Source organism: Chiloscyllium plagiosum, unplaced genomic scaffold (genome assembly GCF_037043375.1).
Source record: "Chiloscyllium plagiosum isolate Xiang-an unplaced genomic scaffold, Cpla_swu_hap1 HiC_scaffold_25, whole genome shotgun sequence".
Classification (NCBI taxonomy): Eukaryota; Metazoa; Chordata; class Chondrichthyes; order Orectolobiformes; family Hemiscylliidae; genus Chiloscyllium; species Chiloscyllium plagiosum.
Genome location: NW_028270163.1, coordinates 58,349,914 through 58,422,002, shown reverse-complemented (window position 1 = coordinate 58,422,002; position 72,089 = coordinate 58,349,914).

The following is a 72,089-nucleotide window of genomic DNA, read 5'->3' as shown; positions in this document are numbered from 1 at the left end:
TTTAGAGTACAGCATACAATTCTGGTTGCCATGCTATAGGAAGGATGTTATTAAACAGAAAAGGGTGCAAAAAAGATTTACCAGGCTGGAACTGGAAGATTTGAGCTTGAAGGAGAGGCTGGATAGGCTGGGCCTTCTATACCTGGAGCATATGAGGCTGAAAGGTGATCTTATAAAGATTTATAAAATCATGAGGGGCATAGATAACGTGAAGAACCAAGGTCTTTGTCCCGGGGTAAGGGAGTCCAAAACTAGACAGCTAAATCTGAAGTGAGGGGGAAAGATTTAAAAGGGACACGAAGGGCACCGAGGGTGGTGCATATATGGAATAAACCACCAAGGGATGTGGTGGAAACGACATTTAAACGACAATTACGACATTTAAAAGACATTTGGACAGGTGCATGGAAAGGAAAGGTTTAAAGGGATATGGGCCAAATGTAGGCAAATGGGAGTACTTCAGTTTAGGAAACCTGGTCAGCATGGATGAGTTGGGCCGAAGGGCCTGTTTCCGTGCTGTATGACTCTATGACTCTATAACCCTATATGACATCAACACCCTCCCATCAGCCGACTTTCAGTACCCTCCTCCTCAAACCATTATCTTCCTGAAAGCCTCCAAGCATCCATCCCACAGACTCACCTGTTGTTGCTTCAGGCACTTGGCTTAATGAAACCGCACTCACATTGGTCACTAATGAGCTTTTCAGCAACAAATACAGAAGAGAAGTGCCCCCGATTGCAGGAGCAAATCCTTGCAAAATCTTTCATATACACTGCACTATGTGTTGAACAGAGACTAGCTGCCTGTTGGGTGAACGTATTTTGCATGCACATGAGAGAGAAGAAATTGGTTTGGTCTGATCTGAAAACCAATAACTCTGACAGTGCATATGCTCTCACTGAACTAGGAATGGCAACCTTAATTATGAACTCAAGGTTTAAGAATGGGACATGGACCCATTATCTTCTAGCCCAGCAGTGAGAGTCCTACTCACAGTAGCATAGCTGACAGTTCTGAATATTTTGTAATCTGTAAATTTCTCCAGCCTTTGAGGTCTCTGCACCCCTACAAATCTTGTTTCTAGTGCATCCCAATTTAAAATTGTTTTGCCAATCGGGCCAAACTTGCAGTTGAATTGGCCTTAAGTTTTGTAAATTCCCTCCCAAAACATCTCCTCCCATAAGATACTCCTTAAAACCTTCTGTTCTGACCAAGCTTTTCTCTCCTTTAACACCTGATACACTTTCCCCTCATTTTGTGTATCTAGTATTCTGAGGTTGTTTGTACAATTTCCTCTTAGCCTTCCCACAATCTAGCTGCACCAGTCTGTCCAAGTAGCTGAAGACCTTTGTCCTTTCTAACATTTCAGAAAATCTTCTCTGCACCCTCTTGAATGCTAGAACAGACAAACTAATAAAATTATCTCAGCAATTTCACTATTCTGTTCAATATTTCACTACTACGGTTGTTCAATATAGTGACAATTCGGTGTCACAAATATTTGTAAAGCACCTCAGACCTTTTCATTCTTTTAAATGCAGTTTATCAATGTAAGTTGTTGTTGGGGTTAATTGCCGAGAAAATAGATTGAAAAGTTAAGGAGAAGGGGGAAACGAGGCAATGAAGTCAATTTTCTGTAAGGCTAACAGCGAAGCTTGAAGGGTTACTGCCCTTCAGCCTAACAGTGACAAATTATTTACCCAGAGCAAGTATAAACTTGTCAAGAATATAAAATAAAATGTGATACAACAGACCAATAACTCTGCAACCTAAATAAAACTGCATTTTACTGCAGAAAAATTCCATTAGTGCTTTACATTATTTCAATTTTCTTTTGAAGAAGAATAGAGGAAAATGAAAAGATATCATCATGGATTAAGGGCTGCAAAATATCTAAAAGCAATCCATTTGCAAACATTTCTAATGAAACAAAGGAGAATAATCTTTTAAATGTACTGACTGGGTCTTGGATATATATTTTCTATGAGATTTTCATTTAGTTTAAGTCTCACCTCAGAATTTACACGACTTTCCTATTCCTATTCCTACTCTAAGCATGCCCTCACTTTATTCTCTCCCAGACCTTCCAGTTCCACAGCAAAAAAAAGTTGCTGCCTCCCGCCAGCCCTGTGATAAGTTGCTACCCCTCACACACTGAAGGCTCCTTTTTTCACAGAAGCACATTTGAAAAGCAAAATTCCCACAAGTACTTGTAAACACACCGCAACTATATACCTGTGCTTTTTATACTCAGCTGCAGTAATGCGTTTGCTCGAGTTGGGAGGAAAAGGAAGAGTAAAGGTCCCTACACAGGTCTGAGAATGAATTTCAGGCTGAAGTATCACCTTGTTTAAAAAAGATTTATGTCCCCTTATTGTGTGATTCAGACGAGATATGTAGAGTTGGTCAGAGTCATTCACTCCACCTTAGTTTGGAACCTACAATTCTCTCTCAATGCGAAGCATACTAGAGACTTGCTTTGCCATTGGAAGCTAGTCTGCTTATTGTGCCTGAGCCAGTACTCTGATGGAGCTACCAATTAAACTCAACATTTTAGCTCTTTCCAAGCTGCTCTGGGTACAATTTCTCAAATGTATTTAACCAATTCCCCTTTGAACATTACTGTTGAATCTGCTGACAACAACTTTTCAGGCAATAATTCCAACCATAACAGCTCACTGCGCAGTACAATACGACTGGTTCCTTTGTCAATCCCCTTAAATCTGTGTCCTCCTGATTATCAACACTTATACACTTTCCCCTCATTTTGTGTATCTAGTATTCTGAGGTTGTTTGTACAATTTCCTCTTAGCCTTCCCACAATCTAGCTGCACCAGTCTGTCCAAGTAGCTGAAGACCTTTGTCCTTTCTAACATTTCAGAAAATCTTCTCTGCACCCTCTTGAATGCCAGAACAGACAAACTAATAAAATTATCTCAGCAATTTCACTATTCTGTTCAATATTTCACTACTACAGTTGTTCAATATAGTGACAATTCTCAGTCCAGTCTCTCCACATAAATAGAGTTCAGAAGAGTTAGGAGTGATTTGATTGATGTTTATCAGATAGCAAATGACATTGACAAGGTGGACATGGAAAGGATGTATTCTACTGGAAAGCAGCTAGAACTATGGGACATTGTTTAAAATGTGGGTTCTCCCTTCTCGGACTGAGATTAGGAGAATTTGCAACTTTGGGAACCTTCTGCCTCAGAAGTCAGTGGAGGTAGGGTCATTGAATATTTAGAACATAGAACTTAGAACAGGACAGCACAGAACAGGCCCTTCAGCCCACGATGTTGTGCCGACCACTGATCCTCATGTATGCACCCTCAAATTTCTGTGACCATATGCATGTCCAGGAGTCTCTTAAATGTCCCCAATGACCTTGCTTCCACAACTGCTGCTGGCAACACATTCCATGCTCTCACAACTCTCTGTGTAAAGAACCCGCCTCTGACATCCCCTCTATACTTTCCTCCAACCAGCTTAAAACTATGACCCCTCGTGTTAGTCATTTCTGCCCTGGGAAATAGTCTCTGGCTATCGACTCTATCTATACCTCTCATTATCTTGTACACCTCAATTAGGTCCCCTCTCCTCCTCCTTTTCTCCAATGAAAAAAGTCCGAGCTCAGTCCTCCAGTCCAGGCAGCATCCTGGTAAACCCTCTCCAAAGCATCCACATCTTTCCTATAATAGGGCAACCAGAACTGGACGCAGTATTCCAAGTGCGTTCTAACCAAAGTTTTATACAGCTGCAACAAGATCTCACGGCTCTTAAACTCAATCCCCCTGTTAATGAAAGCAAAAACACCATATGCTTTCTTAACAACCCTGTCCACTTGGGTGGCCATTTTAAGGGATCTATGTACCTGCACACCAAGATCCCTCTGTTCCTCCACACTGCCAAGAATCCTATCCTTAATCCTGTACTCAGCTTTTATGGAAGAATTTTTTTTTTGCCTTTTGGATTATAAACAGGAAAATGGAAATTTGAGTACTATATAGCTAATCGTACTAAGAGAATTCTTGCAACTTGAACTCAAATGGAATTGTGTACATTTTAGCCACACAGGATTATGTTACTTATTGGAGAAGTAAGGTGCATTGATTAATTGACTGATTGATTGATTTATTGTCACGTGAACCAAGATACAGTGAAAAGCTTTGTTTACAAGCAGTACAAGCAGATCATAGTAAGCAAAGATGTACAGATCAAAGAGATTTAAACAGAGGCATACAGGTTACATTGCACAGGGCATGTGCGAGGCGAGATCAGCGTTAGCAAGATTAATTGAGGTTAGAGAGCCCATTCATCAGTCTAAGAAGCTGTTCCTGAACTGTTGGTGCTTCTGTTCAAGCTTCTGTATCTTCTGCCTGATGGAAGACATTGTAGGAGATCATTACTGGGGTATGATAGGATTTTGATGATGTTGCAAACCTTTCTGCAGCAGCGAGTCGTGTAAATGGAGTCCATGGATGAAAAGTTGGCTTCCGTGATGGTCTGGGCTGTGCACACCACGTTCTGCTGTTTCTTATGGTCCTGGGCAGAGCAGTTGCCAGGCACCCGGACAGTATGTTCTCTGTGATGCGTCTGTAGAAGTTGGTGAGGGTCTTTATGGACATACCAAATTTCCTGAGGCGCCTGAGGACGAAGAGGGATTGTTGTGCCTTCTTGACCGTCACACCTAAGTGAGATGTTCAGGACAAGTTGTCAGTTATCATCACTCTGAGGAACTTGACGCTCTCCACCCTCACAACCTCAGCTCTGTTGATGTAAAAGGGGGTGTGTTCTCCTCCTTCCTAACTGAAGGTACTTTATGAGACAGGGTGGCACAACAGGAGACTCTGATTTAAGGAAAAACTGCACGATGACAGCCTTCAGATTGGCCCAGCTGCAGTTTGTTACAGACCTGGGAATATAGTGCACCTGGACCTTGAAAACCTTTCAAACAAGAATTATCTATCACCATCTCTTCTCTCTCTCTGAGTGAAAACTGTACTCAAAAGAAAGTATTCTAATGTAAGAAAAGAGCAGGGGCTACCTAACCAGCTTTTGAATCAAAGATCAACCATCACTCTGTAGACAACATCATGTCACCATCACTAAAATGATCAAAAGGATTGTGAGAAACAACTTGAACCAGAGAATATGTATTTTCCTGTCGACATAATATTTGTGTTGCCTTGTCAAATAATGGGCCTCAATATCAGTGCACCTTTCTCAATTGAGCCATGTCAGGTGGATAGGGATAGTTTTTTGTTAGCTGGGGAATCAAAGATCATTGGAGTAAATAGAAATGTGGAGCTCAGAACACAAACAGATCAATCATGATCTTGTTGAATGGTAGAGAACGTTTGAAGACTCAAGCAACCTACCCAAGCTCCTAATCCATATATTAGTATGTATTAAGTCTTTCCTCCAAATGTTATTGCAGCTGCAAAGAACCTGTTGATATTAGTCTTAAATTTCTGTTTTACTCATTTGAACACCAATTGCCTTATTCAACATCATAACTTCACTCTGAAGTTATTTGTTGCGTTTTGCTTTTCCATACCATTCCTTACCATATACACCACTGCAAGGTCACAGCTCAGGCAACCAGTTTCTTCAGGCTTACCTCATACCTCAGATCTGTGAGGTATTGCTAGAAATCTTGCAGAGTTTGTCTCTGAACTCCCTGTCCCCAGAGCTTGAATCTCTCCTGTTTTTGGTAAGGAGAACGGGGACAGTACGCAAGATGTAGTCCATCAGAACACTACAAGATCTCAGTATGATCTCCTTGAAATTGTACTCTGCATTTTTTTGCCAAATGCAACCCCACATTCTAAACACTGCTGTTGATTGCTACGCTACATGAAACACTAAACTTTACAAGAACCAAAGATCTTTCTTCACTTCATCTTTGACTATTGCAACTTGAGAAGCAGATATTGACAGGGCACTGGGAGCACTGGGACCAGCAGTGGGGGCATCAGCTATCGCCCTTTGAATTTTGGGTTAGGTACAATAACCTCTCTTCCTGACTACAAAGTTGAGCAAATATATTTAAATTCCCACTTTTTTGATTTTGCTCCCTTTAAGAATTGCCGCATGTCTGTCAGGTCTTCCGGATTGTTCTGTTACTGACCACCTCAGGGCAAACCAGTTGGGGCCACAAACTGGTGACTGATATGGACATCTAAAAGACCTAATGCCTTTTTCAGGATTGGTTACATGGGCGAGTGACTCTTTGGCAATATGGTATGCATTGGATTACAGCTTGCAACAACTGCATGACTTATGTCCACTCTATTAGAAAAGCAACTCCCAATAAATGGGAATCGCATGGGAAAATCTGGCCTTTTGGCTGAACCTAGCCACCTTCATGCTCTCGTCATTCCTTGTAGCAAAAATGAAGTGCCTTTCAGTTATTTTTAGCATTCTAATTCAGAATTCAGATCTGAATTGTGGGCGGCACGGTGGCACAGTGGTTAGCACTGCTGCCTCACAGCGTCAGAGACCCGGGTTCAATTCCCGCCTCAGGCGACTGACTGTGTGGAGTTTGCACATTCTCCCCGTGTCTGCGTGGGTTTCCTCCGGGTGCTCCGGTTTCCTCCCACAGTCACAAAGATGTGCAGGGTCAGGTGAATTGGCCATGCTAAATTGCCTGTAGTGTTAGGTAAGGGGTAAATGTAGGGGTATGGGTGGGTTTCGCTTCGGCGGGTCAGTGTGGACTTGTTGGGCCGAAGGGCCTGTTTCCACACTGTAATCTAATCTAATCTCTATCAGTTTTACAGTGAAACACTGAACCACATCTCCCCTCTGCCAGTCATACAGTGGGTGGGTTTGTTAAATTAACAGACTGCATCAACAGCCAAAGATGCATCTGAACAGTGTGTTGTAGGGGACTTTCCCAACTTACCACATCCACAACATCTTAATTATTAATTTAAGACAATCTCAGCAAGCGAGTTGTGTTTTATCTTTCAAAGATTAAATAGTGAGGGGATGGTCCAAGGGAGATTAATTATAGAGTCAGTAAGTCTCAGGTGCTCGAGCCAAGCCACAGCAGTTCAACCTCTGAACAACAACGCTAGAATTGGACATCTTCACAAATTAAAAAACAAACTTCCTTTTTTTTCTGTGAAAGTGAGACAAAGACACAAAATGTATTTAAAATGATTAAGAGTGCCCATCGTCGACTGGACCCATGCCAAAATAACAGAATTACAAACCAACACACTTAGTATTCATCTCAGAATACCTGCATTCAGTCATTTGCCCAGAGCAACCAAAACTTATTGTCACAATGAATATGATAATCTGACACTTGCCTTGCCAGGCAATTATACAAATCCCCGCTGTATTCCGACTGAACTGGCAAAATACAATATTAAGTAAGGATTAAGTGAACATTTGGCAGTGAGCTATAAAGATCTGATCAATACAAACACAAAGAGAATCAGCAACCATTCTCTGTAATTCATGTATTAACAAGCAGATTTTTGTTGAAATAGTGCACTGATCTTGCTTTTAAACAATGACACTGATTGTGATGAAAACCCTTCAGACAATGTTAGAAAATAAACACCCAAAAGCAGTTTTGATCATTCTTTCTTCCTGCACCACTACAAGCTCTCCTCCCCCGAACAGTCACTAACAACACTTATTATGGCACTGCGGCTTGCTGGAGCATAGTTCCAACAATGCCGCCAGCTCTCCAGAACCAAAGACATGCAGGTTAGGTGAATTGGCCATATGGAAATTGCCCATAGAGTCCAAGGATGTGTAGGTAAGGTGCATTAGTCACAGGTAAACATAGAGTAATGGGGAATGGGTTTGGGTGGGATTCTTTGGAGGGTTGGTGTGGACTTGTTGGGCTGAAGGGCCTGTTTCCTTGTAGGGATTCTCTGATTCTAAGAGCCTTGCCCTGTAATTATCTGCTCATTCACACTGTAAAGCATTTTCCCAGGGAATGTATTCACACAGTCCTTACTCTATTAACCCATACTTATTCACATTAAGTCGCATCTGATACTTGCCTATCCATTCTCTAAATCAAATATCGAAACCTTTTGAATCTTAATCTCTGTTTAAACACCTTGTTTAAGTGTTGTCCTCATATACCTAAGTACAAGTCGTCTATATTTAGAGAGTGATATAAACCAATCACTGAGCCCACAGTTGTCCATTTCCAAGCTGAACGCCCACTTATTTCAACCTCTGTTTCCTGCTTACTGATGAAATTTCTATCCAAGTGCTCTTCTTATCTTCACATATTAAAAACCTGAACTTTTTCAAAAGCCTTTTGTGAGCTACTGCAAATAAGTCAGCCATTCTTAATATAAAAACATTAAATTGAATTTGATCAGATCTGGCTGACTGGACATGATTAACCCGTGCCTCATATTTTTTTTAAAATCTGTAGTACAGAAGCTCACTTTGATGTTTAAATAGTCACATTTAGCATTTCCTGGAAACAACCCACCTCTCCTCCACACTCCCAACCTTGGAGCATTTTTCCCTGGTTTCGTTTCGCAGCTTGTGGATGCCTGAAGTTGTAAAATGTACACCCATCACTGCTGATGCCAAGTTTCCATTTTAACATGGGGGAGAAGATCCCCTTCATTAGTTTTATCTGGTAGTGCAGTGTCTAGGAAGTTATCAAGCGCACAATATATTTTTCAGTGTGAGGGGAATCTAAAACCTGCTGAGGAGTCAGGAATATTCTGAAAGGTGAGGTTAAATTGGAGTCAGAGACCTGCACAGTACGGAAACAGACCCTTTGGTCCAACTCACCCACAGATATCCTAAATTAATCTCATCGCATTTGCCAGCATTTGGCCCATATCTTTCCAAACCTTTCCTATTCATGTACCTATTCAATCCACCTAGCCTACACTTCCCTGGACACAATGGTCAATTTATCATGGCCAATCCACCTCACCTGGAGAAAGTGAGGACTGCAGATGCTGGAGATCAGAGTCGAGAGTGCAGTGCTAGAAAAGCACAGCAGGTCAGGCAGCATCCGAGGGGCAGGAAAATCGATGTTTCAGGCAAGAGTCCTTCATCAGGAATCCACCTAATCTTTGGATTGTGGGAGGAAACCGGAGCACCCGGAGGAAACCCACGCAGACACAGGAGAATGTATAAAGTCCACACAGACAGTCGCCTGAGGCTGGAATTGAATCCGAGTCCCTGGCGTTGTAAGGCTGCAAGTTAACCGCTGATCCAAAGTGTCCCTTCTGCCATGCGTTTACGTTATGATTTAATTGGAACGGCAGATATGGCTTTTTAAAAACAAAATAGTTTCTGATGGCATTAAGAATGGCCTGCACCTTCTCAATTTATTTACAGGCACAACTGCTTTCAAATGGAAATGGATGCCTGTGCTATCAATAATGTGGAAGATTTTGATATGACAATTGTGAATGCTTGGCTATGGTTCACGAGCAATTGGTTTCATTGAGCTAATGCCATGGAGAATAAAGTTGAATGGACACAGTGATAGTATGTGGTAGGGTGGGAAACTTTGAGGAGCATCTGGAAATATCAGGTAGCATGGGTGGGCAGGGCAGGCGACCGCTTAAGGGGGGGTTGTTTAGAAGAACCTTTAATCTATCTTTTCACCTCCATCTTCCATACAATTAGCCTTAATTGAATTCATCTGCATCTTTAATGATTTCATTTCTCTTAAAGAATTTGTTCATGATGTGAGTATTGCTGGTAAGGGCAACATTTATTAGGATCTCTGATAACTCTTCAGATGTTGGTTGTGAGCTCCTTTCCTGAACAAAACTTATCGACATGCAAGGCTATTTAGGGTTTGCTTACAGTCAACCATATTACTGTGATCTGGAGTAAAATGTAGAGCAAACAAGCAATTTTCCCTCCTTTAAATTAAAAATAAACAGTTCAGGTTTTTACAAGAAATGTTTAGTTTCATGATTATCGTAAGTCATTTTATTCCAGATTTATTAAACTGAATTTAAATTCCCCAGCTGCCACAGCGGGATTTGAAAACATGCTTTCAAATTATTGGTCTAGACTTCAGAATAATTGCTGTTACTGTACTCCTTATCAATTAATTAATTTGTTGATTAAGGTTATATTTTTATAGGAATATGTTTTCACACATGTATCTTGTATTTGAAGAAAGGTTTCCCACTGTTGAATACATCTCTGACAAGTTCATTTTGCTGAGTGTTACTATCCTGATGGGGACCAATGGGATTTTAAAAAATCAAATTTCCTAAATATTCCAACAGAAGAAAGCGATGGAGAAGATTTTCTTTCATCACACTTTTACCTCAAATCTACATAGATTAAAGATTGAATAAGTTATATTTGTCAAAATGAATAATTACACAAGGTGATAAAGAAAGCATTTGGCAGACTTGCCTTTATTGGTCAGTGCATATAGGAGTTGGGAAGTCATGTTGCAGCTATACGGGACATTGATGAGGCCAGCTTTACAATACAGTATGCAATTCTGGTCTCCCTGATATGGGAAGGATGTTGTGAAGGTTGAAAGGGTTTAGAAAAGATTTACAAGGATGTTGTTGGGATTGGAGGGTCTGAGTTATAGAGAGAGGCTGAATAGACTGAGACTATTTTCCCCGGAGTGTCAGCGGCTGAGCGGTGACCTTACAGAGGTTTATAAAATCATGAGGGGCATGGATAGGGTGAATAGTCAAGTAGGAGAGTCCATAACTGGAGGGAATAGGTTTAAGGTGAGAGGGGAAAGATTTAAAATGTACCTGAGGGATAACGTTTTCACACAGAGGGTGGTGTGTGTTCGGAACGAGCCCCCAGAGGAAGTGGTGGAGGTGGGTACAATTACAGCATTTAAAAGGCATCTGGATGGGTATATGAATAGGAAGGGTTTGGAGGGACAAATGCTGGCAAATGGACTAGATCGGTTTAGGATATCTGTTGGCATGGACCGAAATATCTGTTTCCATGTTGTACATCCTGATGGTTTTATGGTTCAATATCCAATACAACAAAGAGAAATGTCATGGAATTCTCAGGTTGTCCCTTCAGAATATCATCAACGTCAGCCACAGATACCCACGAAACAATCTTCTTCACACATAGGGCATCAGTTCCTTTATTCACGCAGGAGTAATCTCTGAAGATCTCACCCTGAATGTCCATCCACCAAAAGATATACCTTTCCTGATCCTTCACAGCTGTTATAACCATGGGTCAGAACCCTAAAGTCATGTGGACATTTTTAACTTGTAATTCTCAAAAGGCTTTTTTTTAAAAAAAGAAACAAAAACAGAAGTTACTGGAAAAGCTCAGCAGGTCTGGCAGCATCTCTGGAGAGAAATCTAGATTTAACATTTTGGGTCCAGTGATCCTTCCTCAGAACTGCTGATGTGAAGTGTCAGAGGAATCACAGGTATACATGGACAGGGTCTGGACCACGGTAGAAAAGACTGTGTCAAGGTAGGAAGAGATGAGGTAGCAGCAGGCAGAAACAACGGGTCTGGCCCAGCAGTCCTGTTTGTGGATCTTTAGGCGGTAGAAGCGAGCTGTGCAGGGCTGTGGGACTATTGGCTTGGAGGCAGTGAGCAGTTAACACAATGGCCTGATGTACCATGGTGCGGTCATGGTCCAGGGAGATGGGAGAAGGTATCTGAGAACTGGAGCTCAGCCTCTGCAACATAGAGGTCAGTAATCCAGACTACAATAGCACCAGCTTTATCGGCAGGCTTAATAACAAAGTCAGAGTTGGATCTAAGCACATGGGGTGCAGTCAGTTTGGCAGGAAATATGTTGAATAAGGTGAGGGGAGGGGTGCAGAAAAATTGAGGCGACAGTGCTCAGTGAACAGATCGAGTGCAGTTGAAAGGCCAGAGAGAGGGGTCCAGGTGGAGGGAGCATGTTGGAGCTGTGTGAAGGGAACTATGGGATGGGGAGAGGACTCTTGTCCAAAGAAATTGGGATGGAGGCAAAGACGACAGAAGATCTATCTATGTACCACTACCTGGTATGGCAACTGTACCATTCAAGATCGGAGATGGTTACAGAGAGTGGTGAACTCGGCCCGGACAATCACAAAGGCCAACCTCTCATCTATAGAATCCATCTACCAGGCCCGCTGTCAAGGAAAGGCCGCCAGCATTCTCAAAGATCCATCCCACCCTGACAATGTTTTTCTACAACCTCTACCATCGGGGAGAAGGTACAGAAACCTGAACACACACACCAGCCGGTTTCAGAACAGTTTCTACCCTACTGTTGTTAGAATACTGAACGGACTCTCAAACTTTTAACATTGACCTGTACCTGTGCTTTTGTTTGCCACTGTTTACCTATTATTTACTTATCTATGTTACTGAACTCTGTGATCTGCCTGTATTGCTCGCAAGACAAAGCTTTTCACTGTGCCTCAGTACATGTGACAATAAATTCAAATCAATTCAATTCAATTCAGAAGAGTTCGGCATCATGTTGTGCCTGAAATTCATTAAGGTGGGGTCACAGAGGGTTAGGCTCAGTCCTTTGTGGAGTACAGAGTGTTCAACATTGGACAGTAGAAGGTTAGGAGGGATGATGAATGCCCAACAGGAGGTGTGGTTGGGGGAGGCGATGGAGTTAGAGGGAAGGGAGGGGAGGAAGGTTCCAGAAGGCCTTGAGTATCCCTGAGTTGTTGCATCTTGTGGGCCTTGATGTGTGAAAGGAAAAGAAAAGGTCTCTTGTTAGCACGGTGAATGAGCTGGAGGATGAGGTGGGACTGCAGAGTGGTGCTGCCCTGAGCCAGTGTGGTGCGATGCTGTTGGAGAGAGAGAGAGGGGTCGAGTGTGTGCATCTGATACCACATCACAGAGTGTGGGTCTCAGGATGCGGTGAGAGCACCTGTCTGTGGAACTTTGAACATCACAGAGATACTTGTGATCCTGAATGGAGTCAAAGCATGAGAGCTGAAACTTGAAATGGAATCCACCTGGGGTGAGTCTGAGCCAGAGGCACTCACTGAGGAATGTTATGTGGCTGTGGAAACAGGTTTTAGAGAATACCTGGTCAAACACCAGGAGTGACAGTCAAATTAATGTCAGTGGACAAGAAAAAAAAGACTCTTACAGCATCGGCAGTTCTTTTGTTTATTTTTAAAGAGAGCTGATACAGCCCAGAGTGGCTATGTATATAAATAAGTGGCTGTTTAGAGAAAGATAGAGCCACAGAAAGTCACACCTAAAGATGGGAAGGGAACTTCAAACAAGAGCCTTTTAAAAGGAGGAAGAGCATGTCAAACAGACTGGGACTGTGTTCCTTACTGAAGTTAAACATCACACACCAGGTTATAGTCCAATAGGTTTAACTGGAAGCACTAGCTTTCGGAGCGCTGCTCTTTCATCAGGTGACTGAAGGTGCGACGCTCCGAAAGCTAGTGCTTCCAGTTAAATTTGTTGGACTATAACCTGGTGTTGTGTGATTTTTAACTTTGTCCACCCCAGTCCAACACGAGCATCTCCATATCATTCTTTACTGAAGATCCAGAGACTTATCTTATATAACATATACAGAATATTATTTTAAAACATTTATCAATTTGGATTCACCTTTTTGCTCTAATCTCTTTATATGTGTGTATAATTAATAAACTCAGTCTTTGATAACTAATAAGAGCCTTGTTAAATTAGCTCCTTTAAGAATATAAGCTCACTTGTGCCTGGGAGAAAGCTATCCTGCAATGGGAAGGAATTGGCTTTTTAAATTAACCTCAGTGTGACCAACTGAGGGAGTGGGTGATGAGAGAAAGGGAACCAGTTCATTCATCCTCACCTGGAAACATAATGATTAGGGTATCATGTCTGAAACCATTACAGACTAGGGAATCTTGCCTGAGAATGTGGCATAACACAGCACTCTTCCAGGAATCAACACTTTTTGATCTCCTCGAGCTGTGCAACAAGTTCCGCATTAGCTGCTTTATATTCATAGCTTCACATCCCTGTCCTGTTCTCATTCTATAGTCAAACTGAACTTTTCAGGAGGCCTGCTTGTTCTGCCTACTGGCAAAAATGTGACTTCTAAACCTACCTTATGTTTATTTTTTCCTCCCAATCAGTTTTTGTTTCCCTATTAAACAAAGCCAAGGGCTGATTTCTCAGAAATCTGGTGTATAGCCAGGAAATCTAATTCATCAGAAATCCTTTCAGAAATCTTGATTTGATTTCTGCTTCAATAAGGGGTTGTCTCAAAGACAGGTTTTCAACACACAGTCATTGCACACACCAGTGTAACTGGTAGAAAGTGAGGGCTGCAGATGCTGGAGATCAGAGTCGAGAGTGTGGTGCTGGAAAAGCACAGCAGGTCAGGCAGCATCTGAGGAGCAGGAAAAAAGCGAGGTTTCGGGCATAAGCCTATCATCAGGTCTCATACCTGATTATTTATATTTATTTTTTATTTAAATTATTTTATTGATTTTTTAAACATGTAATTTTAAAATGTTATTTATTTTTAATTTAATTTTAATAATTAATATTTAATTATTTTAATGATTTATAATTATTTATCTATCTCAATTAAAGACTTTTTAAATCATAACTGTTGTGTAAAGTCCAACTTTTGCATAATATCGCTCCCAAAATGAAAACCACCATAACTGTATGAATGATTTCTTTCCCAACACTATAATGTTTTAACTAACTTACCACATAGGGAATTCAAGTAATATTCTTTCCCAGTATGTCAGGTTTCACTGTTAAGCATTCTATCTAGGAAACTTTATAAAGCATAACTCATAATAACCAACCAAGTGTGACAATTAGGTCAAAAATCCAGTTTGTGTGAGTACTTAGAATCACAACTCCCTTGGAAATAAGACATTATTCTCCTATGTTATTTCAATCGTCAGAGAAGATCTCATCATTTTATCTGGTTTTTACAGCTTTTTTAAGTCCTCAGTTAAGTGATAACACCATGATTTTGTGTACAGTAATGTTGGCTTTAAAATCTGCATCCGATTACAAGTGGTCTAGACCCTTGACGATTCCAAATGTTCCGCAATTTGTTTGATCTGGTTAACTTTGTCAAAAACGGCAGTATTGTTTGCTGGTAAGCCATCTGGCTTCAGGGCACTAACAGCTGTAAGCCAAAAGCCAAGGAGAAATCCCTGTCATATCGCTTCTGATCTGATGGATGCAGAAATTTCCTTTCTCTTCTTTAGAGTCACACATTATGTTGTCATCAGAATGTTCCATTTTTAAAATGGGTCCTGAACTATTCTATTCAAAATTAAATTCTCAATTTCCATTTTCTTTCACATCTGCATTTTTAAAATATTATCCAAGTCACGTCAAAAATAATTTGGATAAGGCAAATGTTCAAATTGCCACTTCACCCCATTCCATTTAAGGTCAGGATCAGTTTTAACTTAAAATTCTTCTCCATGACTTAACCATTCTTCCCAGGAGATTTAGATTTAACTTTACCTCCTTTTGTGAAAATAGTTTATTTCTCTGTGGAGTATAATTCTCTTCAGCTACTTTAAGAATTTGTTAATTCAATGTCCACCGAAGAAAGTCCAATACTCTTTTTTTTTGTCAGTTTATGAATTGCGTAAAATTCTTTTTGCTTTACATCATTACACTACATTAACATCAAAGGGACCTGGCTGTCCTTGTTCATGAACAATGTGAAGTAAGTTAGCAAGTAATTCAGAAGGTAAATGGTATGTTAGCCTTTATTACAAGAGAAATGACTAAAATAATAACAATATCTCACTACAATTATATACAGTCTTGGTGAGACCATTGCAGTGATTTTAAATGAGGTCATCCAGGTTGACCTTAGAGCTTATGAGTTCCCTGATTGGGGCTGTTAATCTTGTCCAAACAGGGAGGCTTGGCTGGCAGATAAAAAAACAGGAGTGTCAAATATTTCAAATTAATTGTTAATCCAATTTTTGCATCTGTTCTTAGCACATCATTGCAGTTACTATGAACTCCAGTAACGTTGTATTTCATCAACCTAATGAATGAAAAGTGATAAAATCTGTAAGGGGAAGAAATACCATACAAACACATAAATGGGACTGTGGGTGGCACAGTGGTTAGCACTGCTGCCTCACAGCGCCAGAGACCTGGGTTCAATTCCCGCCTCAGGCGACTGACTGTGTGGAGTTTGCACATTCTCCCCGTGTCTGTGTGGGTTTCCTCCGGGTGCTCCGGTTTCCTCCCACAGCCCAAAAATGTGCAGGTTAGGTGAATTGGCCATGCTAAATTGCTAGTGTTAGGTAAGGGGTAAATGTAGGGGTCTGGGTGGGTTGCTCTTCAGCGGGTCGGTGTGAACTTGTTAGGCCAAAGGGCCTGTTTCCACACTGTAAGTAATCTAAAAAAAAAAGAGACTTGTATCTCCATATTTAAGGAAAACAGTCCTTAGTTTTAAAACCTTATTCCACTGGTCTCTTATAATATGGTGGTGAAAAATCCAGAATTTATCTTGGTTAAAGAATATGACTACTGCAGCTTTCATTGCTTTGCAAATCTAGTGAAAAGGAATTGTGACGTCCATGTCTGTCTCTGAGGGAAATCATTCACTTTCCTATTATTTGTTAGTGAATGATTCACGTTGTTGAACCACATCAAATTTCTGATTACAGAAAGTTTGACATAATTGTGTTTTTTTTATAATAAATTGTTGGATCTGAAAAAAAAGGAGTGTCTCACTGTGTCCGACAACTACACACACACGACACTGGTATCGGGGAAAAACATAAGGGAAAAAAAAATGAAAGAAAAAGAAAAATAAAGAACAGGAGTGTCAGACATCCTGTTCACTTTGACAAGTGGCTCTGTGGGAGCTGATCAGTGTCAAGGACTCCCCAACATGTAAATAAAGGGTGACTTGATAACAGGGTACTGGCCTCTGCAGTTATTTCAGTGGTGACAAGAGAAAAACATGCTCCTGAAGAAATTCGCTCGCAACAGCTGAGCTTGAGTTGGAGTAAGCATTTCTGGAATCATATCCTTATTTGGGAAGCTTTACTGATTCGATCTTGCCATCGAAGACTGGAGCCCAGCATATGGAAAGAATGGAAAGTAAAAAAATATTGCTTTTCATCTGCCCCAATAAGTAATTCTCCTGGCAGCTTGTGGATCCACCCTCATTAGGAGCCTAACTTTCCCCAAGCCACCAGATTGATTGGCTGATTTGATTTATTGTCACGTGTACCAGGTATAGTGAAAAGCTTTGTTTGTGAACATTACAGGCAGATCATAGGGTGAAAAAACCAGGAATGAATGAGGTGTACAGGTTATACTGATAGATAGATTTGTGAGCATCAAGAGGATCAAGGGTTATGGGGAGAATGGGGTTGAGAACTTATCAGCCATGATTGAATGGCCGAGCAGGCTCGATGGGCTGAATGGCCTAATTTCTGCTCCTGTGTCTTATGGTCTTACAAGACATGCATGAGGCAAGAACAACTTAACAAGATCAACACTATTTAAAGTTAGTGATACTAGAATCTTTAAAGAGTTGATGAAATTAGTTAAGGAATTTTACAACCGCAAACTCCGTCTAATTCTGAGACGCTATTGGTTTTACTCAGCAATTCCAAAAACAGGGGAATCTATATCGGGATTTTCGACCAGGATAAGATAACTGGTAGAGGTGTGTGACCTTGGTTTAATCCTTGGTGGGCAGCACGGTGGCACAGTGGTTAGCACTGCTGCCTCACAGCGCCAGAGACCCGGGTTCAATTCCCACCTCTGGCGACTCTCTGTGTGGAGTTTGCACGTTCTCCCCGTGTCTGCGTGGGTTTCCTCCGGGTGCTCCGGTTTCCTCCCACAGTCCAAAAATGTGCAGGTCAGGTGAATTGGCCATGCTAAATTGCCCGTAGTGTTAGGTGAAAGGGTAAATGCAGGGGAATGGGTCTGTGTGGGTTGCGCTTCGGCGGGTCAGTGTGGACTTGTTGGGCTGAAGGGCCTGTTTCCACACTGTAAGTAATCTAATCTAATCTAAATGAGACATTGCAAGACCATTATGTGGGATTAATGATGTAACCATGCAAAAGCGCCTACTAGCTGAAACTCAACTGGACTTCATCAGACACCACAGCTGGCTCTATCACTGGAAAATGCAGCAAGTGGAGCATATCAATGATGGAAGTGGACATCCTCACAGGTCTGACTGAGTTTGGGGAACACCACTTGAATGAAGGCAATTGCAGAGCCTCATTCAGGGCATATCCTGAACAAAGGGACTCCAGGTCAGCTCACAACAAAACCCCAAAACAAAACCAGGCCTCAGCCAAACAGTTAACATTTTCTTCAGGATCCGGCCGGCAAGTTGTTGTAGTTGCTGCCGGTTTACAGACTCAGGACAGCAAAAGGTCCCACTAGACCTAAATGGAGTAAGAGTACTCATAGGCTAGTATCTAGGAGAGTGTATGCTCTGGTCAGCCCACCTTCTTCTGATTGGGAACACTGAAATTGCTTAGTAACATTCAAATCAGAATCAATCAAAATAAGCATCTGGTTACCCAGCTCTAATATTGGTGATTCCATTTCAGTGGTCACAGAACCAGTCTTTAACAAAATTTGTTCTTGACTCCAACCATTACATTTGCACAAGTCCTCGGCTAGGCTGAGAACCTATACCAGGGAACTTTTACTGATTAAAGGTACAGTTTGGTTCCGGCCTCTTATGAGAAGCAGCTGGTTCAGTGACACTGATTGTAGTAAAAGGCTTGGGCCCAAGCCTGATGGCGTGAGATTAGTTGAAAACGGTTCACCTGGATGGCTCAAGATTTTTTGATTTAAAAAAAAAGGCTGAATGATGTCCCAATTAAACGCACGGACATTTTTCAGGAAGGTCGAGGGAGCATCAAAGGAGCCAAGGTCACTAGAAGCAATTCCATGATTCTGCAAGGTTCACCCAGTACCATTTGCCTTCCAGCCCTACATTTCTGGAGGCAGAAATCAGAAGCTGGAAAATGAAGGAGTCATCGCACCAGTCTAGTGTGCAGAACGGGCAGCTTTGATGGTAGCAATTGTGAAGACTGATGCATTGGAATTAGATTAGATTACATTACAGTGTGGAAACAGGCCCTTCGGCCCAACAAGTCCACACCGACCCACCGAAGCGCAACCCACCCATACCCCTACATTTACCCCTTACTTAACACTACGGGCAATTTAGCATGGCCAATTCACCTGACCTGCACATCTTTGGACTGTGGGAGGAAACCGGAGCACCCGGAGGAAACCCACACAGACACTGGGAGAACGTGCAAACTCCACACAGTCAGTTGCCTGAGGCGGGAATTGAACCCGGGTCTCTGGCGCTGTGAGGCAGCAGTGCTAACCACTGTGCCACCGTGCCGCCCACTTTGGTTCACCTTTGTAGAATGTTAAGCAAATGATAAACCACTTTTCAAAGCTGGATAAATACCCAATTACTTGCATAGAGACTTATACATAAAGCTGGCAGGTGTGCTGTCCTTCACAAAGATGGACGTGAGTCATGTGTACCTGCCATTGCAGTCAGATTCCCAGAAGTATGTGACAATTAATACCCACAAGGATTTGAACCAAATGATATTGCCATTTGGTGTACCTGCAGCATGTGCAATTTTGCAGTGGACAATGGGAACATTTTGCACAGTCTACCCCAAGTCGCTATTTATCTGGATGATGTGCACATAACAGGGAAGACCAATAAGGAGCACTTTGAGAAGTTGGACAAAGTCCTTAGACACGTCTCCGAGGTGTGTACACCTTAGAAGGGAAAATGTGTGCTCCAAGTATGCCAAGTGACCTAGTTGGGCTACAGAGTCGACAAGACTGGGTTACACCCACTGGGAGTGCACTCGAAGGTGCCACAGCTCCTCTGTCTGTACCGGAGCTTAGGGCTTTCCTTGGGCTGGTGAATTATTACAGAAAATACATACATAATCTAGCATTCTGGCACCTTCGCATCAACTCTTAAAGGATCAGCCTTGAAAATAGTTGCATAGCCAAGCAAAAGCTTTCAGGGAAGTGAAGAAAGAGCTATCATCCTGTTGGCACACCGGTACTGACAGGCACAACCTCCCTGTTCTGCATCCGGTGGAGCATGAGCAGATAGATGGCCCAATGGAGAGGAACTTGTTGATCTGGGAGCATAGGGAAATGAAGGTGAGGCCTTTACTGAGGACTGATCATTCATCCTCAGTGAGGGGGAGGTCTGGGGGGGGATGGTAAAAATACTGCAGGGCTGGGAGCTGGGACCTGGTGTAGGACTTGAGTTGGGAGTGAGGGCGGAGATTGTCTATGGAATGGGTGTGGTCATGGTATCATGGGTGACGTCACCAAAGGAAGTGACACACACACCGTTGGGGTCTGGTTGGGGGGAGGGGGGAGATGTGGTGCATTCGGTGGCATCCGCAGGGGCAGAAGTGACGTTGTGTGGGATGCTCGGGATGTTTTCGGCAGCAGCTGCATGTTTGCCGGTGGTGTCCCAGTGAGTGACGTTGGTGGAGGCAGAAGTGGCAAAGATGATGGCAACTACAGGGGCGAAAGTGATGTGACAGGTAGACTTTGCGGTAGTTTTGGGCGGCAATGATCCTGGCGGAGATCGTGGAGGTGGAGATCATGGCGGGGATTGCGGATGTGGGGATCCCAGCGGAGATCACGGAGGCAGGGGTCCTGGTGGTGATCATTGAGGTGGGGGTCCCAGCAGAGATCACTGAGGTGGTGGTCCTGGCCGATCATGGAGGCGGCATAGTTGGTGGTCTTGGTCTGTCGGGCGGTGGGGGTGGACGTGACGTCACCATTTGCCGAGGTGGTGGTGGATGTAGCGGCCACGTGGCTAATTGCATCTGAGCAGTTCCGGAGGCTGGGATAAGGCTCTGGAATGATCAAAGAATCCCAAGTTTGAAGGTAAGCACATGAAAGTTCGGTGTAATTACTTCCCCTGATGTCCAATAAGCTGGAGAAAAGGTGTTTGTTGAGTGTGTTGATTCTTCTCAGGTTGAAGAACAATAGAGGTCCTTTATAGGTCTGGGACAGTGAGGTTCTGAGCTGGGGTAGGGCAGACTGCACGGAGAGTAGGTGGCAGTGCATGGCTGCGAGCGTGGAGCGGAGGATCCAGAGGGAGGACTGTTTCCGGGGTCTTTGGATTTGCTGTAGATAGTAGTGGTCCTGCTCAGGTCCAAATTGTGATGAGCTGAATGTAGACTGGAGTCTATGCACGATCAGTTGGTTCCGTAGACAGGTGCTGAGGAAGGAGATGTGGCTGTAGTAGTTAGTTTGGTTTCGGATGTGGTTGAAGAGCTTCAGCACTGAGGAGACAACCTGGACGGTGCAGTGGCTCACTGAGATACTTGTGGAGGGAAGAGGAGAACGTCTTCAAGGTGAGCATCATTGGAAGAGGCTTCGCAGTAAGTTTATAATCAACAGGGAGAAAGTGAGGACTGCAAATGCTGGAGATCAGAGTCAAAACGTGTTGTGCTGGAAAAGCACAGAAGGTCAGGCAGCATCTGAGGAGCAGGAGTACCGACATTTCGAGCATAAGCCCTTCATCAAAAATGAGGCCCATTCCTGACGAAGGACTTGCCCGAAATGTCGACTGTGCTGCTCCTCAGATGCTGCCTGACCCGCAGTGATTTTCCAGCACCACATTGTTTGACTCTGATCTCCAGCATCTGCAGTCCTCGCTTTCTCCCAATGGGGGGGAATGCCCACGTAGCATATCCATCCAGGACTTTGGTTCATGAAGACCATAAATACACCCAGATAGATAAGGAAGGTTTGGTGGTCATATTTGGAGTCAGAAAGTTCCATCAATACCTTTACAGACATAAATTTGTAGTAACAGACCACAAACTCCTGCTGGGTTTACTTAAAGAGGGCAAGGCAGGGCCATCCACAAATTCAGGTCAAATTCAGTGGTGGGCTCCAATACTAAGTGCATTTAATTACAAGTTAGAACACTGTCCAGGAGGCCAAGCAGAAATGGGGATGGATTGAGTTGCCTCCTGCTGGTACAGTCATTGGAAATGTCCACTATGGTTTTAAATTTTCTGGACACACTTCCAATCACAGCTGACGATAGTGTAGGGTTACAGGAATGGGGTGGGTCTTGGTAGAATGCTCTTCAGAGGGTCAGCATGGACTCAATAGGCTGAATGGCCTGCTTCTACACTATAGGAATTCTCTGAACAATGGAATTGAGGGAATGAAATCTGGTGTCCTTACCTGGTTAGGCCTACGTGTCACCTCAATCCACAGCACTGTGGTTGACTCTTTACTGCCCTTTGATTAATTAGGGATGGACAATAAATACTGTCTCATCAGACTTGGCCATGTCTCATAAACAAATAAAGACAATCTAATCTGAACATACAACTCCCTTACAGGGATTGGTAGATTAGTTTCTGGAAGGATGTGCCCCAGCTAAGGGGTCTGGAACCTGAAACAACAGACACGGAATAACAGACCGACCATTTGGGACTGAGGTGATGAGAAATTTCTTCAGAGTGTAGTGAATCTTTAGAATTCTCGGACTCACAGAGATGTAGTGGGTCAGTTGTTGAGTGTGTACAAGACTAACACCCAATATATATCTACATAGAAAAAATATGAAAGGATTCGAGGATAGTGCATCAAAATGGTTTTAAAGTGGAAGCTCTGTGATGACCTCATGAATAGTGAACAGGTTAACAAGGTTGAATGGCCTATCCCTTCTCCTATTTCTTTCTCATTGTTTTCCTTTATCTTTAATTCAAATTGTTTGAACTCATCTTTGAGTGCCATTAATGTTTTCTTTTCAGTTGGTTGCTCCAAGATCCTTTTAAAATTAATGCAGTGAATTTCTGACTCTTTAGCGATATCAATTGTTGAAACATTAATTCTCATAGTTAAAAATCACACAACACCAGGTTAACTTTGTACACCCCAGTGCAATACCGGCATCTCCAAATCATTAATTCTCATAGTAACTTTAAAGAAAGCCATTGATTATTTCAAGTATCTCAACATTTCCTGTACAACTTCCAAATCAACAGCTCAAATGTTCTTTCTTCCAAAATCACTGGATCAGCAATACCTTATTCCCATACCTTACTTACAGCCTCTGTAGGTAAATTACAAACACTGCCCATCATTAGAGAACGATTAGTTAAACTACATTTTATGTTATCTCTGTACAAAGGAACAGGTCTTTCTCAGGATAGTTAAAATTACCCAATACTGTTGTGCTACTAGTTTGAATATCTAAGAACTTCGAGGAGAAAGTGAGGACTGCAGATGCTGGAGATCAGAGCTGAAAATGTGTTGCTGGAAAAGCGCAACAGGTCAGGCAGCATCCAAGGAGCAGGAGAATCGACGTTTCGGGCATGAGCCCTTCTTCAGGAATGAGGAAAGTGTGTCCAGCAGGCTGCCTGACCTATCTAAGAACTTGTCAAGTTCTACCCCTCCATCTCATCTTTGATGTTTAATGGCTTGTAATGCACACCAACACACTCTACAATTTCCTTTACATCTTGTGGTTATGCATGTACTTTTCCTATTTTAAGAATCGTTCAGGCCATCCCTACATTTTGGTTCTGTGATACAATGATTATCCTATTCCACCTATCCACTTCCCTTTTCTTACCAAATCATGATAATTCTCAGTGTCATACATATAGACAAATGGACACATGGAAAATAGGAGCAGGAGAATGTCATTCTGCCCTTTAAGCCTGCTCCACCAGTTAATATGATCATCCAGCTCACTACCCTATTCCTGTTTTCAGCTCTCTGTATATCGACTCATTAAGCTATATGACAAAGTCTGTTTAAAAGATTTTGAAAAATTACTCTAACTTCACAAGTAAAATGCAAGCATGGAACAGATGTACAAAAAACAAGAAAATATGATTACAACTGACAGAATTAGAATAACACACTTGGCAGCATCAAGCTTATTGCAATATTGTGTAGCAGGGAGACTTCACATTCATAATGTATCTGAATGGAAAGCAGACAACATGTTGAATTATTATATGCTGAATCGGAGTTAGGTTTCTACAACTGATCTGAACACCCATGAAAAAAACAAATATCAAGCAGGGCCATTAGCATCAGTGACTCCTACAGGATGTCCAATGAGTTCAATAAATTTAGATCCTGAACATTGTCTTCCACGTCCACCTCCCAGGCCTTATCATCACATGGGCTGCTTTCAGCGCAGCTAACCCATTTTCACCAACTAATGGTCCTCACTATCAGGTTTTCTCCTTTGCTGGCACACCATTATCCATCCTTTTGTTTGCCTATCTTTCTCTCTCTCTGGGCTCCGTTTCCATCTATCCTCTCACTTCTTTAACCTGTCCCCATTCCCTGTCTTCTGCATACATATCACCTTTTCCCAGCTGCTACTAGCTCTGACGAAGAGTTACTGGACCCAAAGCACTGACTCTGCTTTCCCTCCACAGATGCTGCAAAACTTAACAAGTTTTGTTTTTGTTTAGGATGTCTATCAGACTGTGACTCTTTTCAAAGATGAATTGCCTGCTAGCATCTTCAGGCTGACTTACAAAAAAATCTTTTGGGCAAGGCATGATTGGCTGACTAATGCAAAGGGAGCCATACAACAAGAACAAAAAGGAAGAGAAACATCAAACTGTTTGAAATCAAAATGAATTCAGGCTAGCTTTCACAGTTCCATTTGTCTTATTTACAGACATTGTCAATGCTGTTGCCTCTCTGTAGATCCCCAAATGTCTATTTCATTATCCTGACAATTTGTCTCTTTCTTCAACCTTCACCCTATGGTAAATGGAGCAGCCTCCTGGATTCATAGCGGAGAATTCAAATCACTTAGATTCAAACGTAGAGCAGCTACAAATCAAAAGGCTGTTTCTAATTCTTTTTTGTTCATTTGTGGGAAGTGGGTGACGCTGGCTGGGCCAGCGTTTATTGCCTATCTCTAGTTGCCCTTGACAAGGTGGTGGTCAGCTGCCTTCTTGAACCATCACAGTCCACCTGCTGTGAGTTGACCCATAATGCCCTTAGGGAAGGAATACTTGGATTTTGAACCCAGCAACTTTGTAGAAACAGTGTTATATTTCTAAGTAGGATGGTGAGTGACTTGGAAAGGGAACTCGCCCCTCCACTTGGCTGTGGTGGGCTTCCCATGTACCTGCTACACTTGAACTTCTAAATCAAAGTGTCCAGACTATGGAAGGTGCTGTCTAAGGATCTTTCGTGAATTTCTGCAGTGCAACGTTTAGACAGTACACACTGCTGCAACTGAGCTTTGGTAGTGGAGGCTTGTGGATGTGATGCCAATCAAGAAGGCTGCTTTGTCCCAGATGGTGTCAAGTTTCTTGAGTTCTTCAGCTTGTTGGAGCTGAACCTACCCAGGCACTCAGGAACATTCCAGACACTCCTGTCAAATGCCTTGTGGATGGTACGCAGGCTTTGGGAAGTCAGGAGATGAGTTACTCGCAGCAGTATTTCTAGCCTCTGACCTGTCCTGTAGCCACTGTGTTTATGTGGCAGGTACACATGAGTTTCTGATCAATGGTAAACAAGGATGTGATTTCATTTTGATTTGATTTGATTTGTTATTGTCACGTGTATTGAGATTAAGTAAAAAGCATTGTTTTTGCATGCTAACCACACAAATCATACCTTACTTAACTACATCAGGGTAATTAGAACAGAATATAAAATATAGTGTTACAGCTACAGAGAAGGTGCGGAGAAAGATCAACTCTAATATGAGGGATCCGTTCATAAGTCTGGCAAAAGTGGCGAAGAAGCTGTTCTTGAATGTGTTGATTCATCTTTTCAAATTCTTGTATCTTCTGCCCAATCAAAGAAGGTAGGGTACAGTATAACCGAGTGGGTGGGGTCTTTGATTATATGGCCTGTTTTCCCAAGGCAGCCAGAAGTGCAGTCGGAGTCAGTGGAAGGAAGGTGGGTTTTTGTGATAGACTGGGATGCGTTCACAACTCTATAATTTCTTGTGGTCTTGGGCTTGAGCAGTTGCCATACCAAGCTGTGATGCTTTCTATGTTGCAGCTATAAAATTTGGGAAGAATCATTGTGAACATGGGGAATTTCCTGAGCCTTCTGTGGAAGTAGAGTCATTGATGTGCTTTCTTGACAGTAGTGTCGACATGAGTTGGACATGTTTGAAAGTTTCAAATTCCAAGGGGTAAATATTGCCAGCAATCTGTCCTGGTCCATCAAGGATTCTGGCAGTGAGGTATTCAGTGGTGGTAACACCAGTGAATGTCAAAGAGCGTGGGCGGCACGGTGGCACAGTGGTTAGCACTGCTGCCTCACAGCGCCAGAGACCCGGGTTCAATTCCCGCCTCAGGTAACTGTCTGGGTGGAGTTTGCTTATTCTCCCCGTGTCTGTGTGGGTTTCCTCCGGGTGCTCCGGTTTCCTCCCACAGTCCAAAAATGTGCAGGTCAGGTGTTAGGTGAAGGGGTGAAATGTAGAGGGGTGGGTTGCGCTTCTGCGGGTCGATGTGGACTTGTTGGGACGAAGGCCCTGTTTCCACTCTGTAATGTAATCTAAACAAAAGTAGTGATTAGATTGTTTCTTACTGGTGATCAGCAAAGCCTAACATTTGTGTGGCACGAATGTTAATTGCCACTGTCACCCTAATCCTGGATATTGTCCAGATCTTGTTGCATTTGATGCAAATAATGTGCATGATGTGCACTGGTTATCAATCTGATGTCCATAGAGTGTTTGATGGTTGTTGGAACGTTCACCGTTGTGATGTACACAAAATTCTGAAAGAACAAGCTATTTTATATCTAAACATCAGGATGTACCAACACTAAACAGTTTAAACATTTTTCACAAACAAATACACAAATTGCTGAAAATGCTCAGCAGGTTTGTTGGCATCTGTGGAGAGAAATCAGAGTTAACGTTTCGGGTCCAGTGACTTTTCCTCAGAACTGATGGTAGCAACGAAAACGTTGTTTTTATGCGAAAGATAGGGTCAGGGGAAGGGGTAAGGAGGCGGACCTCAAAGAGACAGATTGGTTGGTCAGACAAAGGAGTGGTGGCACAGTGGTTAGCACTGCTGCCTCACAGCGCCAGAGACCCGGGTTCAATTCCCACCTCAGGTGACTCTTTGTGTGGAGTTTGCACATTCTCCCCGTGTCTGCGTGGGTTTCCTCTGGGTGCTCCAGTTTCCTCCCACAGTCCAAAAATGTGCAGGTCAGGTGAATTGGTCATGCTAGATTGCCCATAGTGTTAGGTGAAGGGGTGAAATGTAGAGGGGTGGGTTGCGCTTCTGTGGGTCAGTGTGGACTTGTTGGGCCAAAGGGCCTGTTTCCACACTAAGTAATCTAACAACAATCAGCCTAGGAGAATGAGCAGACACCATTTGTGACTAACAATGATTTGTGTTTAATACCAGATCATGTGATAACAAAGCCTGGTGTGTGGGAGTTGGGGTAGGGACATGGGAGAAGGTGCATTGAGCCTTAAAATTGTTGAACTCAAACTTGAGTCGAGAAGATTGCAGAGTTCCCAAGCAGTAAATGAGATGCTGTTGTTCCAGCTTGCACTAAGCTTCGCTGGATTATTGCAGCAAGCCTGAGACAGAGATGTTGGCCGGGGAATAAGGTGGCATGTTAAAGAGGCAGGCAACTGGAAGCTCTGGGTGCTTTCTGCGAACGGAATCCAAGTGTTCTGCGAAGCACTTGCCCAGTCTATATTTTGTTTTCCTCAATGTAGAGGAAACCAGGTTGTGAGCAGTGAATGCAGCAGACTAGATTGAGTGAAGTGCAGGTAAAGCGTGAGGTCTGACCCATCTCTCAGACTTCGGTCCTCACCCCCCTCTCCTCCCTCCCGTAACAATGATAGGGTCTCCTTGTCCTCACCTACCATCCCACCAACATCCATATCCAGAGGATCATGAGCCGTCATTTCTGCCACCTCCAGCAGGCTGCCACCATCAGACCCATACTCCCCTCCAACTCCTTGTCAGGGCTATTCCCTCCAGGACACCTGGACCACTCCTCCTTCACTCCCAACACCCCCTGCCACAGCCCCTTCCCCTGCAACCACAGGTGGAATAGCTCCCCATTTACTTCCTTCCTCCCCACTATCGAAGGCCCCGAACATACCTTCCAGGTGAAGCAGCACTTTACCTGCACGTTACTCAACCTAGTCTACCGCATTCACTGCTCACAATGTGGTCCCCTCTACATTGGGGAAACGAAGTGTAGACTGGGGTGACTGCTTTACAGAACACCTACATTCTGTCCACAAAGATAATCCTGAGTTTCCAGGTGCCTGCCACTTCACCACACTGCCATGTTCCCTGGCCAATCTCCCTGTCTCAGGCTGGCTGCTGTGCTCCAGAGGAGGTCAGCACAAGCTGGAACAACAGCATCGCATTTTCCACTTGGGAACTCCACATCCTTCTGGACTCAATATTGAATTCAACAATTTTAGATCTTGGGGCACTTTCTCCCACAGAACATAGAACAGGACAGCACAGAACAGGCCCTTCGGCCCTCGATGTTGTGCCAACCTCTTATTCTACTCTAAGATTAAACTGACCTACATGCCTTTCATTGTACTATCTTCCATGGGCCTATCCAAGAGTTGCTTAAATGTCCCTAATGTCTCTGACTCTGCTATCGCAGCTGGCAGTGCATTCCACACACCCACCACTCTCTGTGTAATGAACCAACCTCTGACATCTCCTCTAAACCTTCCTCCAATCACCTTAAACTTATGCCCCCTTGTGATAGCCATTTCCGTCCAGGGGAAAATGTCTCTGACTATTCACTCTATCTATGTCTCTCAACATCTTGTACAAGTCACTCCTCACCCCTTTTCGCTCCAAAAGCCTTAGTTGCCTCAACCTTTCTTCATAAGACATGCCCTCCAGTCCAGGCAACATCTTGATAAATCTCCTCTGCAGCCTCTCTAAAGCTTCCACATCTTTCCTATAATGAAGCAACCAGAACTGAACGCAATATTCCAACTTTGGTCGAACCAGAGCTCTATAGAGCTGCAGCATAACCTCGTGGCTCTTAAACTCAATACCCCTGATAATGAAAGCCAACACAAATACGCCTTCATAACAACCCTATCAAACTGGGTGGCAACTTTGAGGGATCTATGGTCATAGACCCCAAGATCTCTCTGTACCTCCACATTGCTGAGCGTCCTGCCTTTCATCTTGTATTCTGTATTCAAATTTGACCTTCCAAAATGAATCACTTCACACTTTTCCAGGTTGAACTCCATCTGCCACTTCTCAGCCCAGTTCTGCATCCTGTCAATGTCCTGTTGTAACCTATAACAGCCCTCCACACTATCCACCACTCCACCAATCTTCATACAATCGGCAAACTAACCCACCCTTCCACCTCCTCATCCAAGTCATTTATTAAAATCACAAAGATCAGAGGTCCCAGAACGGATCCCTGAGGAACACCACTGGTCACTGAGCTCCAGGCTTTCTATTTACTACCACCCTCTGTCTCCCATGGGCCAGCCAATCTATATCCAAACAGCCAGATTTCCCTGTATCCCATGCCTCCTTACTTTCTGAATGAGCCTACCATGGGGTATCTCATCAATGCCTTGCTAAAATCCATGTGCACTACATCCACTGCTCTACCTCCATCTCTATGTTTCGTCACATCCTCAAAGAATTCAGTAGTACTTGTGAAGCAAGACCTGCCCCCCACAAAGCCATGCTGACTATCTCTAATCAAACTATGGTTTTCCAAGTCATCATAAATCCTGTCTCTCAGAATCCCATGTCCTTACGCCAACCCCTACACACCAAGCCTTGTTGTCATATGGTCTACTATGACACAAAACCCATTGTCAGCCACTAATAACCTCCATTGGTAGCTATTAATTCTCAGAGGCTGATTATTATCCACACCTTTGTCTGTCCAACTGTTCTCTCTCTCTCTCTATCTCTATCTCCACCTATTGTTTACTCCCGACACCTTCCCACCACCCTATCTTTGGCCCAAAAACCAATTTTTTCTTAGCTACCATTACTTCTGAGGGAGGGTCACTGGACAGAAACATTAACTTTGATTTCTCTCCACAGATGCTGCTAGATCTGCTGAGCTTTTCCAGCACTTTGTTTTTGTTTCTGATTTTCAGCATCCACAGTTCTTCCGCTTCTTCCGGCCTTTTATTTTTGGTTTTTTTTCCCAGAGGCAGCACTTTTCAGCATCAGAGGGCTGGCAGCTTAATGTCCCGGGATACAAATGCTACAGGAAGGACAGAAAGGGAGGCAAGGTGGGGGGTGGGAGGAGTGGCGTTTTTGATAAGGGATCGCATTACAGCTGTACTTAGGGAGGATATTCCTGGAAGTATATCCAGTGAAGTTATTTGGGTGGAACTGAGAAAAAGGAAAGGGGTGATTACCTTATTTGGATTGTATTATAGACCTCCTAATAGTCAGTGGGAAATTGAGAAATAAATTTGTAATGAGATTTCAGTTATCTGGAAGAATAATAGGGTGGTTACGGTAGAGGATTTTAACTTTCCAAACATCGACTGGGACTGCCATAGTGTTAAGGGTTTAGATGGAGATGAGTTTGTTAAGTGTGTACAAGAACATTTTCTGAGTCAGTATGTGGATGTACCTACAAGAGAAAGTGCAAAACTTGACCTACTCTTGGGAAATCAGGCAGGGCAGGTGACTGAGGTGTCAGTGGGGGAGCACTTTGGGGCCAGCGACCATAATTCTATTTGTTTTAAAATAGTAATGGAAAAGGATAGACCAGATTGAACAGCTGACGTCCTAAATTGGAGGAAGGCTAATTTTGACGGTATGAGGCAAGAACTTTCAAAATAGGCCTCATTGCTGATGAAGGGCTTTTGCAGGAAACATCTATTTTCCTGCTCCTCGGATGCTGCCTGACTTGGTGTGCTTATCCAGCACCACACTCTTACTGTACCCTCCAGCATCTGCAGTACTCACTTTCGCCAAGAAGTTTCAAAAGCTGATTGAGGGCTGATGTTTGCAGGTAAAGGGGCGGCTGGAAAATGGGAAGCCTTCAGAAATGAGATAACGAGAATCCAGAGACAGTAGATTCCTGTTCAGGAGAAAGGAAAGGCTGGTAGGTGTAGGGAATGGTGCAGGTTAGGTGAATTGGCCAAGCTAAATTGCCCGTAGTGTTAGGTGAAGGGTTAAATGTAGGGGAATGGGTCCTGGTGGGTTGCATTTCGACGGGTCAGTGTGGACTTGTTGGGCCGAAGGGCCTGTTTCCACACTGTAAGTAATCTAATCTAAAAAATGCTGGATGATGAAAGAAATTGTGGGTTTGGTTAAAAAAAAAAGGAAGCATATGTCAGGTATAGACAGAATAGATGAGTCTTTATAAGAGTATAAAGGCAGTAGGAGTATACTTAAGAGAGAAATCAGGAGGGCAAAAAGGGGACATGAGATAGTTTTGGCAAATAGAATTAAGGAGAATCCAAAGGGTTTTACAAATATGTTAAGGACAAAAGGGTAACTAGGGAGAGAATAGGGCCCCTCAATCCTCTTGCTAGGATGCCTGCCTTGAAGAGGTTTTCCTCCTCTCTCTACAAGAATCTCAGGGAGTCCCTCTCAACTCCCATCATCTCACCTATCGTACTCTATGCTACTTTCTCCCCACCCCCACCCTCCTCTCATTTATCTCTCCACCCTTCAGGCACTCTGCCTGTATTCCTGATGAAGGGCTTTTGCCCAAAACATCGATTTTCCTGCTCCTCAGATGCTGTGCTTTTCCAACACCACTCTGATCTAGACTCTGGTTTCCAGCATCTGCAGTCCTTGCTTTTACCTCTCCAAGATCAGCAAGGCAGCATTTGTGTGGAGCCACAGGAGATGGAGAGATACTAAACGAGTACTGTGCATCAGTATCTACTATGGAAAAGGACATGGAAGATATAAAATGTAGGGAAATAGATGGTGACATCTTGAAACATGCCCATAATACAGAGGAGGAAGTGCTGGATGTCTTGAAATGGGTAAAGGTGGATAAATCCCCAGGACTTGATCAGGTGTACCCTAGAACCCTGTGTGAAACTAGAGAAGTGATTGCTGGGCCCCTTGCTGAGATATTTGTATCATCGATAGTCACAGGTGAGGTACCGGAAGACTAGAGGCCAGCTAACATGGTACCATTATTTAAGAAAGGTGGTAAGGACAACCCAGGGAACTATAGAGCCTGACGTCATTGGTTGGCACGTTGTTGGAGGGAATCCTGAGGGACAGAATTCACACGTATTTGGAAAGGCAAGGACTGATTAGAGATAGTCAACATGGCTTTGTGCGTGGGAAATCATGTCTCACAAACTTGATTGAGTTTTTTGAAAAAGTAACAAAGAGGATTGATGAGGGCATAGCGGTGGACATGATCTATATGGACTTCGGTAAGGCATTCGACCAGGTTCCCATGGGAGACTGATTAGCAAGGTTGGATCTCATGGAATTTAAGGAGAACTAGTCATTTGGATACAGAACTGGCTCAAAGGTAGAGGACAGAGGGTGGTGGTGGAGGGTTGTTTTTCGGACTGGAGGCCTATGACCAGTGGTGTGCCACAAGGATCTGTGCTGGATCCACTACCTTTCATCATTTATATAAAGGATTTGAATGTGAACATAGGAGATGAAGTAAGTAAGTTTGCAGATGACACCAAAATTGGAGGTGTAGTGGACAGCGAAGAGAGTTACCATTGAGCAGATGGGCCAATGGGCTGAGTAGTGGCAGATTGAGTTTAATTCAGATAAATGTGAGGTGCTGCATTTTGGGAAAGCAAATCCTAGCAGGACTTATCCACTTAATGGTAAGGTCCTAGGGAGTATTGCTGAACAAAGAGACCTTGGAGTGCAGGTTCATAGCTCCTTGAAAGTGGAGCCGCAGGTAGATAGGATAGTGAAGAAGGCATTTGGTATGCTTTCCTTTATTGGTCAGAGTATTGAGTACAGGAGTTGGGAGGTCATGTTGTGGCTGTACAGGACCTTGGTTAAGCTTTTGCCTGAAATGTCGATTTTACTGCTCCTCTGATGCTGCCTGAACTGCTGTGGTTTTCCAGCACCACTCTAATCTAGACTCTGGTTTCCAGCATCTGCAGTCATTGTTTTTACCCACTGTTGGAATATTGCGTTGTGGTAATTCTGGTTTCCTTCCGATAGGAAGGATGTTGTGAAACTTGAAAGGGTTCAGAAGAGATTTACAAGGATGTTGCCAGGGTTGAAGGATTTGAGCTACAGGGAGAGGCTGAATAGGCTGGAGCTGTTTTCCCTGCATTGTCGAAGGCTGAGACCTCATATAAGTTTATATAATCATGAGGAGCATGGATAGGATATATAGACCAAGTCTTTTCCCTGGGGTGTGGGAGTCCAGAACTAGAGGGCATAGGTTGAGGGTGAGAGGGGAAAGATATAAAAGGGACCTAAGGGGCAACCTTTACACGCAGAGGGTGGTACGTGTATGGAATGAGCTGCCAGAGGAAGTGTTGGAGGCTGGTACAATTGCAACATTTAAAAGGCATCTGGATGGGTATATCAATAGGAAAGGTTTAAGAGGGATATGGGCCAAGTCCTGGCAAATGGGACTGGAATAGGTTGGGATATCTGGTCGGCATGGTAAAGTTGGACTAGAGAATCTATTTCCGTGCTGTACATCTCTATGACTCTTTGACTCAATCTCACCCCAAAGATTACTGTTCATGCGTGAATCTAATTGGTTACATGGACCAGCACAGTGTGACCAATTCCATTCTCACCTGGGTGTCAGCACAAAAAAATAATTCAACACCTCAATTTAACGAGTAACACAAGAACAGATCATCAAGTTAAAAACCGAGTAGTAGAAGGGTTTTTGGATCCTGCAGCAACCTTACAGTGATATAGCTGAGGTGTAAGCTGCATGATGTGGGTGGAGTTAGGTAGTTAGAATGAATGTAGAATATAGATCGGAAATAGATTTGAGGAGAGAAGTACGTGTCGATAACGGTTCCTTGACAATGTAACAGTAACATGAAAATAGCATAGCATCTCCGTGATTACTATGTATCATTGGATATGTTGTTAACATACAATAAACAGAGTTTTACAGAAGTCTAAGCCTGAACATAGTTCTTCTCAACCAGTCTGTCTTGAACCCAAACTGTTGGGTGTAGCCCTAAAACCACGAAAAGAAAGTCAGTTCCTGCCTTCCACCTCACCTTTGTGATTATCAACATGTTTTGCTTATTGATCAATTTCATCTAATTAAATACAGATCAACTTACCCAACAGGTGAATAAACAGATTTATGAGGAGAAAGTGAGGTCTGCAGATGCTGGAGATCAAAGTTGAAACTTTATTGCTGGAACAGCACAGCAGGTCAGGCAGCATCCAGGGAACAGGAGATTCGACGTTTCGGGCACAGGCCCTTCTTCAGGAATGAGCAGAGAGTGTTCAGCAGGAGAAGATAAAAGGTAGGGAGGAGGGACTTGGAGGAGGGGCGTTGGAAATGTGATAGGTGGAAAGAGGTCAAGGTGAGGGTGATAGGTTGGAGTAGGATGGAGGCGGAGAGGTCAAGAAGAAGACTGCAGGTCAGGAAGGCGGTGCCGGGCTGGAGGGATCCGGCTGAGACAAGGTGGGGGGAGGGGGGATGAAGAAACTGGTGAAGTCCAAGTTCATCCCCTGCGGTTGGAGGGTTCCCAGTCGGAAGATAAGACGCTCCTCCTCCGACCGTCGGGTTGTTGTGGTTTGGCGGTGGATGAGTCCAATGACCTGCATATCCTCGGTGGAGTGGGAGGGGGAGTTGAAATGCTGTGCTACAGGTTGGTTGGGTTGGTTTGTCCGGGTGGCCCAGAGGTGCTCTCTGAATCGCTCCGCAAGTAGGCGGCCTGTCTCCCCAATATAGAGGAGGCCACACCGGCTGCAGCGGATGCAGTAGATGATGTGGGTGGAGGTGCAGGTGAATCTGTGGCGGATATGGAAGTTTCCCTTGGGGCCTTGGAGAGAAGTGAGGGGGGAGGTGTGGGCGCAAGTGTTGCACCTCCTGCGGTTGCAGGGGAAGGTGCCGGGAGTGGAGGTTGGGTCGGTGGGGGGTGTGGATCTGACAAGGGAGTCGCGGAGGGAGTGGTCTCTACGGAAAGCTGATAGGGGAGAGGAGGGAAATATATCCTTGGTGCTGGGGTCTGTTTGGAGGTGGCGGAAGTGACGGCGGATGATGCGCTGTACATGGAGATTGGTGGGGTGGTAGGTGAGGACCAGTGGGGTTCTGTCCTGGTGGCGGTTGGAGGGGTGGGGCTCAAGGGCGGAGGAGCGGGAAGTGGAGGAGATGCGGTGGAGGGCACCGTCGACCACGTCGGGGGGGAAATTGTGGTCCTTGAAGAAGGAGGCCATCTGTGTTGTACTTATTTTGAACTGGTCCTCTTGGGAGCAGATGCGGCGGAGACGAAGGAATTGGGAGAATGGGATGGCGTTTTTACAGGGGGCAGGATGGGAGGAGGTGTAGTCCAGGTAGCTGTGGGAGTCAGTTGGTTTGTAGTAGATGTCCGTGTTGATTCGGTCGCCTGAGATAGAAACAGAAAGGTCTAGGAAGGGGAGGGAGGAGTCCGAGACTGTCCAGGTGAATTTGAGGTCGGGGTGGAAGGTGTTAGTGTAGTGGATGAACTGTTCAACCTCCTCGTGGGAGCACGAGGTAGCGCCGATACAGTCATCAATGTAGCGAAGGAAAAGATGGGGGGTGGGGCCAGTGTAGTTGCGGAAGATGGATTGTTCCACATACCCTACGAACAGATTTATGAGACAGGGCTGACCACCTCAGAGCAATCCATGCTTATTTTTGAAAGGTTAATGGTGCAGGGGAGGTTTAGATACATATGACGTGGAGTTTACACAGAAGTGGGTTGGACATTAGTGCCGCAGTAACTTCCAGACCATTGCAGTAGTAGGTCTCCTGCCCTCACACAAAAATGATTCAGTTGCCATGATAATTATAAGACGACTGTGAATTTTAATTTTGGGTTTTTCTTCACATGAACAAAGCCAGATGTGCCATGTTCAAATCCTTGGGATCAGTTAACCAGCTGGCTAGAGGGTGGTGCAGAGTGACACCAATATCATGGGTTCAATCCCTATGCCAACGATGGTAGTTAATGGAGGTCTGTTTCCTTGCTTTGACCCAGACTTTGTATAGAACATAGAACGTAGAACATAGAACAATACAGCACAGAACAGGCCCTTCGGCCCACGATGTTGTGCCGAATATTTGTCCTAGCTTAAGCACCTATCCATGTACCTATCCAATTGCCGCTTAAAGGTCACCAATGATTCTGACTCTGCCACTCCCACAGGCAGCACATTCCATGCCCCCACCGCTCTCTGGGTAAAGAACCTACCACTGACATCTCCCCTATACCTTCCACCCTTCACCTTAAATTTATGTCCCCTTGTAACACTCTGTTGTACCCGGGGAAAAAGTTTCTGACTGTTTACTCTATCTATTCCTCTGATCATCTTATAAACCTCTATCAAGTCACCCCTCATCCTTCGCCGTTCCAATGAGAAAAGGCCTAGCACTCTCAACCTATCCTCGTACGACCTATTCTCCATTCCAGGCAACATCCTGGTAAATCTCCTCTGCACCCTCTCCAAAGCTTCCACATCTTTCCTAAAGTGAGGCGACCAGAACTGCACACAGTACTCCAAATGTGGCCTAACCAAAGTCCTGTACAGCTGCAACATCACTTCACAACTCTTGAATTCAATCCCTCTGCTAATGAACGTTAATACACCATAGGCCTTCTTACAAGCTCTATCCACCTGAGTGGCAACTTTCAAAGATCTATGAACATAGACCCCAAGATCCCTCTGTTCCTCCACCTCACTAAGAACCCTACCGTTAACCCTGTATCCCGCATTCTTATTTGTCTTTCCAAAATGGACAACCTCACACTTGGCAGGGTTGAACTCCATCTGCCACTCAAGCAATTCAGCCAACCGTTTCTCTTTAATGGAATGAGGTGTCAGTGATCCTTTGTGGACTCTAGCCAGTTACCGTACATCAAGGTTACCGAGTTCAGTGAAGGTATTGGCAGAAACTGGTGACCCTAGGCTTGGCTAGGGAGGCAGAAAATTAAAAGATAAACAGTGTACATCTGACTACAACGTCCGGACTCTGCTAAGAAACGTGAGTACGATTGAAGGGTGGATGAATCAGGAATTACTCTTGGAAAACCATTATTCTCCGCTGAAGTAATGCAATCAAACTTACTTTGTGAAGCAAACAATTCCAAGGATTGTGGGATACTTAAAATACAACACCACCTCCAAAATAAACATTCCTCTTGTTCCAAAGCAGCCAGCAACTTGCCTTACATAATATTGCGTACCTGGAGATGAATCATATGGCCTGTTTCAATACACCCACTTCAATTACAGAAATTATTACTTTCCAACAAAACGCAGTAACTCTTGAAGCAAGGTCAAAGAAGCAATCTTTCAATATGTTTAAAGAAATATTTGTGAAGTTCAGGCATAAATTATCTTAATGTACGGATTGGAACATTTAATTAGAAATTAATTTGCATGCACCTATATCATATTTCAGTTCCGAAGTATGTAATGATTGTAGTAAGGTCAGCTAGGTGGATCTCATAGAATCTGAGTTCCCCGACTGAATCTGTTAATCAGACCATACTCTGAGGCTGCTGGATCATTGTCAAGTGTCAATCAAGGGTGATTTGGTCACGGGATGTCAGCCACTGTGGAGTTATTTCAAAGTAGGCAGTGATTTCCGTTCTCTAGGTCAACGAAACTTTCTTATGAAAACTACATTTTAATGTCCCTCAAGATAACTCTGCTTGCAAAAGCTGTGAGCAGTCAAGCTGCAGGGAGAAAAGCTCCAGATTCAATTTCCTAATATGTACCAATGGGGTTTCTCAACTTTGGCAATAATGTGGGCAGCACATCCCAGATCTTTGATGGGTGAAGAGTCTAGCAACTCTTTTCGTATTTGCTTCTCTGGAAATTTGCACTTAGTGAAGGCAAAGCCTGCAGTTATTTACATGAGAGCTAACCATTTGTGCAAGGTTTGTGTGGAACCACTACCTGGCGAGATGCTGAGAAGGTTCATGAAATATTAACGGACAGAGTCCTAAAGGGAAATAAAACCCTTCATTTATTTAGTTCATTTTGTAAAGTAATGCCAACAGCTTCTGTTTGGGATGCTGCCTGACCTGCTTTGCTTTTCCAGCATCACAATTTCTGGTTCTGGTTGGGCCCAGAAGTTGGAATGGATGGCTTGCCATTCCTGAAGGTAAACAGGATGTCTAGTGGCATCCTGGACACGGGTCATGTCCTTGGACTCTCCAGAGGGTCTTGTTCGCGGTCTGGTCAAGCCATACTATTGGGGCTCCATGTAGTTAGGTAAAACGTCATGTCTGAGCAGGTCAGGCAGCATCCAAGGAGCAGGAGAATCGACGTTTCGGGCATGAGCCCTTCTTCAGGAATGAGGAAAGTGTGCCCAGCAGGTTAAGATAAAAGGGAGGGAGGAGGGACTTGGGGGAGGGGCGTTGGAAATGCGATAGGTGGAGGGAGGTCAAGGTGAGGGTGATAGGCCGGATTGGGTGGGGGCGAAGAGGTCAGGAAGAAGATTGCAGGTTAGGAAGGTGGTGTTGAGTTTGAGGGTTGGGACTGAGACAAGGTGGGGAGAGGGGAAATGAGGAAACTGGAGAAATCTGAGTTCATCCCTTGTGGTTGGAGGGTTCCTAGGTGGAAGATGAGGCGCTCTTCCTCCAGTCATCGTGTTGCTATGGTCTGGCGATGGAGGAGTCCAAGGACCTGCATGTCCTTGGTGGAGTGGGAGGGGGAGTTGAAGTGTTGAGCCATGGGGTGGTTGGGTTGGTAGGTCCGGGTGTCCCAGAGGTGTTCTCTGAAACGTTCTGCAAGTAGGCAGCCTGTCTCCCCAATGTATAGGAGGCCACATCGGGTACAGAGGATGCAGTAAATGATGTGTGTGGAGGTGCAGGTGAATTTGTGGCGGATATGGAAGGATCCCTTGGGGACTTGGAGGGAAGTAAGGGGGGAGGTGTGGGCGCAAGTTTTGCATTTCTTGCGGTTGCAGGGGATGGTGCCGGGAGTGGAGGTTGGGTTGGTGGGGGGGTGTGTGGACCTGACGAGGGAGTCACAGAGGGAGTGGTCTTTTCGGAACTCTGATAGGGGAGGGGAGGGGAATATATCCCTGGTGGTGGGGTCCGGTTGGAGGTGGCGGAAATGACGACGGATGATACGATGTATATGGCGGTTGGTGGGGTGGTAGGTGAGGACCAGTGGGGTTCTGTCCTGGTGGCGATTGGAGGGGCTCAAGGGCGGAGGAGCGGGAAGTGGAGGAGATGCGGTGGAGAGTATCATCGATCACGTCTGCGGGGAAATTGCGGTCTTTGAAGAAGGAGGCCATCTGGGTTGTATGGTATTGGAACTGGTCCTCCTGGGAGCAGATGCGGCGGAGGTGAAGGAATTAGGAATATGGGATGGCGTTTTTATAGGGGGCAGGGTGGGAGGAGGTGTAGTCCAGGTAGTAGTGGGTCAGTTTATAGTCAATGTCCGTGTTGATTCAGTCGCCCGAGATAGAAATGGAGGGGTCTAGGAAGGGGAGGGAAGATTCTGAGACGGTCCAGGTGAATTTGAGGTCGGGGTGGAAGGTGTTGGTAAAGTGGATGAACTGTTCAACCTCCTCGTGGGAGCACGAGGCAGCGCCGATACAGTCATCGATGTAGCGGAGGAAAAGGTGGGGGGGTGGTGCCAGTGTAGCTGCGGACGATGGATTGTTCCACATATCCTACGAAGAGGCAGGCATAGCTGGGGCCCATGCGGGTGCCCATGGCTACTCCTTTAGTTTGGAGGAAGTGGGAGGATTGGAAAGAGAAGTTGTTCAGGTTGAGGACCAGTTCAGTCAGTCGAAGGAGGGTGTCGGTGGAAGGGTACTGGTCGGTACGGCGGGAAAGAAAGAAGCGGAGGGCTTTGAGTCCTTCGTGATGGGGGATGGAGGTGTACAGGGACTGGATCTCCATGGTCAAGATAAAGCGTTGGTGGCTGGGGAAGCGAAAATCATGGAGGAGGTGGAGGGCGTGGGTGGTGTCCCGAACATAGGTGGGGAGTTCTTGGACTAAGGGGGACAGGACCGTGTCGAGATATGCAGAGATGAGTTCGGTGGGGCAGGAGCAGGCTGAGACAATGGGTCGGCCGGGGCAGTCAGGTTTGTGGGTTTTGGGCAGGAGGTAGGAACGGGTGGTGCGGGGTTGGGGGACTATGAGGTTGGAGGTGGTGGATGGGAGATCTCTACCTCCTGCCCAAAATCCACAAACCTGACTGCCCCGGCCGACCCATTGTCTCAGCCTGCTCCTGCCCCACCGAACTCATCTCTGCATACCTCGACACGGTCCTGTCCCCCTTAGTCCAAGAACTTCCCACCTATGTTCGGGACACCACCCACGCCCTCCACCTGCTCCATGATTTTCGCTTCCCCAGCCACCAACGCTTTATCTTCACCATGGACATCCAGTCCCTGTACACCTCCATCCCCCATCACGAAGGACTCAAAGCCCTCCGCTTCTTCCTTTTCCACCATACCAACCAGTATCCTTCCACTGACACCCTCCTTCGACTGACTGAACTGGTCCTCACCCTGAACAACTTCTCTTTCCAATCCTCCCACTTCCTCCAAACCAAAGGAGTAGCCATGGGCACCCGCATGGGCCCCAGCTGTGCCTGCCTCTTTGTAGGATATGTGGAACAGTCCATCTTCCGCAGCTACACTGGCACCACTCCCCACCTTTTCCTCCACTACATTGATGACTGTATCGGCGCTGCCTCGTGCTCCCACGAGGAGGTTGAACAGTTCATCCACTTTACCAACACCTTCCACCCCGACCTCAAATTTACCTGGACCGTCTCAGACTCCTCCCTCCCCTTCCTAGACCTCTCCATTTCTATCTCGGGCAACCAGATCAACACGGACATTTACTATAAACCGATCGACTCCCACAGCTACCTAGACTACACCTCCTCCCACCCTGCCCCCTGTAAAAACGCCATCCCATATTCCCAATTCTTTCGTCTCCGCCGCATCTGCTCCCAGGAGGACCAGTTCCAATACCGAACAACCCAGATGGCTTCCTTCTTCAAAGACCGCAATTTCCCCCCAGACACGATCGACGATACTCTCCACCGCATCTCCTCCACTTCCCGCTCCTCCGCCCTTGAGCCCCGCCCCTCCAATCGCCACCAGGACAGAACCCCACTGGTCCTCACCTACCACCCCACCAACCGCCATATACATTGTATCATCCATCGTCATTTCCGCCACCTCCAAAAGGACCCCACCACCAGGGATATATTTCCCTCCCCTCCCCTATCAGCGTTCCGAAAAGACCACTCCCTCCGTGACTCCCTCGTCAGGTCCACACCCCCCCCCACCAACCCAACCTCCACTCCCGGCACCTTCCTCTGCAACCGCAAGAAATGCAAAACTTGCGCCCACACCTTCCCCCTCACCTCCCTCCAAGGCCCCAAGGGATACTTCCATATCCGCCACAAATTCACTTGCACCTCAACACACATCATTTACTGCATCCGCTGCACCCGATGTGGCCTCCTCTATATTGGGGAGACAGACCGCCTACTTGCGGAACGTTTCAGAGAATACCTCTGGGACACCTGGACCAACCAACCCAACCACCCCGTGGCTCAACACTTCAACTCCCCCTCCCACTCCACCAAGGACATGCAGATCCTTGGACTCCTCCATCGCCAGACCATAGCAACACGACGGCTGGAGGAAGAGCGCCCTCATCTTTCGCCTAGGAACCCTCCAACCACAAGGGATGAACTCAGATTTCTCCAGTTTCCTCATTTCCCCTCCCCCCACCTTGTCCCAGTCCCAACCCTCAAACTCAGCACCACCTTCCTAACCTGCAATCTTCTTCCTGACCTCTCCGCCCCCACCCCAATCCGGCCTATCACCCTCACCTTATCACCCTCATCTTGACCTCCTTCCACCTATTGCATTTCCAACGCTCCTCCCCCAAGTCCCTCCTCCCTCCCTTTTATCTTAGCCTGCTAGACACACTTTCCTCATTCCTGAAGAAGGGCTCATGCCCGAAACGTCAATTCTCCTGTTCCCTGGATGCTCCCTGACCTGCTGTGCTTTTCCAGCAACACGTTTTCAGCTCTGATCTCCAGCATCTGCAGTCCTCACTTTCTCCTAGAACATCATGTCCACTCACGAAGTTTAATTCTGCTATCCTAACAGCAGTTCACAATCCACCGCATGCAGAAGTGAAGAGAGAACTTGATATAATAAACACTACAACAAATCGCCTTGAGACAGAATACTCAGAGGCCTTGTTGATCATAGTTGGTGATTTTAACCTGACTAACCTCTAGAGTGTGTCACCAAGATACCACCAACACATCTCCTGTCCCACCAGAGGCCCAAACACCCAGGACCATTGCTACACAACCATCCAAGACACATATCACATCATTTCCTGCCTGCAGTTTGCTAAATCAGACCATAAGGCTGTATTCCTTCTCCTGGTTTACAGCAGAAACTGAAACATGAGGATCCGGTACAGAAAGTCGCACAATGCTGGGCTGAACGAACGCACGAGCTCCCACATGACTGCTTGGAGTTGGTGGATGGTCCATATTCAAGAATTCAGCCGCCAACCTAAAAGAATATGTTACTCCTGTCACAGACTTCATTAGTAAATGCGTAGAGGACTATGTGCCGAAGTGGTTAAACCGAGATTCCCCAAACCGAAACCATGGAAGATCCATTCCCTACTGAAGACCAGATCTGAGGTATTCAATGTTGGGTGACACTGACTGTACAGGAAATCTAGGCACGATCTTCACAAAGCCATCAGGATGTCACAAGACAATGTCAGACTAAACTAGAGTCCCAAACTAACCACCCAAACACACGTAGAGTGTGGCAAGGCTGACACAATATAACAGGCAATAAGGCCAAGTCGAGTAGAATCACTGACAGCAATGCATCCCTTCCCGATGAGCTCAGTGTATTCTGTGCTGGTTTTGAACAGAAGGTCAGTGAAATGATGCCACCTGCCCTGACAGCCTCGGGTATACCTGTACCCACAGTCACCACCGCAGGGGGCAGATCGACCTTCTTGTGGGTGAACCCATGGACAGTGACTGGCCTGGAACCGAGTGTCCGGCCGTGCACTCAGATCCTGTGTGGACCAGCTGGAGGAGTATTTGCAGACACCTTTAACCTCCCCTTTCTATGATGTCAGATTCCCACCCACTTCAAGAAGACCATTATCGTCCTGATGCCAAAGAAATATCAGGCAGCCTGCCTTAATGACTACCACCCAGTGGCTCTGACATCTATCATTATGAAGTGCTTTGAGACTCACTTCAACTCCAACCTCCCAGATTGCCTTGAACCACTACAATTCGCCTATCATCACAATATGTCCATGCCAGTTGCCACTTCACTGGCCTCACACTCATCCCTGGATTTAGCTTCGCCTTCAACATCATAATTCCAACAAAACACATTTTTAGTCTCTTGGAATGGGGCTCCAACCTTGAGATCGCTCCTCTTCCCTGTGCAAACGAGATCTCCAATTCCTGACCCACAGACCACAATCAGTAAGAATAGGCAATAACATCCCTTCAGCAATAATCCTCAACACCAATAGCCCACAAGGCTGTGTATTCAGTTCCTTACTATAGTCCTTATACACTCAAGACTGTGTGGCTAAATTCAGCTCTAACTTCATTTACACATTTGCTCATGACACCACCATAGTGGGTCAGATCTCAAACGACAAGACCGAGTACAGGAAGGAGATAGACAGCTTAGTGGAGTGGTGTAAAGACAACAATCTCTCCCACAATGTCAGCAAAATGAAGGAGCCGGCTGTTGACTTCAAGAAGGAGAGTGGATGACATGCCCCTGTCTGTAACAATGGTGCTGAGGTGGACATAGTTGACAGCTTCAAGTTCCTTGGAGTAAATATCACCAACGATCTATCCTGGTCCATCCACGTCAACCTTACAGTCAAGATAACACACCAACACCTCTACTTCCTCTGAAGGCTAAGGAGATTCAACAAGCTCACAATGACTCTGACCAAGTTTTACAGATGCACCCTAGAAAGCATCCTACCTGAAAGCATCACAGCTTGAAACGGTAACTGATATAAGGGAGACAACAACCTCATGGCATTATCACTGGACTGTTAATCCAAAGACACGGTAATGTTCTGAGGACACGGGGTCGAATCCCATCATGGCAGAGCGTGGAATTTGAATTCAATTCAATAAAAAAGATCTGAGATTAAGAGTCAAATGATGATGATAAAACTATGACCAATTGTCAGAAAAACCCATCTAGTTTACTCATGTCCTTTTGGGGAAGAAACTGGCATTCTTACCTGATCTGGTCTACATGTGACTCCTGACCCACAGCGGCATGGCTGACTCTCAACTACCCTGTGGGCAATTAGGAATGGGCATTAAGTGCTGACATAGGCAAGGCATGTATAACAAAATGCTCTGTCCAAGACCACAAGAAATTACAGACAATTGTGAACTCTGCCCTGTCCATCACAAAAACCAACCTTCTTTCCATTGACCCTGCCTACACTCCCCGCTGCCTTGGGAAAGCAGCCAACATCATCAAACCACCTCTAAGGTTATGCTCTCTTCCACTCTCTTTCATTGGGCAGGAGATACAGAAGTTTGAAAATACGTGCCAAAGACTTAAGCACATCTTCTTCCCGCTGTTATCAGACTTATGAACAAACCTCTCATATATTAGAGTTGATTTTTCTCTGCACTTTCTATGCAGCTGTAACACTATAATCTGAATTCCCTGACATGTAAGATATGATTTCTCTGGTTAGCACGCAAAACAGTATTTTTAGCAAATCTCAGCATATGCGACAACAATAAATCAAGTCAAATCAAATTAGATAGCTGGAAGAGTTGCTGATGTTCTTTACATTGAAAAACAAACAGCATATACAATACTGAGAATGGAAACCATTGGACAACAGGATGTGACAGGAAGTGCCTTCACTCAAAATATTTGCTTTCTGTACTTAAAGTGAACTGTTAAATGCGGCGCTGAGGGATTTTTTTATTCATACAAGGGATGTGAGCATTGCTAGCTGGGACATCATTTAGTGCCCTTCCATTGTCGCCCTTGCGAAGGTAATGCTGAGTCGTAGTCTTGCACTGCTGCAGTCCGCATACTCCAGGTAGACTCACAATGTTATTAGGGAGGGAGTTCCAGGATTCGGACCAAGCAATACTGAAAGAAGAGGTTTTTTACAAGTCAGAACGGTGGGTGACTTTAAGGGGAAAATGAAGGTGATGGTGTTCTTGTATAGCTGCTGCCCTTGATCTTCCTGATAGCAACTCCGGGTTTGGAACGTGTTCTCTGAGGAGCCATGGTGAATTTCTGCAGTGCAGCTTGTACTGAGTCTCAGTGGTCAAGGGACAGAATCATAAAGCTGTGCAGCATGGAAACTGACACTTTAGTCCAACTCATCCATGCTGACCAGATATCCTAAATTAGTCCCATTTGCCAGCATTTGGCCCATATCCCTATAAACCCTTCCTATTCATATGCCCATCCAGATGCCTTTTAAATGCTGTAATTGTACCAACCTCCACCACTTCCTCTGACAGCTCATTCCATAGACACACCATCCTCTGTGTGAAAAAGTTGCCCCTCAGGTCTCTTTTAAATCTCACTTTAAACCTTTGCCCTCTAGTTCTGGACTCCCCCATCCCAGGAAAAAGACCTTGGCTATTCACCTTACCCATGCACCTCATGATTTTATAGACTTGTATAAGGTTACCCATCAGCCTCTGATGCTCCTGGGAAAACAGCCCCAGTCTATTCAACCTATCTCTATAGCTTAAACCCACCAACTCTGGCAACATCCTTGTAAATCTTTTCTGAACCCTTTCAAGTTTCACAACATCCTTCCTATAGCAGGGAGAGAAGAATTGCATGCAGTATTCAAAAAGTAGCCTATACAATGTCATGTGTAGCCACAACATGACCTCCCAACTCCTGTACTCAACACTCTTACCATTAAAGACAAGCATACTAATCACCTTCTTCACAAGCCTGTTTACCTGCAACTCCACTTTCAAGGAGCTATGAACCTGCACTCCAAAGTCTCATTGTTCTGCAACATTCCCCAGGACCTTACCATTAAGTGTAAAGTCCTGCCCTGATTTGCCTTTCCAAAATGCAGCACCTCACATTTATCTAAATTAAACATCTGCCACTCCTTGGCCCACTGACCCAACTGATCAAGATCCCATTGTACTCTGAGGTAACCTTCTTCACTGCCCACTACATCTCCAGTTTTGATGTCATCTGCAAATGTAGTAACCATACTTCCTATATTAACATCCAAATTATTTATAGAGATAACAAAAAGCAGTGGACCCACAACTGACCCTGTGGCACACCGCTGGTCACAGCCCTCCAATCTGGAAAGCAACCTTTCACGACCACCCACTTTCAATCCAATTCCAAAAAGCTAGTTCTCTTTGTATCCCATGTGATCTAACCTTGCTAACCATTGGTGACAATCAAGTGGTTGCTTTATCCTAGATGGTGCCAAATTTCTGTAGTGTTGCACTCTTCCAGACAAGTAGGGAGTTTTCCATTCACTCCTGACTTGTGCGCTGTAGATGAGGGACTCAGGAGGTGAGTTACCCACTGCAGTATTCCTAGACTCTGACTTGCCATTGTGTTTATGTGGTGAGTCCAGTTGAATTTATGGTTAATGGCAATCCCAAGAATTTGATTTGATTTTGATTTGATAATGAGGGATTCAGTGATGGTAATGCCAAAAAGTGTCAAGAGGTTAGACTTCCTTTTTTTGGAGATATTCAATGCCTGACACTTGTGTTGCACAAATGTTACTTGCCTGGTTTTTGTCCGGGTCTTGCTGCATTTGGACATGGACTGCTTCAATATCTGAGGAGTCACGAATGGTGCTGAACACTGTGTAACCATTGGTAAACACCCACACTTCTGACTTTATGACAGAGGGAAGGTCATTGATGAAGCAGCTGAAGATGGTTGGGCCTAGGACACTAACTCTGAGGTGTTCCTGCAGTGATGTCCTGGAGCTGAGATGACTGACCTCCAACAACCACAACCACCTTCCTATATGCCAAATATAACTCCAACCAATGGAGAGTCTTCCTACAATTTCCACTGTCTACAGTTTTGATAGGACTCCTTGATGCTACACTTAGTCAAATGTAGCCTTGATTTCAAGGCTGGTCACTCTCAGCATGCCTCTGGAATTCAGTTTTTTCATTTTGAATGAAGGCTGTAATGAGTGGGCTGTCAACAGGTCATTGCTGAGCAAGTGCTGCTTGATAGTACTGTTGATGACCCCTTCATCATTTTATAGATAATTGAAAGTAGACTGATGGGGCAGTAATTGATGGCTTGGTGGATTTGTCTTGCTTTTTTGTGTGCAGGAAATGCCAGGGCAGTTTTCCACATTGTCATATAGATGCCAGTGTCATAGTTCTATTAGAATAGCTTGACTCAGGGTGTGGAAAGCTTTTGAATACAAGTGTTTTCTATTTTTGCCAGAATGGGTTGGAAGGATAACTAGAATGGCTTCCATCAACTTGTTGTGCTTTACAGAGAAAAGTGAAGAAAGTTAGCAAATGAAGCTAAGAAGAAGAAATGTGTATCTTAGAATTATTAATAAGCTGTAGGAAACCAAATCCATAAATGATCGTCATATTCCTCTCAGCATGAATGAATAATGTCAGATAAGCACATATTGTATAAAACTGTATTGCTGCGTATTGTTATGTCCAATGAATCTAATCTTAGATAATACACAAGGCTATGCAATGAAAAACTACCTTTGAAATCACTCAACTGAGAATCATTACATTTGGCACATACAATTTTTACTGATAACATTTTGTACTTTCTAAAGAAAATACTCATATGATCAAGGGTAGTTTGAAGTTACTTCAACATTAACACGTGTACTTATTGGTGGTAAAAATACTTAGTGGAGAAGAATACACAGAAATCACTGAAGGGTAAATGGAACACCTAATACTGTACTGGGACATACAGGCCTAGATTCCACTGCTGAGATATGATGTCAAATCGACTTCAGTTCATTCAGGCTGAGGAGGAAATCCATATGAGTTATCACTCCTCATAAGAGATGTGACTGTGTCTGTCTTGGTCAAATAGTGCACCATCACTCAATATCCATGGATGTATATAGGGCAGATGTAGCACTGCTGCCACAAAGCCAGGGACCCAGATTCGATTCCACATTCGGGCGACTGTCTGTGTGGAGTTTGCACATTCGCCCTGTGTCTGCATGGGTTTCCTCCAGGTGCTCTGGTTTCCTCCCACGGTCCAAAATGTTCTGTTTACGTGGATTGGCCATGCTAAATTGCCCATTGTGTGCAAGCTAGGTAGGCTGCTGATGGAAAATGCAGGATTACCAGGAATAAGTTTAGGGGTGATTGGTCTGGATAGGATGCTCTTCGGAGGGTTAGTGCAGACTTGATGGGCTGAACGGCCTGCTTCCTCATTGTATGGATTCTATGATTCTCTGAATGAGCTACCAATAATGATGGAATTGCATTCTGGATTAGTGGTGCTGGAAAAGCACAGCAGTTCAGGCAGCATCCGAGGAGCAGTAAACTGCTGTGCTTTTCCAGCACCACTAATCCAGAATGATGGAATTGAGGTCTTACACAAAATATATCTTTAGTTTGGCAGCAGTCACACTGGATTAGTGATACAGTTAGTCCAAATCCCCACCGAGAGCTCCACACACAAAAACTTTCGGCACCAACATACAAAGCAAGCTTTGACTCAGATACATGCTACATTTCATTGCCTCCCTGTCTTTGGTCAATACAACAGTGACCAAAGGACAACTTGTCACCAAAAAAATTTCAGAAAACAATATATCAACAAGAGCCACTAACCACGTGCAAGGTGAGCTGGGTTAACACACCACAAAATAGGATGGTTCTCTGAATATTCAGGATAGCAAATGAAGAATAACCAATGAAAAAGTTCCAAAAGCTTGTGCCAATCCCTGCTACTTCCAGGATTATTTTCTAACATAGAGGAGACAAGCAGATGAACAAGGTGTTAACAGTCAATATGACAGGAAGATTTAAGTTTTAACAAAATGTTGGTGGCATGTATTGGTCTATTAATTTACATGTTATTACAAAAAAAAACTTTAAATACTGTATCAAACCATTACAGCTTGAAGTTAGTAATTGATCTGTAAACCCAGAAACATGCTTGCAAGGGGATTCAGAGCTGAGAATTGAACATTCACAGAATCAAACTGTATAAAACAAGATGTGGAATCTGTTTGTATGGAGGCATGAAATCTTGTTTAAATGTAAACGTTTCTGAGGGGCTTGACAGAGTAGATGCTGAGAAGATGTTTCTCTTTATATGGGAACTTTAATTAGAGGGCAGAGTCTCAGAATCAGGGGTCTCCCATTGAGGATTAAATGAATTTCTTCTCTTGTGGGAGTGTCCCAGAGAACACTAGAGGCTTGAATATACTCAGAGTTGATATTTGATCAAGGATTAGTGGAGGCAGGAAGGAGAAGTGGAATTAAGACAAATCAGATCAGCTGTGATCTTCCAGCATAAAGGTCTATTTCCGCTTCAGTTTCTCATATTCAACTGAAAAGCCAGTTCTAACATATATAACCTTTACATTTATGCCAATATTTACACCAATCCACACCAATTCAACATGGGCAGACCTCAGGAATCATATGGCAATGGAAAAAAATGCTAATAATCTAAGACAGCTCTTCTTCATACACACTTGATTACAAAAAAAACTCACCTTCCAGAGATCCATTCAAACATTTTAAATATGAGGAGGTTACTCTGATATAAAAACAAACTAACTTACATTCAGAGTCCACATCAAAGACAGGAAATCTTTAATATAACTTCTAAACTGTCACTTAACCTCTGACCTCAAAAATCACCGTAAGGATAGTACCATAGTTTGAAATTCAGCCAAGCATCCAGAGTGGCTAAACTAATTCGGGGAAATGTTAAGAAACATCAACCACCAAACTAGGCAGCAAATTCCAGGCACCACTAACCTCTGAGTGAAAAAGAATTTCTTCATATCCCATCTAATCCTTCAACCCAAACCCCTTAGAGTCTGTGCCCTCTAGTCATTGACTTCTCTGCTAAGGGAAACTGATCTTCCCTGTCCATTCTATTCAAGTCCCTCCCTCTCAGAGACCTCTGGACAGATATTCCACTTCCTCTGCCCCTCTCAAAATCAGAGTGTAGATTAGAGTGGTACTGGAAAAACACAGCCAGTCAAGAAGCATCCGAGGAGTAGGAAAATCAACGTTTCGGGCAAAAGCCCTTCATCAGTCTGATTTTCCTGCTCCTCGGATGCTGCCTGACTGGCTGTGTTTTTCCAGCACCACTCTAATCTGCACTCTGATTTTGCCCTCTCAAAATCATCCAGTTTATTTTATCCCCTTGCCTATTTGCCATTCTCAAATGCCTATATTGCACTTGTTACAAAGTCGAAAGAGTATATGTTCATTTTAAGATAGATAGTATTTTCTGAATTTTAAAGCAAATTTAAAGTACAGCCTCAGCTGCTAGAACAGAACAGAGTTAAAAATCACACAACACCAGGTTATAGTCCAACAGGTTTATTTGGAAGCACTAGCTTTCGGAGCGCTGCTCCTTCATCAGGTGGTTGTGAAGAATCCCAGTCCAACACCGGTGTCTCCAAATCAGAACAGGACAGCTAAGACACAGATTGTTTGAAAATAGATGCATGTAACAACTGGCTATTAACTGGATATCTGAGTTTTGGTTGCTGTTTTGACCAATTAATTTAAATTATGCCCAGGATACTAAAATCCAATTGAGTTTGAATTTATTTTATTGACAACATCGGACCAATGAGAGGGATGGATGTTGGGGGGTATAAAACCAGGGCATTTTGAAAATTGGTCAAAGCAACTAGACAACAGAGCAACTGCCATAGAGCCAGAGAGCAAAGGCCACCCACAGAGCCAGAGAGCAAAGGCCAGAGAGCAAAGAGCAAAGGCTCTCAATGAAATTTCAGAAGGCACTATCAAAAGGTACCGTTCCCATTAAAATATCCACAATAAAAAGAAAAAGGATACCCAGAGAGTAGACAGCAGAATTGGAAGGCAAGAAGGAAAATAGCAACAAGAGACTGTGTGGACTTGAGATTAAGTTAATGTAATGTTCAATAATTGTGATATGAGAACAGCGAATAGAATTATGTTCAGTTAACGGATGGTGGTTAGTTAGAGGAAAGAGTGTTCAGTTTGTTAATCATGATTTGGAGATGCCGCTGTTGGACTGGGGTGGACAAAGTTAAAAATCACACAACACCAGGTTATAGTCCAACAGGTTTATTTGGAAGCACTAGCTTTCGGAGCGTCGCTCCTTCATCGGTTGGTTGTGGGGAATTATTCCCCACAGCCACCCGATGAAGGAGCGTCGCTCCGAAAGATAGTGCTTCCAAATAAACCTGTTGGACTATAACCTGGTGTGGTGCAGTTTGCTAATAGTTTTGTTCCGTGTTCACTATTAAAGTTAGGAAAATAAATTGTTATTTTACTTTAAATAGTGGAAATTAGGGGTTCTCTTTCACTCACACACTTTTAGCAGATTATGAGGCAAGGTGAGCTTTTCCAGATGTTTATTTTTAATTAACAGACAGGTTCTAATTCCACGTCGTACGACAGCGGAAATCAGGGGCCTGTCAGGAAGGTAAATGCCCCATTTAAAAACTTACTAGAGACTTCTGGGACTTTTTTCCCCTTGAGGTATATAAGTTGGGTGTTTGCTAACTTGAGACACTACACCCACCTCCTCTAACCTTACACCCCTGGCGGGAAATCAGGTAAGCTTTTTTTTCGCTTTTGTTTCTCAGTAAGGGAACTTAGCAGGGATGACAGTGCAGGCAGTGCAATGTGGGATGTTTGAGGTGAGGAACACCGTTAGTGTCCCAGCTGAGTACATCTTCAGGAAGTGCATCCAACTCCAGTTCCTTGAAGACCATGTTAGGGAACTGGAGCTGGAACTGGGTGAACTTAGGATCATTCAGGAGGCAGAGACAGTTATAGATAAAAGCTACAGGGAGGTAGTTACGCTTAGAAATGAAGATACTTGGGTGACTGTTGGAAGGTGTAAGAAGTAGGCAGTGGAGGGATCCCCTGTGGGTTTCCTCTGTATAACAAGTACACCATTTTGGATACTGTTGCATGGGATGACTTACCAGGGAAAAGCCATGGGGTACAGGTTTCTGGCACAGAGTCTGTCGCTGTTGCTCAGAAGGGAAGGGGAACAGGAGTAGAGCATGAGTCACTGGGGACTCCATAGTTGGGGGTACAGCTAGGAGATTCTGGAGGAACGAGAGAGACTCGCAGTTGGTGTGTTGTCTCCCAAGTGCAAAAGTCCGTGATGTCTCAGATTGTGTTTTCAGGATCTTTAAGGGGGAAGGGGAGAGCCCCAAGTCATGGTCCACATAGGCACTAACAACATAGGTAGGAAAAGGGATGGGATGTAAGGCAGAAATTCAGGGAGCGAGGGTGCAAGCTTGGAGCGAGAACAAACAGAGTTGTTATCTCTGGTTTGTTACCCATCCCACGTGCTAGCGAGGTGAGGAGGAAGAGGAGAGAGGGGGTTTGAACACGTGGCTACAGGGATGGTGCAGAAGGGAGGGATTCAGATACCTGGGTAATTGGGGCTCATTCTGGGGTAGGTGGGACCTCTACAAACAGGATGGTCGACACCAATATCCTAGGGGGGTAGAATTTTCTAATGCTCTTCAGGAGGGTTTGAACTAATTCAGCAGGAGGCTGGGAAGCTGAATTGTCGCTCCAGTGGCCAGGAGATTGAGAGTTGAGAGGTCAGGAATAAGTTTTCAAAGTCGCAGGTGTGTACCGGTAGGCAGGAAGGTGGTTTAAAGTGTGTCTACTTCAACATTAACAACACCCAGAATAAAGTGGTTCAACTTGCAGCATGGGGTGGTACCTGGGACTTCGATATTGTGGCCATTTCAGAGACATGGATAGAGCAGGGACAGGAATGGTTGTTGCAGGTTCCGGGGTTTAGATGTTTCACTAAGAACAGAGAAGGTGGTAAAAGAGGGGGAGGTGTAGCATTGTTAGTCAAGAACAGTATTATGGTGGCACAAAGAACATTTGATGAGGACTCACCCACTGAGGTAGTATGGGCTGAGGTTAGAACAGGAAAGGAGGTCACACTGTTGGGAGTTTTCTATCGGCCTCCAAATAGTAAAGATGATTCTGGATAGGAGTGAGGGTAACAGGGTAGTTAATATGGGGACTTTAACTTTCCAAATATTGACTGGAAATGTGGAGTTCAAGTACTTTAGATGGGTCAGTTTTTTATCCAATGTGTGCAGGAGGGTTTCCTGACACAGTGTGTAGACAGGCCAACAAGGGGCGAGGCCACTCTGGATTTGGTACTGGGTAATAAACCAGGACAGGTGTTAGACTTGGAGGTAGGTGAGCACTTTGGTGATAGTAACCACAATTCAATTTCATTTACTTTAGCGATGTAAAGGGATAGGTATATACCACAGGGCAAGAGTTATAGCTGAGGGAAAGGCAATTATGATGCGATTAGACAAGATTTAAGACAGGGAAGGAAATTGCAAGGGATGGGCACAATTGAAATGTGGAGCTTGTTCAAGGAATAGCTACTGCGTGTCCTTGAAAGTATGTACCTGTCAGGCAGGAAGGAAGTGGTTGAGAGAGGGAGCCGTGGTTTACTAAAGAAGTTGAATCTCTTGATAAGGGGAAGAAGGAAGCTTATGTTAGGATGAGACATGAAGGCTCAGTTAGAGTGCTTGAGAGGTACAAGTTAGCCAGGAAAGACCTAAAGAGTGAGCTAAGAAGAGCCAGGAGGGGACATGAGAAGTAATTGGCAGGTAGGATCAAGAAAAACCCTAAAGCTTTCTGTAGATATGTCAGGAATAAAAGAATGACTAAATAAAGATTATGGTCAAGATTAGAGTGGTGCTGGAAAAGCACAGCAGGACAGGCAGCATCTGAGTAGCAGTAAAATTGATGTTTCGGGCAAAAGCCCTTCATCAGGAATGAGGCTGGAAGCCTCGGGGGTGGAGAGATAAATGGGAGGGGGGGTGGGGCTAAGGAGCAGGTAGCTGAGGGTGCAATAGGTGGATGGGGGTGAGGGTGGAGCGGATAAGTGATAAGGAAGATTGACAGGTGGGACAGGTCATAAGGACAGTGCTGAGCTGGAAGGTTGGAACTGGGGTAAGGTAGGGGTGGAGAAAAAATGAGGAAACTGGTGAAGTCCACATTGGTGCCATGGGGTTGAAGGGTCCCGAGGTGGAAGATGAGGCATTCTTCCTCCAGGAGTCAGGTAGTGAGGGAGTGGCGATGGAGGAGGCCCTGGACCTGCATGCACTCAGCAGAGTGGGAGGGGGAGTTGAAACGTTGGGCCACGGGGCAGTGGGGTTGCTTGGTGCGGGTGTCCCGGAGTTGTTCCCTGAAGCGCTCTGCGAGAAGCTGTCCAGTCTCAACAATGTAGAGGAGACCGCATCGGGAGCAACGGATACAATAAATGACGTGTGGAAGTGTTGGTAAAACTTTGATGGATGTGGAAGGCTCCTTTGGGGCCTTTGATGGAGGTGAGGGGGGAGGTGTGGGCGCAGGTTTTGCAATTCCTGCGGTGGTAGGGGAATGTGCCAGGATGGGAGGGTGGGTTGTAGGGGGGCGTGGACCTGACCAGGTAGTCACGGAGGGAACGGTCTTTGCGGAAGGTGGATAGGGGTGTGGAGAGAAATATATCCCTGGTGGTGGGGTCCATTTGGAGGTGGCGGAAATGTCAGTGGATGATGCAATTTATGTGGAGGGTAGTGGGGTGGAAGGTGAGGACCGGGGCGGGGTGGGGGGGGGGGGTTCTGTCCTTGTTGGGGTTCGAGGGCAGAGGAGCAGGATGTGGATGAGATTCGTTGGAGGGCATCTGCAACCACGTGGGAGGGGAAATTGCAGTCTCTAAAGAAGGAGGCCACCTGGTGTGTTCTGTGGTGGAACTGGTCCTCCTGGGAGCAGATACAGCGGAGGCGGAAGATTTAGGAATACCGGATGGCATTTTTGCAGGAGGTAGGGTGGGAAGAGGTGTAATCCAGGTAGCTGTGGGAGTCGGTTGATTTGTACAAAAATGTCAGTGTTGAGTCGGTCATCATTAATGGAGACAGAGATGTTCAGGAAGGGGAGGGAGGTGTCAGCGATGGTCCAGGTGAATTTAAGGTCAGGGTGGAATGTGTTGGTGAAGTTGCTTAACTGTTCAAACTTCTCACAGGAGCACAAGGTGGCGCCAATGCAGTCATCAATGTAGCGGAGGAAGAGGTGGGGAGTGGTGCCGGTGTAACTACGGAAGATCAACTGCTCTACGTAGCCAACAAAGAGACAGGCATAGCTGGGGCCCATACGTGTGCCCATGGCTACCCCTTTGGTCTGGAGGAAGTGGGAGGATTCGAAGGAGAAATTGTTAAGGGTGAGGACCAGTTCGGCCAAACGAATGAGAGTGTCGGTGGAAGGATACTGTTCGGGATGTCTGGAGAGGAAAGAACGGAGGGCTTGGAGGCCCTGGTCATGGCAGATGGAGGTGTAGAGGGACTGGATGTCCATAGTAATGATAAGGCGTTTGGGGGCCAGTAAAACGGAAGTCTTGGAGGAGGTGGAGGGCGTGGGTGGTGTCTCAAATGTATGTGGAGTGTTCCTGGACCAGGGGGATAGAACAGTATCGAGAAAGGTGGAGATGAGTTCGGTGGGGCAGGAACAGGCTGAGACAATGGGTCGGCCAGGGTGGTCAGGCTTGTGGATCTTGGGAAGGAGGTAGAACTGGGCGGTGCGGGGTTCCCGGACTATGAGGTTGGAAGCTGTGGGTGGGAGATCTCCTGAGGTGATGAGGTTCTGTATGGTCTGGGAGATGATCATTTGGTGATGGGGGTGAGGTCATGGTTGAGGGGGCAGTAGGAGGAGGTGTCTTCGAGTTGGCACCTGGCTTCAGCGGTGTAGAGGTCAGTGCGCCAAACTACCACTGCACCCCACTTGATGGTGAGGTTGGAGTTGGAGCAGAGGGAGTAGTGGCCTGCGCGTTGTCAGGGTGAGAGGTTGGTGTGGGGAGGGGGTAAGACAGGTTGAGGTGGTTTTGTGTAGAGAAAGATTAGGGCCAATCACTGACAGTAGTGGGATTTTGTGCATTTCCGGCAATTCTGGAAAGTGTAAAAATAGATGAGTGCTTTGGCAGGATGAGATCTATCCTGGGATTCTCTGGGAAGCTAGGGAAGAGATAGCAGAGTCTTTGGCTTTGATCTTTACGTTGTCATTGGCTGCAGGAATAGTGCCAGAAGACTGGAGGACGGCAAATGTTGTCCCCTTGTCCAAGAAGGGGAGTAGAGACAACCCTGGTAATTATAGACCAGTGAGCCTTACTTCAATTGTGGGTGAAATGTTGGAAAGGTTTATAAGAAATAGGATTTATAATCATCTAGAGAGGAATAAGCTAATTAGGGATAATCAACAGGGTTTTGTGAAGGGTAGGTCGTGCCTCACAAACATTATTGAGTTCTTTGAGAAGGTGACTAAATAGATGGATGAGGGTCAAGCAGTTGATGTGGTGTATATGGATTTCAGTAAAGTGTTTGATAAGGTTCTTCACCATAAGCAATTGCAGAAAAGACAGAGGTATGGGATTGAGGATGATTTAGCAGTTTGGATCAGAAATTGGGCTAGCTGTAAGAAGACAGAGGGTGGTGGTTGATGGGAATTGTTCATCCCGGAGTTGAGTTACTTGTATCACAAGGATCTGTTTTGGGGCCACTGCTGTTTGTCATTTTTATAAACGACCTGAATGAGTGCATAGAAGGATGGGTTAGTAAATTTGTGGATGACGCTAAGGTCAGTGGAGTTGTGGACAGTGCCGAAGGATGTTGCAGGTTACAGAGAGATGTAGATAAGCTGCAGAGCTGGGCTGAGAGGTGGCATATAGAGTTTTTAATTTGGAAAAGTGTGAGGTGATTCACTTTGGAAGAAGTAACAAGAATAAAGAGCACTGGGATAATGGTAAGATTCTTGGCTGTGTGGATAAGCAGAGAGATCTTGGTGACCATGTGCATTGATCCCAGGAAGTTGCCATCCAGGTTGATAAGACTGTTAAGAAGGCTTACGGCGTGTTACCTTTCATTGGTAGACAGATTGAGTTTCGGAGCCATGAGGTCATGCTGCAGCTGTAAAAAACTCTGGTGTGGCCACACTTGGAATATTGCGTACAGTTCTGGAAGGATGTGGAGGCACTGGAAAGGGTGCAGAGGAGATTTACTAGGATGTTACCTGGTAGAGAGAAGAAGGTTAAGAGGTGACTTAATAGAGGCACACAAGATAGTCAGAGGGTTAGATAGTGTGGATAGTGAGAGCCTTTTTCCTTGGATGGTGATGTCTAGCACAAGAGGCCGTAGCTTTAAATTGAGGGGTGATTGATATAGGACAGATGTCAGAGGTAGGCTCTTTACTCAGAGAGTAGTAAGGGTATGGAATGCCCTGTCTGCAACAGTAGTGGACTAGCCAATATTAAGGGCATTTAAATGATCATTAGATAAACATGTGAATGATAATGGAGTAGTGTAGGTTAGATGGACATTAGATTAGTTTCACAGGTCGGTGCAACATCGAGGGTCACAGAGCCTGTACTGCGCTGTAATATTCTATGTTCTATAACACACTTCTCTGCTTGAATTCCATTTTTTTTACCATCCACTCAACCAAGCTATTGATATCATCCTGTACTCACCACCCATCCTTTTCGTCATCAACTACCAGGCCAACTTTGTGTCAGCTGTAGATTTCCCAACCATGCCTCCTATAATCTTTTTGTTGTTGAACAAGATGTCTGACAGGCATGGCTTCTATAGTAAGTGTTAATTGCCTATCCCACACTTACCTCATCTAATTGTCCATCAAAACAAAGTTCTCTTCATGTGCAAACCCCTCATGGATTTGCCTTTTGTCCATATATCCTATCCCAGCCCTATACTAGATTTTTTCAACACAGACCTAACTTTAGCAAGAAACCTTTCAGCTATCTGGCTCTGGACTGACTACATTCTTAAACCACAGTGTATGCCCATCTCTCTTCCCACATTTAAATCCTCCTCAAAATCGACTCTGATTGCAACTTCATCTGCAACTCTATTCATAATCTCTCCTAATCTGGACCTCAAAGTTAACTATTCATCTGCAAGCAGCCATTATTGGCTGACTAAGGAGAAAATGTGTTAAACAAACCACTTCTGATTACGTTGTAAATACTGAAGAACTCAGGTTACTGACCACCCACAGAATTGAAGAAAGCCTCACCATAGCCGGAGGAGGAGAAAAAGAATGAGAAAAAAACAAGAGATTTGCAAGTTAGAAATCTCTTTACACCCAGAACTGAGGATCTCCCATTCAGTAATCAGGAAAGAAAATTGAGTTGGTCCCAAGACCACCCATGCAGATAGTTACATTCAGTCTTAGTGAAATACCTTCTGTTGTTCACAACAAGTGGTCACTCCATCAGCTTTGACTTGCTTTTCCTAATCTCAACATTATTCTATATTCCACATGTTAAACATATTCCTGATTGAGCAAACTGAACAAATAAATTCATCAGAAAGACCCAATGGGGATGTTTGCTCCGATGCGTTAATACTTGTTTTCTTGTATTCAAATATTAGCATTCAAATGGTTATACATGCACAGTGTTTACAGGAGCTCCCTTGCTACAATCCATTGCACCAATGCACAACTCCACATACTATTTACATATTTAATTGGTAATCAATGTCAAGTTGAGAAAAACATTTCAAGGTAACAGAGGTCAGGAATTTATGTATTGAATTAAACAGCTGTTTCTGCCTCCCCAGTGCAGGTTGAAGTATCCACAATGCAAAAGAGGAACCATACATTTAGGAAATGGGGATGGAAGAGAAATAATAAAAGGTAAACATTAGCCAAGTTAATTTCACCTGTAATGTTCGGGGTACTCATCGACCGCCAGTTCCGACGTGTCACAGCGAGGAACCGTAATGACCTCCTCAGGAGACAGACACGTGCTGCGACTGACAGGGTACCCTTCGTTGTTCAGTACTTCCCAGGAGCTGAGAAACTACACCATGTTCTTCGTGACCTGCAACACATTATCAATGAGGATGAGAACCTCACCAAGACCTTCCCCACACCTCCACTACTTGCCTTTAAACAACCGCCAAACCTCAAACAGATCATTGTTCGTAGCAAACTGCCCGGCTCTCAGGACAACTCCATACAACCCTGTCATGGTGGACACTGCAAGACGTGTCAGATTGTGGACATAGCTACCATCATTACATGTGGGAACACCTCCCACCTTGTACATGGCAGGTACTCATGTGACTCAGCCAACATTGTCTATCTTATACGTTGCAGGCACGGATGCCCAGAGGCATGGTACATTGGGGAAAACGAGCAAAGGCTACGACAACAGATGAATGGGCACCGCACAATAATCAACAGACAGGAGGGTTCCCTCCCAGTTGGGGAGCACTTCAGTGGTCCAGGACATTCAGCCTCGGACCTTCGGGTGACCATCCTCCAAGGTGACTTCGGGACAGGCAACAGAGGAAAGTGGCCGAGCAGAGGCTGATAGCTAAGTTCGGTACTCATAGGGAGGGCCTCAACCGGGACCTTGGGTTCATGTCACATTACAGGTGATCACCATTGCACTACACACACACACAGATACTCCGACACACACACACTCTCACACACACACACAGGCACTCCTATACACACGGACACACATACACACAGACGTGCACACGGAAACCCACACATACCCTTACAGACACACACACTCCCACACTCACACATGCACCCCCTCACAGACTTAAGACACTCTGCAATCACTACACACACACACATACACTTTCTCACACTCACAACCCCCAACCCAGACAGACACAAACAGACAGACAGACTGACAAAGTCCCACATGCACACATATATTTTGTGGGGTGCATTTGTACTTGCAGGATTACATTGCACTTTGCTCAAAAACTGCATGCATTCATGTAGAACTCTGAGCTCAAAAACTGCATGAATTTATATAAAATTCTGTTATCTCACTTTTTAGATTAGAATCAATCTAAACATCGTGGCATAGACAGAGAACACAGGGGGCCTACACCTTTAACATATTGTCTAGCTATCACCATTGTTAACAGCTAACCCGAGAATGCAACTTTTTAAAAAATTGGTTTTGTGATTTACACATGAAAGAAGTGAAACTATCACTGTATTCTAACAGATGAAAGGCTTAACAGACCATTGCACTACACCATTGCACTTTCAATGTATAATTTCAGTTACATCACATTGTAAATTTTTGCTATAAATTCTGTGAGTTAGGATTGAGCCCTCCACTACCACCTGATGAAGGAGCAGCGCTCCAAAAGCTAGTGCTTCCAACTAAACCTGTTGGACTATAACCTGTTGTTGTGTGATTTTTAACTAGGTTTATTTAGAAGCACTAACTTTCAGAATGCTGCTCCTTCATAAGGAACCTCCACATTCTCCATAATCACCTGAGGAAGGAGCAGCGCTCTGAAAAGTTAGTGCTTCCAAAATAAACCTGTTAGACTATAACCTGGTATTGTGTGATTTTTAACTTTGTACACCCGCGCCAGTGTCTCCAAATCATATTTCAAGAATGGTGTGTTTCCTGAACGTAAACATGCAGGTTGTTATGTTCCCACGTGTCATCTGCCCTTGTGCTTGTAGTGGTTTTAGCAAGTGTAACAAGGTCAGCCAGGTGGACGTCATAGAATGAGTTCCCTGACTGGGGCTGTTAATCGGATCCAATCAGGGAGCCCTGGCTGACAAATATAAACAGCAGAGTATATAATTTTGCCAGTTTATCAAGACTGCCATTTCGTAAGGTGCTGGTTAAAACAAAGTTTGCTGTATTCTTTATTTATTTTTTCCAGTGGAGAAAGTCACCTCATTTGATTGCATTACTGCAGTAACTAGCCTCCTACCAGCATTACTGCTGATGTCCCCTCATGTATGCCTCGTTTTGAGTTGCCAGATGTGCTATCAGTTGATCAGTTTATCATGTGGTAGTGCCAGGCAATACTCTGGTGATCAATACTGAACTCTGCCACCCAGAGCACCCGCTGTTCCCTTGTCATTCCTTGTGCCTCTTCCAAGGGGTGTTCAAAATGAAATTACACTGATTCATTCGTAAGGCAATGAGTGGTAATTCCGCAGATGGTTTTCTTACCATGCTTTGCCAAGAGACTTCATAGGGTCTGATGTCCATATTGATGACTCTCAGGGCCACTCCCTCTTAACTGTAGACCATTGAGCTGTCACTCCTACCAGTAGGACAGGACATACCCAGGAATCATGATGGAAGGGTCTCAGACATTGGTTACAATGTATAATTCAGACAGCATGACCAGATCATGCACTCCCCCAGTTCTCAGGCAAGTCCTCATTTGTTTTTAAGGTGCATTTTTGAGGGTTGAAGAATAGGGTGTGCTTTTGTCATTTGTGGTGACTTGGTCAATACATGATGTCCTGTCTAATTTTATTCTTATTTGACTTTTCTTTTACAGTTTGATGCAACAGAGTGGCTTGTTTGACCATTTCAGAGGGGAGTTAAGGATCAACTCCATTACTCTGCATCTGAAGTCACAAAACGGCCAGAAAAGTTAAACAGGACAGATTTCCCTTTCTGGAGGGACAACAATGGGTTTTCATGACAATCCATTCGTTTCATGATCATGATAAATTAGCTTTTCATTTCAGATTATTCAATTCAGTTAACTTAACTTCCACCAATAACCATGCTGCGATTTGATTTCTCCCATGCAAGACTCTGAACCTCTGAATTACTTTAGCTGTATCATGATCATTCTGCTACCATTCCCTGGCACGGCCGGTAAATCCACTGTGTTAAGGAGACAAATCATTCCAGTTTCCTGATTTGCTTTGTTTTATAATCACCACAACAGCAACTCAAAGACTGTGCAGCATAGACCTGTGACTGCAATTGACATAGCACATGCTTATTCCAATAAATAAATGGACAAGTACACCACACGGACCAAGAAGTGTATGCTGGTTTAGTTTACAATAGCTGAGTGATACCAAGGAAGGAAGAAGCTTGCTCTGTCCTGTTGTAGAAGTGAATTCTGAATTCTCTCCAGTCAATTATGTGACCAGTGGCCACATGAAAAGTGATTGCTTGGGAAATCATATACTCACTTTAACGGCAGGTGGTGAGCCTGTCTGTCCGTCCCAAAGAGTTATGTCTAAGGCTCGTACAGTTGAGATGAGGAGCAAGTCAAATAGTCAAGGCAGAGAATGAGGTAAGACTGATATAAATTAAACGGCATTTATTTCAATGCAAAACTCCTGATAAGTAAGACAGATGAACTAGTATATTGTAGCTGTTACCGAAACATGGATCAGGGAAGGCAGGACTAGCAGCTTCACGTGCAGGGTAGAGATGCAATAGAAAAGATAGAATGGGGGGCAAGAGAGGAGGGGGAGGGATAACATTACAGCTGTACTTAGAGAGGATATTCCTGGGAGTACATCCAGTGAAGTTATTTGGGTGGAACTGAGAAATAAGAAAAGGATGAACACCTTACATAGATTGTACTACAGTCCTGTACCCCATCCCTACCAATACCAACCCATCCCAGGAAATTGGGAAGCGAATTTGTCAGTAGATCTCAGATATCTGCAGGAATAATAGGGTTGTAATGGTAGAAGATTTTAACTTTCCAAACATAGACTGGGTCTGCCATAGTGTTAAGGACTTGGATGAAGAGGAATTTGTTAAGTGTGTACAAGAAAAGTTTCTTATTCAGAATGTGGATGTACCTACCAGAGAAGGCGCAAAACTTGATCTTCTCTTGGGAAATAAGTCAGGGCGAGTAACTGAGGTGTCAGTGGGGAGCATTTTGGGGCCAACGATCATAATTCTATTACTTCTAAAATAGTTATGGGAAAAGATATAATTGATCTAAAAGTTAACGTTCTAAATTGGAAAAAGGCCAATTTTGACAGTATTAAGCAAGAACTTTCAAAAGCTGACTGGCGATGGATGTTCACAGGTACAGGGACAGCCAGAAAATGGGAATCCTTCAAAAATGAGATAACAAGAGTCCTGAGGAAGTATGTTCCTGTTAGTGTGAAAGGGCAAGGCTGGTAGGTGTAGGGAATTGTGGATGACTAGAGAAATTAAGTCTCTGGTCAAGAAAACGGAGGCATATGGCAGGTACAGACACCTGGGATTGAGTGAATCACTTGAAACAATAGAAGTTATTCAAGAGGGAAATCAGGAGGGCAAGAAGAGGACATGAGATCACTGAGGCAATGTTTGGTTAAGGAGAATCCAAAGAGATTCAACAAATACATTAAGAGCAAAACAGTAACTAGAGAGAGAATAGTGCCCCTTATATGTGTAACCGCTTGAGATGGGTGAGGTACCAAACAAGCATTTTGTATCACTGTGGAGGAGGATATGGAAGCTCGAGTGGAGAAATAAACTGTGATAGCTTGAAAAATATCCATAATACAAAGGAGAGGTGTTGGATGGATAAAACGCATGAAGGTGAATAAATCCCTAGGATTTGATCAGGTGCATCGCAGAAGTTTGTGGGAACGTAGAGAAGTGATTGTGGGCCTCTTGCGGAGATATTTGGATCATCGATAGCCACAGGGGAGGTGCCGGAAGACTGGAGGGTGGCAAATATAAGGCCATTACTTCAGAAAAATAGTAAGGAAAAGACAGGGACCTTTAGGTCAGTGAGCATGTCTTCAGTGGTGGGTAAGTTTTAGATTAGATTAGATTAGATTACATTACAGTGTGGAAACAGGCCCTTCGGCCCAACAAGTCCACACCGACCCGCCGAAGCGAAACCCACCCATACCCCTACATTTACCCCTTACCTAACACTACGGGCAATTTAGCATGGCCAACTCACCTGACCCTGCACATCTTTGGACTGTGGGAGGAAACCGGAGCACCCGGAGGAAACCCACGCAGACACGGGGAGAACGTGCAAACTCCACACAGTCAGTCGCCTAAGGCGGGAATTGAACCCGGGTCTCAGGCGCTGTGAGGCAGCAGTGCTAACCACTGTGCCACCGTGCCGCCCACAATTTTTTTTTTAGATTACTTACAGTGTGGAAACAGGCCCTTCGGCCCAACAAGTCCACACCGACCCGCCGAAGCGTAACCCACCCATACCCCTACATTTACCCCTTTACCTAACACTACGGGCAATTTAGCATGGCCAATTCACCTGACTTGCACATCTTTGGACTGTGAGAGGAAACCGGAGCCCCCGGAGGAAACCCACGCAGACACGGGGAGAACGTGCAAACTCCACACAGTCAGTCGCCTGAGTCGGGAATTGAACCCGGGTCTCTGGCGCTGCGAGGCAGCAGTGCTAACCACTGTGCCACCGTGCCGCCCAGCGGCACAAGTTATTGGAGGGGATTCTGAGGGACAGGAATTACATGAATTTGGAAAGGCGAGGACTGATTAGGGATAGTCAACATGGCTGTGTGCGTTGGAAATCGTGTCTCACTAGCTTGATGGAGCTATTTTGAAGAAGTGGCAAAGAAGACTAATGAAGGCAAGGTGAAGACTTCAGCAAGGCATTCAACAACGTCCCGCAAAGTAGACTGGTTAACAAGGTTAGATCACATGGAATATAGGGAGGTCTAGCCAAAACTGGCTTCAAGGTCGGAGACAGATGGTGGTAGTCAGTAGGTTGTGACTAGCAGGTGTGTGGCAAGGGTCAGCACTGGGTCCACTATCAAAATGATTTGGATGTGAATAGAAGAGGAATGGCTCGTATGTTTGCAGATGACACCAAAATTGGCGGTGTAGTGTGAACAGGGAGGAAGGTTATGTCAAAGTGCAACGGCTCCTTGATCAGATGGACTTTACTTTAAATAAATGGGAGGTATTGCATATTGGTAAGGTAAATCAAGACAGGACTGGTACACTTAATGATAGAATCTGAAGTGTTGGTGTGCAGGTTCACAGTTCCTTGAAGGTGGAGTCACAGGAAGACAGAGCTGAAAATGTGTTGCTGGAAAAGCGCAGCAGGTCAGGGTTCCTGAAGAAGGGCTCATGCCTGAAACATCGATTCTCCTGTTCCTTGGATGCTGCCTGACCTGCTGCGCTTTTCCAGCAACACATTTTCAGCTCTGACCTCCAGCATCTGCAGTCCTCACTTTCCCCTTGTCACAGGAAGACAGCATAGTGACGAAGCATTTAGTACACATGCCTTTACTGATCAGTGCACTGAATATAGGAGTTGGGAGGTCATGTGACAGCTCTACATGACATTGATGAGGCCACTTTTGGAATACTGTGTGCAATTCTGGTCTTCCTCCTATAGGAAGGATGTTTTGAAACTTGACAGGATTCAGAAAAGACTTTCAAGGATGTTGCCAGGGTTGGACGGTTTTAACTATTGGGAGAGGCTGAATAGGCTGGGGCTATTTTCCCCAGATAATCGGAAGCTGAGGGGTGACCTGATAAAGGTTTACAAAATTATGAGGAGTCTGGATAGAGTGATGAGCCAAAATCTTTTTCCAAGAGTATGGGGAGTCCAAACCTAGAGAGGCAGAGATTTAAAGTGAGAGGGATAAGATATAAAAGGGACCTGAGAGGCAACTTGCAATGAGCTGCCAGAGGAAGTGGTGGAGGCTGGTACAATTACAATATTTAAAAGGCATCTGGAAGGTTTTATCAATAGGAAGGGTTTAGAGAGACAGGAGCCAAAAGCTGGTAATTTGGACGAGATTAATTTAGCATATCTGGTCCGCAAGGATGAGTTGGACTGAAGGATCTGTTTCCATGCTGTACAGTTCTATGTCTGTGTAGTGTGTATAAAGACGAACACACCAAAACAATGTGGGCAGAACTTTCTTAGTGTCTACAGAATGTAGATAATGGTGAGAAAGTTGGGAGATTATGGCAAGAAAGGAAGAATGAAATTCCAGATATTACAAAAAAAAGTACAATTTTCCCCATAATCTTTCAGCAGCTGGACCCATTATTACCAAGTATCACCTCATTTATGTGGAGGATGCTATTCTCCCAGATGTCGCTGAGAAACTAGAAGGCTCCAGTTGTCAACTTGAAAGATCACGGTGGTTACCTGGTGGCTGCAGCTCACTCGTGTATTCTCTGGACAATCCCACACGTGACCATTCCCCAATGTCTCAGGATACACTCAATGGGCAGTGGCTGCTTGCACCCTCTATTTATGGAAGTCCTTATCAGCAAAACACCAGCTTTACCACATGGTCATGGTACATCTGGGACTAACATCTAATACAGTTCAGCAATTCAGTCCTGCTCTGGAACTCACTGACACCTTATACTGCAATGCTGTTGCCAGGTTACTTTGGGCAGGGGCAGGCATCCATCTGATGTTACAGAGTAGAGTGCACATCAGAGCTCTGAGCTTGTTGTCTTAGCACTCACTCATTTTGTGCTTATTTAAGCATCCCTGCCTTGTCTTCTTAAACCGTCCCACTTCATTCAGAACTTACAGGCTCCCAGAAGTTCTGTACTGCCTCGACTTTCAGCACAGACAGAAAGTGAGGTAGTTTGCCATAGGTGCCAGTACTGAATAATCAAGGGGATGGACATGTTGCTTTTTGGCATTATGCAACATCAAAATCACACCTACAGCATGTGCCAGCACCTTACGCAGCAAGCACACTACAAATGCTTCAATCAAGTGGCCAGGTCTGAAAATCTAATGGAACTTGTTATCAAACCGGCCAAACAGGACTATAGTCAGCCACGCGGTGTTCAGTCGAAGGCGTCACCTGATTTTTGTCCAGGGGTCAGGTCAGGTGCAACCAGTTGGCTGGGAAACTGCACAAAATTAATTTGGCACTGGCTCACTTTTAGTCGGGGGGGCTGTCTTCCTGAGTCAGTCTGGGAAGTGGGACGCTGGGGATTTTGAATCTCTGCATCGGTATCAGCCTTTTGATGGGAAGTAGCTTCCCAGGTAAGGGATGTTCCATGTTTGGGAGGATTTTGCCATTGATCTTAACGGAAGAATGGGCTGGAACCTGACTTGGGATAAGTTGGTAAAGGGTTTGAGTCTTTTTGAGGTTGATGCTGAGGCCAAGTCTTCTGTACGCTTTGAATTGAATTAAACTGAATTGAATGATTTATTGTCACTCGTATTTAACAAATAATGAAATTGCCATATGTCACCACACTCTGGTGCCATTTGAGTTACAGAAGATATTAAGATATACCTAAAACATGACTAAAAACAGAGTTCCTCCTTCCTTCTTGTGCTTTAATCAACATGGGGGGGGTGGGGTGGGGGGGGTGGGGGGTTGGTGGGGGGGGCGGGGAGGTGTTTCTGTGAAACCATTAAGTAAGGTTTGAAGATTCTCTTCCAAGAGAGTGGAGATGACATCATCCATGTCCCGAAGTTCCACAAGCAAGGTCAGTGTCATTTTCTTCTGGGATTTTAACTGAGGTTGTGATGTTTTCTGTCCATCCTGTAAACACTGGATACAACATGGGAGACCTCAAGGTACTGCAGGAGTGGGATTCTTCGATGCAACCCTCCTCTCCAACACCCTATCCCACCAGAACTTTCAAGTCCCTGTCCAAGCAGGTTGTCAACTTGTCTCATGCAGTAATTTCATTTTGAACTGCAACGCATTCAGAGCAGTCTCTAGATTGCAATGCCTGGAATGGATTTAAGTATGCCCCCAATGGTAGAAGGTCCAATCAGTAGTGAGTATTTTCACATTTGCTGAACCTAAGATCGCACAAGGGCAGTGCTGTAAAGGCAGGATGCACAATTAATAAGATGAGCATCAAAGAACTCTCAGAGGCAAAAAAAATCCTCTGTGAAACACCCCAAAATTGACTCTTAATGAAAATACAGGAACATTCAGCCTGCTGTTATAAAATCTGAACTTAATTAAGAAAAACATCATTCCATATTTACTTTATATCCAGTTCTGTTCAGTTTAATGCTAGACAATTACAATTGCTGTACGAACCAGCTTATTTTAAGATGCAGAGGCAATTAAACTGATGCACGTGCAAACTTTGCCTTTGGTTCACTAAATATTTCAGCTAAAAATTCAATTTAACCAGTATAACAGCATACTGAGAGATGAGTGCAACTGAGTAGCTGGAAGTGGGTTGACTGTTGCCATGTGTAGATTTCTCCAGAGGAGCCATGCTCCCATTGGAATGGTGGTGAGAATTGGGAAGAAGCTGTTTCTGCTGCCTTCTTGAACACTTCCTGCCAGCTTCAATGGAACTCTGCTATACAGACAGCCCATTTTTCAACACTGTAAGTAATCTAATTAAAGAAACAACACTGAGAAACTAAATAAGAATCAAAAGAACTGCTGATGTTGTAAATCAGAGACAAAAATAGAAATTACTGGAAAAGCTCAACAGGTCTGATAGGATCTGTGGAAAGAAATCAAAGTTAGCTTTCGGATCAAGTGACCCTTATTGTTCTGAGGAAGGGTCATTTGACCCAAAATGTTAGTTTTGATTTCTCTCCACAGATGCTGTCAGACCTGCTGAGCTTTTCCAGCAATTTCTATTTTTGATACTGAGAAGCTAGCAGTGGTCATGGCTGAGTAGCTAAGGCCACGGATTTAAAATCTGCTGAAATTTCCCCACACAATGCAGATTCCTGCTGGATGTTTTCCCTGTATCAAGGTTGAGATAGACGTATTTTTAATCGATAAGACAATCAAGGGTAATGGGGAAAAGGCAGGAAAGTGGAGGTTAGGATTATCATGATCTCATTGAATGATAGGGCACACTTCATGGATTGAACACCCTACTCCTGCTCTTATGATCTTATAAGAGGAAAGAAATTTAGAGACTCCCATCCACTAAAGTAGTCTATTAATTGACTTATACATGAAGATTTCGCAAATACATGAAAAGTCTAAGTGCTGCCTTCAGATTACTGAACTATGAGATTGGTTGAATCAATAGAATACTGTTTTTTGCTGTACTCATTCACATATGTGCAATGCAGACTGAACGTCATAACCTTTTGATTAATCGAAGAATTCTTTCTTGAATTTTACAACATAAAATGTTATAAATCCACATAAATAAAATATACTCATTCAGATTCATATTTAATCCAGCTGCATATATTTGTCATTCAGCCTTGGGATGTGGGTGCTCCTGGCAAGGTCAGTACTTTATTGTCCATCCTCACGTCCTTGAGATGACTTATTTATCTTGGATACTGTTGTCCATGTGGTAAACGCACACATGCTGTGCTGTTAGGAGGGACTTCCAGGATTTTTATGCAGGGTTAGCAATCAATGGAAGTACACATACACGAATCAGGCAGCACTGGCAGCACAAGTCACCAAAACTGACAAAAACTGACAATGAAGCTGCTAACGCCATTTAGAAACGAAGGAAGGAAAGCACTGGGGTTCATTTCCAGAGAGACGGAATGAAAAGAAAATATATTGCAACATAATGTTCAACTCATTGTCACGGTCAACACATTTTCATTTTCTGACTATAAACTGAAATGCAAGTTGCACTGCTTAGGAGTTGTAATACCAAGACAGCTTTGTAACTTGGAAAAGGCAAGTGGTGTACATTTTGAGCTGAGAAACACAATGTTGCTTTTCAAAGTAGTGAGCAGGAAACTAAGAGTGTTCGTGTTAAGGAAAATCTGCCTAATGACAACCTTCCAATAGGTTGAGCTGATGTTGTTACAATGCTGTAAATGCACAGTAGCCAGAGACTGCCAAGCTAAACAGATCCTTCTCCTTATCACTCTCCATCCAAGGGAAAAATCTTATCTGGGTGTGTGCATTGTGGGCTACGGTAAGGTTTATCACAGAAACAGATAAGCAATCTGTGAGATTCATCTCAATGTAGGGAACAACTCACTCCCACCTTTTCTGCTTTTCACTAACACCATGGCAAGTTTCTCGCTAGGGAACAGGAAGTTGGGATTTCAGGGGGATTACTGCTTGTTAAATGCTTTGTTCACTTGATATGAGCCAGGCCAGACCCCCTCAAAACATATTGAGAAGATAGCAGAGACCCTAACTTTTCAAGACCCTAACATGATAGCTATTCTCCAGTCTTCCGGCACCTCACCCGTAGCTAAAGATACATATATTTCAGCATGGGGGAGCCACAATTTCCTCCCTAATTTCCTACAATGCCCTTGGATATACTAGGTCAAGTCCTAGAGATTTAGCCACCTTTACATTTTCTAAGATCATCCGCCACTTCCTCTGTAATAAGAACCGTTTTCAAAACATCAATATTTATTTCCTTGAGTTTTCAAGCTCCATTTCATTCTCCAGAGTAAAAACTGATGCAGAATATTCATTCAATATCTCTCTCATCTCCTGAGGTTCAACAGAAAGATAACCTGTTTGATCTTTAAGGGGTCATATTCTCTCTCGTTGCTCTCCTGCTCTTAATGTACTTGTAGAATCTCTTTGGATTATCCTTAACCGTATTTGCCAAGCCTATCTCATTTCCTCTCTTTGTCTTCCTGATCTCCCTCTTAAGATTGCCCCTACACCCTTCACACTGTTCAGGAGAATCATTTGAACCTAGTTGTCTGAATGTAATGTCTGTATTTTGTTTATTCTTGACTGGAACCTCAACACCTTTATTCATCCATTGTTCCCCAATCCTACTAGCCTTAGCCTTCACTCTAACAGGAACATATTGACGCTGAACTCTCATTATCACACTTTTGAAAGCCTCTCAGACTTCCCTTTACCTACAAATAGTCTACTCCACTCAACGTTTGACATTTCTTGTCTCATACCATGAAAATTTGCCTTACTCCAATTGAAAGCTTTAACTTTTATGGAAAGTTTATCCTTTTCCATAACTGTTCTAAAACAAATTAAATTCTAAATAAATTTATAATCACTAAATCCAAAGTGTTCCCCTACTATCACTTCAGTCACTTACCCTGTCTTAATACCAAGAGTCAATCAGGTTTTGCTCCTTCTCTAGTAGGAGCATTTACATTTTGACAAAGAAAATTTTCTTGAACACAGTTAAATTCTTCACTATCCATACCTTTAACACTATGGTAGTCCCATTAAAGGATTTAAAAATTAAAATCACCTACTATTACAACCTTATTATTCTTATATCTGAGATCTCTTGACATATATGTTCCTCAATTTCCCGCTGACCATAAGACTTGATGGGAGATGTGTGTAGAAACAGTACTCAAGTGAGTGTGAGAATCAAGAGAAAATATAGTTGCACTTTCACTGGTGGAGCGGAGGAGGGTATTGAACTTATTCCTTTAGTGCTTGGTCTTCGTCCAGATAACTGAGAGTGGTTTAAAATGGGTGCCAGACCAAGGTTGGCATGGTCTGGTGTCATGGGCCTTTTGCTGGCCCTGGGGAAAAATGAAGTCCCAGTTCTGCACCATCTGTCTAGCAGAGTCACGAGATCCCTGCCCGAAAAGTGAGGTGAAGATTTCCCCCCATCTGCCATATTCTGGGCAAATGACAGGAACTATGCAATGCAGCTTTGGACTGAATGCTTGACTGAATGCACAATGATCCTTCAAATATGATGTGAATGATGCGGCTGAATTCCAAGGTCCCTTGGCAGTGCCAAGCTGATCCTGGAAAGATGTATGCTAAGATGGGGCCTAAATTGGACCTGGGGCATGTTATAGATGAGGATCAAGTAGCAAACGAGATGAATTTGATAAGATAAAAAGAGAAAACCTACTAGGCTTTACAATGGATCCCTCCAAAAAACTCCAGGCCAGTCAGACTTAGTGAAAGTAATGTAAGATTCATCACAATAAATCCAACAAAGTTGAAAAGAAAAAGATACTAACAAGAAAAGACCTAGGTCCACTAGACCAACAATTGAAATGACCATTGCTTTACAGA